Source organism: Gossypium raimondii, chromosome 4 (assembly GCF_025698545.1).
Source record: "Gossypium raimondii isolate GPD5lz chromosome 4, ASM2569854v1, whole genome shotgun sequence".
In the NCBI taxonomy this organism is placed as follows: domain Eukaryota; kingdom Viridiplantae; phylum Streptophyta; class Magnoliopsida; order Malvales; family Malvaceae; genus Gossypium; species Gossypium raimondii.
The window spans coordinates 31,104,977-31,177,065 of NC_068568.1; the positions used below are offsets into that span (position 1 = coordinate 31,104,977).

A 72,089-nucleotide genomic window follows, 5' to 3' on the forward strand; every position below is an offset into this window, starting at 1 on the left:
TCAGTTTCTTTTTCTGTGTAAATGTACTAATTAATAATAAAGACCTGAGAATAATATGATTATTCCTAAAAGGACCTTATTCAAGTATTATTGTGGGCTTGGATAATAATATTGCATTGAGACTAAAGTGTAGTTGATTGGTGACAAAGTGTTGCCATTGACAGAAGGATGTCAAAATTAATACATGAGTATGTGTTAGAGAACAACATATTAGATTGACCCACTATGGGTATGTTTCATGGATTACTATGTAATAGTCACAACATTACTCATAATGATAACTATATATACGATCCTCAGACTTGAGATCATCATTGTCCCAACATCATGAGTCGTATATTTTGATACAGTCAAACGTCTACCGTAACAAGTTGTACTATAAATATTGATGTTGGGTATGCCACAATCTATGTAGTGGGATATGATTGATCAAGATAGGATTTGTCTCTCTTACATAATAGGAGCAATATCTTAGGCCGCTTGATAGAATGAGACTAGAAATACATGGCCATGCTCAAATAAGTTGATATGAGATATCACAATTATTTGTTTATTGTAGTCAACTCAGAATATCAAGAAATATGATATTGGACTATACAAGTGTGACTATTCCATAACTTATGTCCAATCTACATATAAAGCATAAAGGATATACATGAAAAATTTATCATAGAAAGATTATGCCGAATCACGATTTCTTGTAACTTGGGTAGCAATGATGCATTGCTAGATGTCACTCATTGCTTGTAACATTAGAAATGTTCTAGTATTACTACTAACGTTACAAGAGCCTACAGGGTCACACCCATTGGTTGAAGCGAATAAAATCCAAACACAGTTGGTATTGTGTTTAGTTGTCAGATAAATTAAATTAATTATTGAATTAATTTAATTTGATAGTTAAGTATTGAAAGCATTATACGTACAAACTTGTTGTACAAAAATATAGAATATAGTTAAATTTAATATATGAATTTGATTCATATAAAAATATTAATTGAATATGGTTTACCGAAATTATTAAAATAAGTAGTTATAATAATAATTTTAGTCAAAGATAAGAAAACATGGAAATTAATATTTTTTTGGAAACACTACATCAAATTAAGCTTTTAGTGCATTTTAGTGGCGTTTGGACTGAAAACGCCATAAAAGGTAATGCAATAGCGGCATTTTCCCATAAACGCCACAAATTTATTTAATTTTTATTGAAATGGTGCCATTTTCACAAAGAAATCAGAGATCCCTTTTCTTCTTTGATATCGTCTCCCACAATTTACTTGGTTTCTTTCTTAGTTAGAATTTCTATACCCCCAAAATCCTGTCCCTTTTTTTCTTATGTTTTTTCTTTGCTTGACTAAAATATACAAAAAAAAACCCGACTTCCTAGACTGTTAACACCTTTCAGTTCTGCTCTACAAATTATTTGATTTCCCGAAATCCTAAACATCCACCGGGCCCCCTTTCCTCAGAGGTTGTAACCTAGCAACCGATGCCTAGCCACTTTACCCAGCAGCCAACTCATTCGCCAGCCTCTGTGAGTCTTAGGACAATTATCTTTTATTACATTTGGGTAGTTCATTTGTGCTTTATTCATTAACTAACCTGGAATTCAGATTTTGGATTTAGATTAATAATTTACATGCTTTCCTAACTATGGTTTACGTGAAGAAATCCATTCAGAGGGATTTGGACAATTGCAATGCTAAGTTTTAAATGATTGATAGATTTTTGTTTCTTTTTTTTTAAGGATGATAATTCTTTTGTCATTGTTGAAATATGGGTAAATTGGCTTCAAATCTATGGGGGTTTTTGGATAATTCTTTATATTCATGAGCTTTTGTTTTTCCTAAATATCTAGTCTATTTTTCTTCTTTTTTTAATTGAACTTTTTTGTTTCGATTTCACATTAAGAAAAACTGTGGGTTTGCTAATGCTTATTGGATCGATGATGCTGATAGTCTTTCTTTAGATATAAATTTGGTTAAAGAGTATAGGGATTGCTTTAGTTTTATGAAATACAAGCATGAAAATGAGAGATTTAATTGCATTCACGTGTTTATTTTTTTTTCATTGGATTGGAGCAGTTTTGATGTTTTATGTTTATTAAGCCTATATGATGATAAATTTGTAACTTTAATTGTTTCATTGGTGCACTTATTTGTATTTGAGAGCTTTATCTGGTCATAGTCATAGAGAATTTCAGCCAGCTTTTTTATATTGTTTTAGTTCTCTTGCCACTATTGAGATTTAAGTTCAGCCAATCTTGCTTGTACTTGTTTAAGCTTCATGTAGCTTTTTGCAGATATATCAGCTTCCCCGATTTTTGATCTATGCCTCAAAACATTTGCCGCCTGTTTGTGAGAGGGGAAAAAGGAAAAAAAGGCTGAGAATAAATAAACATATTAAAAAGAATTAAGAAGAAAGCTATAAAAAGATATGATAAAATTGTTTAAAGGTTAAACACTTGAGCCGAAAAAGCATTTAACTCATTCCATATTTCTTTTGGAATAAGAAGGAAGTATAAGCATAATTTTGCTTGTTAATGTGTTAGGAAAAAAATTACCCTGCCTATCCGGTCAGTGAACACATGGATTGATTTTTGTGTTAACAAGATAAACCTTTTATGAATTGGCTGAGCCATGCAATGACAATAATTTGAAGAGATTACAATAGACTGCAGTCAGAACAATACACTAAGTTCTCTTGCCATAAAAAATTGAATGTGTATTCTAACAAAAGCTTACCCTATGCAAGTTTCTAGTTATCTATATTTTGAGATGCTTTGAAATACATATAGATATGTTACTGGTTATCTATATTCTAACAAAAGCTTTGGTGTTATTGGTTTTCAGTTCACTTATTTAGTTTCTTATGTGATTAAAATAGCGACATATAGATTTGTTGTGTGATTACATTAGCAAGTTCTTGATATAGAGCACAATTTTGCAGGTCAGTTACTGAGCTCCAAATTTTCTATTTCTTTCCTTTTTTTGGTCAAACCTAATTAAGCAAGCCAAAGTTTGTAAAGGTAATAGTAGTGAATTTCACCATTATATTTAAAACTGTTGCTTTCTCTTCGTTTGTACTTGTAAATTAAGTGGGCTACTATTTTGTACTTGTAAATTATAAAAAAAGGATATTGCTTGGCTCATCTCTGTATAGATGATCCATTTTTTTTGTCCACGAATTTAATTCTTTCCCTTACTAATGATCTAACCCTATAAAATGTTTTTGCAGTCAACTGCATCAGAAAGTATCATTTTCGATCATTTGATAAACATTTGGGAATTCAATCCTGGACCAGGCCCAATAACTTGTAGCCTTTACTTCCTTGTGGTATGCAAGTGACAATCACTCTACTGTTTGTTTTTTGACTTATTATTTTTTTTCTCCTTTGATGAAATGTTGCCAGCCTCTTAAGTAGTTGTGTTAGATTCTTGTTAACCACCTGAACCTTCTTCCTTTTTTTTATTTTTTAATATAACTGCATACATATTGTCAGCTAGATGGGTTTCAAAGCATTTTATTGCTTGAGAGTGCATATTTTTGGTTGTAAATACATATAGGCAAATATATAAATATCTAAGGACCAACAGAGTTTTAACTATTAATTTATGGGTTTTATATGTTGTTTTAAAACAATTAGAACTTTTTATCTTCAGCTCTATTTGGCTTTATAATAGATAGGTTTTAAAAAAGGAAAATTTTATCTAAGGTAGCTTGAATAATCTCTATGTAAAGATTGGATCAATTTTATTGAGTGACATTTTGTAAGCATATTTGATTTCAATTCCATAGTCAACACCATATGGTATTGTTAATGTCTTGTTTTGGTGGTTTAATTTCAATTCTCTAACACTTCATTTATGATTTAGGAATAATAATATTATTGTAATTTATTTGCATTTATAGTTCTTTTGTATTTCTTTAGATCTTTTATAAAATTTTGAGTTATTGAAATAATTTAATTAATTAGGTTGAAAATACCACTTGTTGAATTCTAAAAGAGTTCATATATTTGAAGATACTTTAATTTTACATACCTATTTTTTTATTTAAAATACCTTTCTATGAACATTCTTAAAAAAATAAAAAGTAAAATAAAATCAAGAAAAACGAAGGCATAATAACTTATTTGATCAACAAACTTAAAAAATAGTTTAATCATTCATTTAATTATTTTGATTCTTTTAATTTTTAAATTTGTGTTTTTATGAAATTAAATCAAAATAGATGAAAAATTAACAAATATTAGTTTTATTAGCGTATATTATTAATTTGTTAATTTTGTCATTTTAAATATAGTAAACATAAAGGTGATAAAACACAAATTTAAAAATTACAATAGTATAATTAAAAGAGTCAATATTTAAAGTTAATATTTAAAAATGATAATCATAACTTACATAAACATTTAAAGAATATAAAAATGCAATTTATAAACATTTAAAGAATATAAAAATGCAATTTATAACATTTAAAGAATATAAAAATATATATCATATCATAACTTACATAAAAATGCAATTTCTAACATTTAAACATTCTTTTCCCTACTCTTAATTATTCTTATAAATAAACAACTTACGAATTAGTTTACACCCATTAAAATACAATGCATTAAATCTTCAAGGTAAATTTTTATAGTGAATTTGGAGTATTCAAACGTAAAATGTTGTCACTAATATATATCTTTTAAATAATTAGATACTTGATACTTGATATATATTATCTATTTTAGTACAATGAAATGATTTAAATATATTTAGAACACTTAAGTAACCGTAATTTATTATCAACTTTAGACTTCAAGAACTACAAAATGGATAAGAGCTGGATGGATTTGTCAAGGGTAAGCAATGACTATCGAAATGGAGTACAAAATTTTATAAATTTTTCATTTCAAAATGCAAGCTAAGAGAATATGATTCTTTGCCCGTGTAAGAAGTGTGGCAACTTCAATTGGCATATTCATGAAGTTGTCTACGAACATCTAATTGTTGATGACATTATTCGGGGGTATAAAAAAGGGATTTTCCATGGAGAGTGTACACCTCGTAGAACCTCTTCAACGATTAATCTGGCTTGTTCTCATAATGCTCACCATCAGTCTGTTAGAAAAGATGACATGGAAGGTATGTTGCAGGATGCATTTAATACGCACAGTCATGGTTTGCAATCGTTTCCACATGAAATTATGCATCCAATGATTGTGATATTGGTGGAAATGTTTTTACCGAAATGGGAAGAAGTGCACCTAATGAAGAGCCAAATGGAGAAGCGGCGAAGTTCTACAAGTTACTTAATGAATGAATGAAAAACTTTATAAGGGATCGAAATTTTTAAAAATGTCATTTTGCATTCGTCTTTTTCACTTAAAATGTTTGGGAGGGTGGACCGGAAACTCTTTTACGTTGCTATTAGAGTTTTTGAGAGATATGTTTCCGTTGCAAAAATACCTCATTCATGCAAAGATATAAAGAAACTGATAAAGGATTTAGACCTTGGGTACGCCAAAATTCATAGTTGCCTAAATGATTGCATGTTGTATTGGGGTGATCAGAAAAGCCAAAAGTCTTGTCATGTTTACAGTAAATCTCGTTGGATAAATAGGAATGTAGAAGATGTGAATGAGGATGAAGGTCAGGCACAGTCAAGTAAGAAACTAGTAATGATTTTGTGTTATTTTCCATTAATACCAAGGCTTCAAAGGCTTTTCATGTCGTCAAAGATAGTCGAGTCTATGAGGTGGCATCATGATCAACGAACCGATGATGGATTATCAAGGCATCCTACGGATTTTTTAGCTCGGAAATCATTTAACAATAAATTTCCAAGCTTTGCAAGCGATCCTCGAAATGTGAGTCTGGGGCTAGCATCTGATGGATTTAATCCTTTTAAAATCATGAGTACTTCATACAGTACTTGACCTGTAGTGCTTGTTCCTTACAATTTGCCTCCATGGATTTGCATGAATCAATATCCTTTTATCTTATTTATGATTATCCTTGGAGAGAAAGGTCTCAGAAATGGTATTAACATTTATATGCAACCATTTATTGAAGAGTTGAAACAATTATGGGCGGGTGTTGAAACATATAATGTCTTAAGAAAGGAGAACTTTTATTTATGTGCAACTTTGTTGTGAACTATTAATGATTTCCCTACTTATGCCAATTTATCTAGTTGGAGTACCAAAGGACATTATGCTTGTCCTTGTTGTGCTGGGCAAACATGTTCGAAGTGGTTATATAATGGGAAAAAGTTCTCTTATATGGGGTATCATCGGTGGTTAGATGAAAATCATAGATTTAGATTTAAGAGGAATCTATTTGATGAAACTGAAGAGTTTAGAAAAGCTCCTGGGCAGACCATTAGATCTAAAATCTTGTTCATGTTAAAAGATATCAATTTCAATTATGGGAAGATGAATCAACCACCAAACACGAAAACAAAGAAAAGACCGAGGGAGGCGTATGTTGGAAATGTTGACCGGCAGAGTGATAATGAATCTGATGAAGAGGATGATCCTAATAAGGCGAGCTTGTGGAAAAAAAGAAGTAATTTTTTTAGTTGCCTTATTGGGAGCATCACATTTTGCGGCACAATCTTGATGTCATGCATATTGAAAAGAATGTTTGCGAGAACATCATTGGGACAATTCTCAATATCGATAGAAAATCGAAAGACAATCTAAAGAGTCGACTTGATCTAGTTGACATGGGAATTTGACGTGATCTTCATCCTCAATTACTTCTGAATGGAAAATATTGGTTGTCGTATTCTATTTTTACAATGTCAAAAAAAAAAGTGAAGTGTTTTGCATGATGTTGAAGGATATAAAGGTCCCAGATGTGTATGCATCAAATATATCTTGATGTGTGAGTCTTAAAGATCGAAGACTATATTCCCTAAAATCACATGATTATCACATCTTGATGCAAGATTTACTCTCAGTTGCTTTACGCTGTTGTATGTCAAAAAAGGTGACGTCTTGTATAATTGAACTATCCAATATAATGAAAGCTATTTGTGGCAAAGTTTTGATTATTAAAGAACTTGAGAAAGTACAAGATCGAGCCGCCTTGACTTTATGCAACTTGGAGAAGATCTTTCCACATTCATTCTTTACTATTATGGTGCACTTGCTAATCCATCTCCCTCATAAACCAAAACTTGGTAAACCAGTTTTCTATCGGTGGATGTATCCTATAGAGAGGTGTTAATTTATTTGTAAAGTTTTCATTCATTCATTCATATACCTTTAATTAAAACTTTTGATAATGTTTTATATCGTGTTTAGGTTCCTATGCAAATTAAAGTTTTATTGTCGTAATAAACGTTATCCAAAAGGATCAATTACTGGAGGTTACTTAGCAGAGGAGTGTATGACTTTCTGCTCTAGATATTTAGAAGATGTTGAAACAAGACTGAATAGACCAAGTACAGATGCTGGGCTCACTAATCATAACTTAGCTTAAACTTATCTATTTCAAAGTTATGGACAACCAATCGGTAAAGTTGAAATTGCACACTTAAATTATAGATCCTGGATACAACCACATTGATATGTTCTTTTTCACCATGATTCAATTGAACCATTACGCAAGTAAGTTTTAGAATTTGATAAATATTCATCTTTTTCATTTGCTTATTTTCTAACCAAGTAATCCACTTTTTAACATAGTGAGTTTAAATAAGTCTTGAAATATCGTTCACATTCCTAAAGATTACAACACCGAGAGGTTCATAAGTTATTCACAGAATATTTTCATGAATAGTTAAGGTAGATGGTATGCAACTGAAACTTTCAATGACAAATAATAATGTTTTCATATAACATTATAACTAATCAATTTACTTTCAATTCAATAGGTTTGGAGTGGAAAGGATGTCAATAAAGAAGTTAAATGGCTTTCCCAAGGTCTGACTAGAATAGTAAAAAGATATAATACCTTCCTCATTAATGGATTCAAGTTTCATACAAAATCTCGCGAAAGAATGAGAATGACTCAAAATTGTGAAATATTTGTTAATTCTTCAATTACAAGTTATACTAGTGCTAGGGATAGTAATCCTATTGAGGGAAATGTGGAGTATTACAGACTTCTTACGGACATTATTGAGTTGGATTACTATGGCAAACAGAAGGTTGTCTTATTTTGATGTGATTGGGCTGATGTTAATACTGCTTGCGGAATTAAAAAAGATCAATTTGGTTTTACAATGGTGAACTTCTCTCGATTAGTTCACACTGGAAAACAATTGATAGACGAGCCGTATGTATTTTCTTCTCAAGTCAAACAAGTTTTTTACTCGAACGATCCAACTGATGAGGGTTGCTACGTTGTACTCCGTAACACCCCTAGAGACTTGTTTGACATGGGAAATAGAAGTAGAGATGACATTGACGAAAGATCGGAAACTCTGTCTTTTCTAGAACAAAACTTAAATGAAACTATCCCTAGTACTAGTACACAATTTCAATGAGTTTGCTAGGATATGGATGAAGATATTTACGAATCATGATGTAGTAAGATTTCACGTTTTTTAAATTATATGTTATATTATAATTTAAATCTTAATCTTGTTAAATAGTTCAACTATTTTATATATACTATTATTGTTGTAATTAGTTACTAACATTTCAACTATTTTATGTGTATTGCAGATAATATGCCTAGAAGAAGATTGCAAGATCTAAGTATTATTCAAAATCCTCCAAATTAAGAAGAAACAAATAGTGATCAACAAACTGCTATTGAATCTTCGAATGTTCCGAATACAGTTGACGAACCTATAGAAATTCAAAGTAATGTTAACTTTAATTTACATGCATGTTGACTTTTATTATCGATTTTTTTTCAAATTCTTATATTATCATATACCATTTTTTTAGCTGAAAATGGTGGGAGGCACAAAACTTGAGGACGTACGCTATTAAAGGATTTATACGATCTAAATTATGTGGAGCGTGTCAAAGTTTCTAGAAACAATCATAGTCAGCCTATTGGAGCAGGATACTTGGGCATTATTGTAACGCCCGAAATTTGGGCCTAGAAGTATTGGGCCTTGAGTAAGGGAACGGTTAGGAAACTTTGCAAAAAGGAATGTCTGCTTAAGTGGTTAAGTGATTTAGGAGTGTTTGGAAGTGTCTGAGAAGTCCTGGGTTCAAACCTAGGCCTTAGCAAAAATTTTGGTTTTAAGTGGATAAAACCCTGGATGCTTGGATGTAGGCCTTTTAAATTATTGTGTTAAAAAAATGTTATAATGAAGCATGTGGTCTAGTGGTTGTGGCATCATTAAGGTTGCAAGGGATTCTGGGTTCAAGTCTTGGATCTTGCAATTTATTTTGGTTTTCTTTTAAAGGAACCTGGACTTTAGCCTTTAGACCTTTTTACTAATTGAAGATAAAATTTGACACAAAGAGAGCCTGTGGTTTAGTGGCAAGGTGGTGTGTTGTGTATTGTGAAGTCTGAGGTTCAAGTCTTAGGTTGCACAATGGGGTATTAATTTTGTAGTTTGGTTCGACTAGTTGTTGTGTTGCAGTAAAATTCTAATTGATGAGATGTTGGAGTGATATGTGGAGGTTTTCAAGGAGAGGATTGGAGGAGAGATTTTAGGAGGAAAAAGGGGAGTTTGAGTTGTTAAAGGTTGTTGCCGAATTTGCTAAAGGAAAAATAGAGTATTCGGTTTTGGTCATTTCCTGAGTGTTGGTATTCTTTTCATTTGTTTAGTGGTCGAATACTGCGTTTTTGGGAACTCTCTTTTTTTGCTTTTGGTGCAACGTGAGTTACTCTTTTGGTCTATTGTGTGAAAGCCGAACCTCTTTTTACCATTAGGGTACTTTGGGCAATTTGGTTTCTTTTCTCTATTAGCTGAATACCCCTTTTGTTTTCTTCAATCACTTCACTGTCAACTGAATCTCTACTCATCTTTTTCTCTCCATTTCCTTTCCCTTATCTTCCCATTTCAGTTAGCCTTGGTCAGATGTCCTGCTCACATCTTTGGTTTCATTGATTAGTTTTTGTTGGCTAAACTCACCATACCATCCTCTCTTTTTCTATTTTTGGACCTCTTTATTGTGTTTAAACCGAGTTTCTTCTTCTGCTAATCCTTGGGGTGGTTGCTTACTCTGCTTATTTTCTCTCTAAATCCCGATTGTTTCCATACCCTACCGGTGATATATTAAGTTGATATCTGCAAGCGATCCTAAAAAATCGATAGGTATTCAAAATTTCCCTCTCTTGTTCTCTATTACTGTGATATGTGTGCGAATCCGTTTCCTTCTATCTTTTCACAAAAAGCCGAATATTTATTTTCTTCGTGTTCTTTGATGGCCGAATGGTGATCCCTTCCCCTTGTTGTGGTGATCGATGGGTTAGGTGTTCCCAAGAAGTGAAGGGGTTCTAGGGTTACCAAACCGTCAAGGTCCGTCCTTCTGTTAATCGATTAAGTAAATCGGTAAGAGACATACGATTGTTCTTAGTCAGCGATCTAAAAGGAGTAGATAGCGTGGTACTCAATCAAGGTTGGTAGTGATTATTGTTTGGGGATTAACTGCTTTGAACAATAATATATGAAAGACTGACTATATGTGGAATTAATGTAGGTTGGACGCTTGAGAAAATTAGAACGGTTGCTTAAACGTGTGTGTAACCGAACACCCGATTTCGCGACTGTCAAACGCGGGATAAAGGTGTGTATACAACCTAATCTGACTGTAACTCGGCAAAAGCTGAAAAGTCGAAAAGCCAAAAATATGGCGATCGAGGCCATATGAGCGTATGAACGCTCATGTGGTAATCTGAGCCCACGAAACATGGTGTTGGACTGAAGAGGCCTCCATGAGTGTTTTCATGGGCTTAGGCCGTAATGGGCCTTGTTGGGCTGAAATGGATCGTGTGGGCCCAATGGGCTCGTGGGCCCCACATGGATAAAATCCACGTTAAATGGCAAATTCTAGACGGGACTATGTAGTTCGCATAGCCGTGACTGAATTTGGGCTAAATAGGCCACACGAGCGTGTGGGCCTACTTGGGCCGAATATGGCCTTGGGCCCATTTACACCGTTATGACCTTTTAGGTTATTTGTGTCGCTCGAGGCGACTGTACACCTTCGAAAAATTTGTTAAATGACCAAAATACCCTCGATGGGTAAAATTATTGAAATACCCCTGAATGGTAAAATTACCGAAATACCCTCGATGGGTAAAATTATTGAAATACCCCTAAAGGGTAAAATTACTGAAATACCCCCAAAGGATAAAATTACCAAAATACCATCAAAGGATAAAATTATCGAAATTACCCCATAGGGTAAAATGACTGTTATACCCTTAAGAATTGAAATGTGTGTATGACTGACTTGTTTTATGATATATATATGACTGATTCTAAACATGGCATACTACATACACGACATACTGCATGGGGTTGGAATCTTTTATTGGAGGAAGTGATTGATATGTGAGGGTCGCATGAGACGACTGTGGACCCACCGATGGCTATAAGCCGATTATGTGATTGGCAGCTCTGCTGCAATATTGGTTAGTGCCGCAACCGGTGCTACATAAGGAGTGTAGGGATGGGTGGGTCGATTTAATCCCCATAGGAGTGTAGGGTTGGACAGGAGATGGAGTGCAGGGTTGGTATGGGATTTTATGCATTGCATATACTGATTCTGATATTAAGATGGGCTTAGGCCTAGATATATGTGATATATGCCATTTGATTTGAGCTCAGGCCCAACCGAGGCTGATGGGGGCTAAGGCCATTTGCCATCATATTCAGTAATGGGCTAAGGCCCCACAATCATCATATCTTGTTAAGGGCTCAGGCCTAAACTGATTTTGTTTCTTTAATAAGGGGATTACACACTGAGTTTTAGTAAACTCACCCCGTTTTTAACCTTTTAGGTAATCCCTAGCGTTAGCCGGTTCGGAGCTGTAAGGTACTCGGAGAGGGACACACAAATTACACATGTTTTATTCTGTTTTACTCATTTACTTAAGCATTTGATTTTGATTCAGGTTGTAATAAGGCCTCTATAATTTCTGGATTTTAAATTTGGGATTTGATGTGATTGTGATTTATATCTACTAGAAGTAGAACACAGTTTTCCAAAACAATAACTATTTTCTAACACTACGTTTTCGCACCTCAATTTTTTTAAAATATCACGTTTTCGTAAATCATTTACTTTAACGGTTTTCCAAAATAATAACTGTTTTCTAACACTATGTTTTTGCACCTAATTTTTTTTTAAGTATCACATTTTCGTAAATAATTTGCTTTAACTTAAGCTTCCGCAACAATAAGGTTTTGAAGGTAATAACTTTTAATAAACCTCGATTGAAAATAAAAAAACACAAACTGAGGTTTTATACAAGTTTTAAATGGAAAGAAGTTTGAAATTTCAAGAAGGGTTTTTAATGAAAACATGGTTTTCGAAAAACACTTCAACGTGACACGCCAGATTCAGGCCTAACTTCTAGGCTGGGTTTTGGGCTGTTACAAATCAACTACGAGCCATGGCATCATATGCCTGATAGTAACAAAAATCAAGCTCTCGATAATATTAAGGTAATAATGTGAAAGAAATTTATAATACTTTGGTTTAATTTTCATTTATATTTACTTTCTAAACTTGTGTTATTTGCAGGAGAGATTTGCTTTAGAGGTCTCAGATAATTATGTGAAGAAAACATTAACAAAGAAATGGAGAGACCATTAAAGTACTTTAAAGAAGGAATATTTTAAGAAAAATATAAGTCTCGAAGAGAAATTGCGAAATGTCCCGCCAGGAATGCTGAGGTACCAATGGGAAGATGTAGTTAGATTCTGGAATTCAAAGAAAGGAGAGGTATTATGTACTTCTAAACTCTTATAATTATTTCGGTTTATATTATTTACTATATAAGTAATAATAATTTCATAATGTAGGATCGTGAGCAAGTTGCAACTACAAGTAGGCAAAAACAAAAATTCACGCCTACAGTTGGGTCAAAAAGTTTTGCTTGTGTAGTTGATGACGAGGTATTTGAATTTATTAATTTTGTCAAATATTAATTACTTTCTACTAAATAATATCTTTCCTACTATATTGTAGCAACTGTCGTCTGGTCAAAAAGTTGGACACCTTCAGCTTTTTGACATTACACATAGAAAGAAGGATGGATCTCCTATAACTACTAAAGTTGCAGAAATTATGTTATATTTACTTAATAAAATTTTAATTATTTTAAATATTTATCATGTTTAATTATAATGGTTTAATTTTTCGTTTGTAATACATATAATGCCAAGTTATGTTGAATTTGTTTGATTATATATTTTGTTTCTAACTCCTTGATTGATTTATTAGGAGAAACTAAAGGATAAAAGGGTGGAGTATGAAGTGATGGCTTGAAGTGGTAGTTCTGTTAATCTGGACGACATTGATAATTGAATTATTACTGAAGTTTTGGGTCCTGAAAGGTATGGTCGAGTTTGATTTCAAGAATCTTTTGTTAGCCCAACCCAATATTTTGGATCCAGCTCGCAGCAATACATGCCTTAGGCGAATTAGGCTCAAGCTGAAGTTCAGAGGCTAAGAGACCAGATGGCTCAGATGCAAGCGAGCACAGTTGAGCAAATTGCTCAACTTAAAACAGAGGCAACATCGAGAGAAGTAGAGGCTCAAAGAAAATATGATGAACTCTAGCTACAACTTAAAGCGAAGGCAGCAGTGAGGGAAGCAGAGGCAACAGCAATGGCAGCAGAGGCAACAAGAAAATATGACAAACTCCAGCTACAGCTTCAAAAATATGATGAACAACAACTACAACTTCAAAATATGACGAAGATGTTTCTGCAGAATCCGCTATCTTAGACTTTTGTTTTCTTATTGTGAGAATATCTTAACAATATAACTTTTGAATATATTTTGTAATTTCATTTATTAATTTAGATCATATACATATTTCTTTCGTGATAGTATCATTTATACTTGAAGCTTTTGGTTGGATTCAAGGTTACAGGAAAATATGTTGAAAATTTGGGTTCTATATAAAATAAAATGGGTTGGTAAAATCTATTAATGTTAGTGGCGTTTTCTCACAATCGTCACTATAGAACATGGTCTTTTGTGGCATTTGTAAAAGAAGCGCCACTAAAGATAATGTTCTTTAGCGGTGTTTGTAATAAACCGCCGCTAAAGATAATGTTCTATAGCGGTGTTTGTAGGAAAAGCGTCGCTAAATATCATGTTCTATAGCGGTGTTCGTAGGAAAAACGCTGTTAAAGATCATGTTCTATAGTGACGTTTGCATGAAAGGCGCCGCTAAAGATCATGTTCTATAGCGGCGTTTTCCCACATAAATGCCGCAAAATTTAGTGGTGTTATCTATATCGGCATTTTTTGTGGCACTTTGATAAGGCCAAAAAATGCCGCTAAAAACCTATTTTGTTGTAATGAAAGAATATAATGTTTTAAGACTTTCCATATGTTTCTCTAAAGGAATCATTCCCTTTTTTTATCATGTGATATTAAAGAAAAAGGAATAGAATCTCTAATAGTGCGTATGTTACTAAGAAAAAGACTGAAGACGGTTTAATAACAATTTTTTCATTAGTCTTCCTGAAATGTTTAAAGAAAGTTTTTGTTATTCATTCTTTAACTGGGTGGACTACGTAGAGGGCGAGACGATTTTGTAGCGGCTTGGGAATGACATCACGCAAGGGGATTAGATTAAAAAAGGTATATCTTCAACCCTATTTCAACTTGATTCATTCCTCATACCTGGATCCATGGTTGTTGATCATTGGAATTCCTTTTTTTCTGCGCCACAGGGCGTACCAACATTCCAACACATCGAGCTCCAATGCAAGAAAAATTTGGAGAAGGAGCAAAGAACTAAAAATAGGAGCAACACTCAAGGGCTAATGAAGAGAAAGAGTAAGGCTTGAATGTCAAAGTTGACAAGAAACACGAACATGCCCATCTCGGAGTGGCAGACATGATGGATGCAAGATGTGAGTGACATTCTGATTCGTATTGTAGAACAAAATGGATGGCCAACACTGACACCACTCCTAAACATGTTCAAGCAATTCCCACCACCAAGCGAGAAGGGCACCAATGATGATGATGATGACGAGGAGGAGGAGGAAGAGACCCCAATCATGCCATTGGAATATGAGCGAGTATTTCGACCAACCCGCTCATCGATGAAGGGCGTGGTGATCCGTGAACCGAGCCATCACAACCCAACCCATACTTCGAAAAGGTAATACTAAAGCATCGATGGGGCGCGAGAGGGGCAAGGCACCAATAATGAAGGAGTCAAAATCTGAGTTCGACTAATTTTGAGCATTTTCTTATTTGGACTTTGTACTATATTTTATTTGGGATGATTTTTCATTTTTGTTTTAATTTTTAATTAGTTAGGATTTAGTGGTTTATATATATTTGTGCCTTTTTTTTTCTTTGTAGGAACCCCACAATTTTTGAAGGCCCTACAAGATCGACCGAAAACTGAAAGGAGGAGTAGTCCTACCATTTTTGTGTTGCATTCATCACGCCAATTGGATAACCTCTTTCCTTGATATTCTTATTGCACATTAGGGACAATGTGCAGAATAAAGTGTGAGGGTGACTTAGGAAATTTTAATTTTTTCTATTATTTTTATTTTATTTTTAGTAGTTTTCAATTTGTTTTATTTTTATTTGCATGTTTTCTATGTGCTTGAGCTTGTAGAAATACAAGTAATTGGTTAGGAGCATGTTAATAGGATTTTGTAAATAAATTGTAAATTTAGTTTGACAATAATTGTATATTTAAGGTGTTAAGTATACCACATGATAAATAGGTATATAAATAGCATGTATGTTTAATTGAATTATAGGTTGTCGAAATTGATAGACTTGACCTATTTTATCCATGTATAGAATTACCTTGGCACGACCTAAGGCATTGTTTGGTAGACAATTTTTCAAGCCAAAAAGCTATCCCATAAATATTTTCCCTAGTACCTATTTTGAGCCTTAATCCATTTTCTTGATGAACCGAAAATGAAACCTTAAGCCTAATAAATAATATATCTTGATCCTTTATATCTTGGTCATTACACGGATTTAAACGTTCGACCATTGATATTGAGAGATTAGGTAGATACATCACGGTGGTTTCGAAAAGAGAAAAAATATGAGTAACTAAGGAATTTTATTGTATCACCCCTAACCTGGCCTAGACGTTACAGTCGAATTATGAGGGTTACATGCTTACGTAAAAATATTTATGTTTAACATTTGTAAAAACATTATTTTTATCTCAGAAAAGTAAAGTTATCAAATTTATCTCAAATATAAAGAATCATATGATCGTATGAAAATACCTTGTCGAAAACCTTGTTACATCCATTTTATCAAAACAATCCCATATATAAGACCAATTGGGTTGTAAAGCAATGTGTCAGATTTCAAAGATTTTGCAGCGGAAAAACATTTTGGAATTTTGTCTTTTAAAACCACAATATACTATTGGTTATGCCATCTTGATTAAAATTCCATTTACGAATAAAACTAGTTCCAAAATAATTACCAAAAACCAATAGTAATGTCCCAAACATAATTTAACTATCCAAAAGTCCGAAAAGTCCATAAAAATTCAAAACATACTAAACCAATAAACTGTAAACTGAGCTCCAGAGTTTCTGTCCAATCCTAAGCATGTGGATCACCTAAAATGGAAAAAAAACAGACGGATGGGCTAGAAGTCCAATGTGTGACTTAGCCCACAACAAAATATACTTATGGAGTTTGCCAATCACGAATATTCAGTTCAAAATTTTCATATCATATAACATAACAAAATCATATTATTTAACATATCAGAGTTGTATCATATATCATATAACATACCAGACATATCCTACCAGCATTCGCTACACACCATCTTCATCCAATCACACCAATTAGGACTACAAGAGTCCATCAAACCAATCACACTGGTATGTAGCGGTATGCCACTCAAAATATATAGTTGAGATGCCAAATAGAATTTGTGGTTTAACTGTCATATTTGCAATAAAAACTGTCATATTACACTTCCTCCATCATAACATAACCCACCCCAAATACATAGGCATAATCATAATCATAATCATAATATCATAATCTCATACATACATATAACATAAATCATATGGCATGCATACCTAAGCATTTTATACATATATTTATTTTTGGAACATACCATAACATATAATTTATACAAAACCAAACTTACCTAACATACTTCTAAGCTTACCCATGTGTATATATACCAAAACTTACGCTTTGTCGGACCTACATAATGCCCATCGACCAATTTTAGAGCCCCTTAATCAACCCTTAACTGGGCCTTAAAATTGGCCAAAAAGGCCCACATGGCCGTGTGGTCCACACATTCTAACAAGTCAACCCGTGTGGCCCACATGGCCTATCTATCCAGGTCGTGTAATCATACACAATCGTGTGCTTTATATGGCCTGGCACACGGCCTACCACACGGCTGTGTGGTGCACATAGTCTATCACACGGCTATGTGACGCTAGGCAATTTCTAAAACAACCTATGTTTTGTGATTTTTTGAGTTTCAAATTAGATTTTGGGTTAGTTTCACACACATGATGGTGGATTTGATCAACCCCACAACTATAGCACTCTGAAACCTACATAAAACGTTTAAACGGACTGATTACAACACAATTTAATCCCAAAAACTCACTCAAAAACACCTTTTTTCCCTAAAAGAAACAGTCATAAAATCAACGTTTGGATACTTAATCCACACGAACAACGAACAAAATGACAATCACACTGTCGAAGGATCATAATTCACAACCATTTCGCCTGAATAAGAACCATGAAATTACTAACAACAATACCAAACGAGAATAATACCAATACACCACCACCTTATTCAAACGAACTAAAAGTAAGATATCAGGAAAAATAATTAAATGGTACTTACCCTACAAACGAACTATCATCTGAAGAAATTAACTGCACAAACATAAAAGAAGATCATTTGACAGTATTTAAGAATCAACAAAGAAAGAAAGCAAAAGAAAAGAGAAGCAAAGAGGGGAAAACAAAAAGAAAGAAAGCAAATTGTGAGGAAAGAGAGGGAAGGGTTGGACAGTTGATAGTGGGAGCAAAGATAGGGATATTTTTTGTTAAATAAATTAAATTAAAATATTTGTTAAAATCCTATTAGATATAATTAGGATTTGAAAGTAACTCAACCTTTGACACAAGGAAAAAAACAAAAATAATTCCTACATTACAAACCTCAAGATTCAAACACAAAACCCTAAGGTAAGCTGACACCTTATCACTGAACCAACAAGCTCATTCTATCATAACTTGCACAGAAATAAGATTTAAGTCAAAAGACTAGGGATAGGGGTAGAGCAAAAAATTAACAAAATTTCAAGGGAAGGGATCAAACCCAGAACCTCACACACACCACCCCAATACTCAACCACTAAATCAACTTAAATTACTTGACATAATTTAATATTCCATATTTAAAAAATTTGGGGCGTTACAACTCTCCCCTCCTTAAAGAAATTTCGACCCCGAAATTTACCTAACTAAAAAAGATAGGGATAATGCTAATGAATCAAGTCCTTAGGCTCCCAAGTGGCCTCCTCTAAACCATGATTTCGCCACAACATATTAACTAATGAAATGTTCTTCCTCCTCAAGACCTTAACCTCACAATCCAATATCTGAACCGACTCCTCCTCAAAAGAAAAATCTAGCTTTAACTCAATTTATTCCACTGAAACCATATGTGAACAATCAGATCAATAAAACCTCAACATAGACACGTGAAAGACGTCATGAATGATCTAACTCAGGAGGTAACTCTAATTGATAAGCAAACAGACCAACATGCTTCAAAATCTGATACAACCCAATGAATTGAGGACTTAATTTAACCTTTACGACCAAACCTAAGTACTTTCTTCTAATGAGATACCTTAAAGAAAACACGATCCCCCACCTCAAACTCAATATCTCGCCTCTTAAGGACCGCATAAAACTTTTGTCTATCAGAAGCGACCTTAAGTTGATCTTGAATTATACGAATCTTATCCTCAGTCTTAGCCACCAACTCTAGACCCAAAACCTTTCTCTTACCCAACTCAGTCTAACAAAGCGGAGTGCGACATTTCTGACCATACAAAGCCTTATAAGGCTCCATTTGAATGCTAGATTGAAAACTATTACTATAACAGAATTCAGCTAGCGGCAAAAACTCCTTCCAACTACCTAGGAAATCAATAACACAACTTCGAAAAATATCCTACAAAATCTGGATTACCCTATCAGTCTGACCATCAGCTTGTGGATAAAATATTGTACTAAAATCTAGTCCGGTACCCAGAGCCTCATGTGACTTCTTTCAAAAAAAAGAAGTAAATCAAGGATCCCAGTTTGAAATAATTGGTACCGGAACCTCATGAAGCCTAACAATCTCAGAAACATAGAGCTTTCCCAACTTCTATAATGAGTAATTAGTCCTAACCGGGATGAAGTGAGTACACTTAGTTAACTAGTCCACAATAACCCAAACTGAGTCCTTCTTAGTAGGTGTCAAAAGTAACCTACTAACAAAATCCATAGTTACCCATTCCTATTTCCACAATGGAATCTTAATGGGTTGAAGTAATTCAAAAGGAAGTTGGTGCTCAACCCTAACTTTCTAGCACGTCAAACAATTAGACATGAAATCAGTTACCTCACGTTTTAGCCTAGGCCACAACTTTCGAAGGTTACGGTACATCTTATTGCCAAGAAGATGTATAGCATAAGAGCTACTATGCACTTCCCACAGAATAGATTGACTCAAATCCACATCATTAGGCACACAAATCTGACCTTGAAAACATAAAATACCATCAAAGTTAAACTCAAAATTTTAAGTCTTACCGTCATCAATTTGCTGAATCCGACTGATCAAAAACTCATCTAGAAGTTGTTTACTCTTAATCTCATCCAACCAATGTGGTTTAACTTATATTCATTTGAATATACATGTATATTTGTATATCTAGGTAATACTTTATATGGATGAAATTGAGTCGAGTTTTGATTCTTTTACCACTTATATTCATTTGAACATATGTGTATATTTGTATATCTATTTCGATGGAAACCTATACTTAACATTCTTTTATTTGTTTTCTTAGTAATTTATTGAACTAACTTGTCTAACTTTAGAAATTGTGAGTCAATTTTATATCACTCTGAAGTTATATATTTATTTACACTATCTTGTTAATATATTTCTACCCATTTCCTATATCCAGATAACTCAAGTACATTTTCTTTTCTTGGCATGTTTATTTATAATTTTTAGTTTAGTTTATTTTCGATTTTTGTTTTGTTTTGTTCATTTTTTTAGGACAAGCAAAGACTTAAGTGTAGGGGGTATTTAACCTATCGTCAAATGTAGTAGTTAATTCGGGTTATTTCCGCACTTAAGGAGCTTGTTTTGTAGGCAATTTCATATTTAATATTACGTTTTTGATATTTAGTACTTAAGATTAAATATGAGTAAAATAAGTGTTTTTAACACAACTTGTCAGTGTTGTGACCTATAGGTCGACACGAGCCTTAGGTAGTGCTAATATGTGTAATTGAGTGTGTAGGATGAAAACTAATAGACCCAATTGATGTGGGAGCAAGGGACAAGTGATGCACAAGCTTCTCGAGACGTCAAGGTATGAAATGAACCATACAAGGTAGAAATTGCATGTCGTGCCGTGCCATAGACCTTGTATGGTGCGACATAGGTTGACTTGCTACCCAAGTATGTCGGGGTTATTTTCGTCCGCACAATTGACTTTAAACAAAGACCTAAGACGTGCTGAAGACCTAATTTGGGCTTCCATCACTCCTATAAATAAGACATTAGGGGTTTGATGTAACAAGTTATCCTAGACGCAATCAAAAACCCTAATAGTTTAGGAGTAGGATGAGATTAGTTTTCTTTCAGCTTTTCTAAACTATTTGTTTTTCCTCTTGGAATCGATTTCGATCCGAAGGTTATTTTATATTATTGAAGTATTTAGTTTATTTATTCTTTGCAATCGACATATTTTATTATTCTAATCAATTGGTTTACTATTTCGTTATCCATTCGATGTCAATCCATGATTATTTTAATCTCATTTCTCGTATGATTCAATCGTGTTCTTTACATGATTAATTCAATTGAGTTAGAGATTATGAATAACATGAGTGGCTAAATCCCTTAGGGGAGATTAACAAGTGGATGGGGACATGATTAAAAGAGAATTTAGGGTTTCCCAAGAGCATTAGTTTGTATAGATTATGTGTTCTTAACCCCTAGGCTTGACAACCCTAGGAAGTTATCATAGGTTAGATGAGATCAGGAGATAAGTTGAACCGAGTAAATCATAGTTTATCTTGGTTGAGAAAGTGAGGTCAGGAGATAAACGAGTATCAACCAATCAATTAATTAGTTAGAGGTGAAAAGGTAATAATTGGTTAATTGATATCTAATCCACCCTAAAACCCTAATCTAAAGTTAATTACAAACCCTGGAGCGAGTTAATTTTTTATAAATTTATTTCATCCTCCCTTGCGTATGATCCTCGGAATACTTCTAAGTGTTTCCTTATAAACTATACTATATTACAATTTGACCTATGCACTTGCAAACACAGCCGATTTAATTTATATTTTTTTTGTGTGTTATTTTTATTATAAATGATAACTCGTTTATAGGTGGTCATAGACTTGCCTAGAGGTTTTAGACCTATTAGAAATAAATGGGCCTTTAGAAAGAAACTTAGACTAGATGTGTCAATATAGAGGTATAAGACAAGACTAGTTGCAAAAGAGTTCACTAAAAAATTTGGAATATATTATTTTGATACATACTCTATTGTGATTAAGATCTCGAGCATTCGTGTTTTGTTTTTTGTTTTTAACTTCTATTCACAATTTTTTGGTACATCAGATGGATTTAAAGACAACTTTCTTGAATGGTGATTTGGAAGAGGAGATATACATGTAGCAACCTCTAGGATTTGTAGCACCTAGTACGGAAGATAAAGTTACAGACTCAAAAAATCTTTGTATGATCTCAAACAAGCTCCAAAATAATGATATGAGAAATTTCATAAGACTATTCTAAGTTTTGGTTTTATTGTTAATGGTGCAGATACATTGTGTATTCTAAAATGTTTGGTTTTGATTATGTCATCATAAGTCTGTATGTGGAGACATGTTAATTTTTAACACTAATATAAAAGTCATTAACATAACCAAAAATTTCTTATCTACCAAGCTTGATATGCCTAATTAGGAGAGGTAGATGTAATCTTAGGATTTAGTGTTACTAAATCAGAAAAGGGATTTACTTTAAACCAATCTCATTATATTGAGAAAGTGTTAAACAAGCTTAATAGCGTTGATGTAATTCCTGTGAAAACTCCTTTTGATTCTAGCAAACAACTAATGAAGAATAAAGGAAATAGTGTTTCTCAATAAGAGTATGCTAAAATTATTGGAAGCCTTATGTTTTTTATGAATTACACTCGGCCTGATATTGTTTATGCAATCAATATACCCATAATCCTAACATTGAGCATTAGAATGCTCTAAATCATTTGCTTAAATACCTTAAAGGTACAATAACTTGGAAATTGGAATTTTTCAGATACCCTACAATTCTAGAGGGATATTGTGATGCAAACTGAGTAACTTATAATGATGAAGTTAGCTCTACAAGTGGGTATGTCTTTACTTTGGGAGGAGCAACTATTTCTCAAAAGTTTGATAAACATATGTGTATTGCTTGCTCCATGATGGAATCATAATTTATATCTCTTGACTTAGCTGGGTAAGAAGTCGAGTGGCTTAGGAATTTACTTGTAAAGATTCCTTTATGGCGAAAACCAGCACCTCTCGTATCTCTATTAGGTGACTCAAAAGGTGCAATTTGTGTTGCTAAGAGCCAAGCTTACAATGGTAAGAAGAGGCACATTCGAATAAGAAAGAATTTGTGAGACATTTAGTAAAGAATGGAGTACTTATTTTGGAGTACGTGAGGTCTACAAGGAACCTAGTTGATCCACTAACTAAAGAGTTAAGTAGGAAAATGGTTCTTGATTCGTTGAGGGGGATGTTTCTAAGCCCAGTGGTTGAGGAATTCATGGTGGATACCCGACTTAGTTTTCTAAGTTCAATGTGGTCAAACGAAACTATAGAAAGACTTATAGTGTACATTTTACCTATCCTTATGACGAATAACATACATGCAGAAGGTTAAGTTCTTACTCTTAATGAATTCATAGCCCAGAATTTAGGTGGTCCTATTAAGACAAACTTGATGAATTCATCGACATATGAGGTTGAGTTTCTTACTTTTAACGAGTTCATATCCCAAAGTTTGGGTGGTCCTATGGAGACAGACTTGATGAATTCACTAAATTTAAAATTGAGAGATTGGACAGTGTGAAGAATTATCCACCTACGTAAGTGTGAAGAATTATCCACCTTCTATGAAAGAGATTGGACAGTCTTTTTAGAACACTTACTAGCATCCTGAGGTGTATTAGCTAAAACTTGATGATCTATCGCTGAACATAAATTGGATCTGATATTAGTCGTGTGTCATGAGTTAACCCCTATTTTAACAAGTTCAAGATTTGTTCACTTGTTAAAGAGAAGAACCACTTATTTCACTACGTACTAGTTCAAATCCACTAGATACTAGTGCTTAAGTGACTAATTTCGTTGTTTCTCTTCTCACGTTTTACCCTTTCTCATGTTTACAAAATTTCCAATTTTTTGCATTAGTGGGGGAATGTTGGTAATGCAAAATGGCATATCCCACATTGGTTGAGGAAAGGCTTATAAGAGAGTTTAAATATAACCTTACCTCTTACCCTCATTGAGTAATTGGGGATAAAAGCCCCGTGTTCGTATTAACACATGTCTACGACATGTACCGCTCGTGTTTCTTTTTGGATAAATTTTTTGCTGTTTTTCTTTAAAAAATATATTTTTTTGTTTTAAAATTTTTTAGTTTCCAAGCTGTTACAATTTTGAAAAAGTCAATTTTTGATCGTTGGTTGGCTTAGCCGTTTCTAGCTGTTGGCTTATGGCAGTTTCTGGCCGTTGGACTGGCCCTACAAATTACTAATTTGCCCTTCAAAATGTCCTATAAATTGGTCAGATATTCTCCTCATTACACAGAACAATACACAACAACAACCTATCTTTTCTCCCAGAACTCATCTATTTCTTTCTAGTATATTTTCCAATCACTTTTTTCAGCTCTATTTTCTGGTTAATTTTCTATTTCTTTGAGAAGAACAACACCAATTTTGTTCCATCTTCTTTATTTGAGTGTATGAATATTGAAGTATTGTGCTAACCTTGGGGGGCGACGTCTACTATACGATTACACTGATTAGGGCAAATTTGCTTCTACGATAGTGTTCTTCCATGACATGGTTATTATTTTATTTATTTACACGATTTATTTATCCAGTTAGTGCTAATGATTTTGTTTTGTAGTAATATATTTCCTACATATAGTTTGTTTATTTCGTGCGCAGCTAATTGTAGATATTGATGACTTGAGGATTGATCCAATCCAAACTATAACTCTTAACTCAACAATATTTGTACAGTTCTTTATGTGGCATGTATCCAGGATTCAGTTAGTTTTAAGTATTAAATTGTCGATTTTTTATTTTGGTTATAATGGTTAGTTAATTTATGGTACATGACTTGTTTATGATATGTGTATATATATATGTGTGTGTGTGTGTGTGTGTGTGTGTAACATAAGGTTGAAATGTTTAAGTTATTAAACAGGCATATATGTTAAGTAAAATTTGCAATTTGGGGTCTAAGAACCAAATGTGTTAAGAAATTCATAGGTTGAATCAAATGATGCAAGTTTTTTAGGGGGGTTGCCTTCAATGTTACGACACCACCCTATGGAGGTCATGACATTAACCTTCAATGTCGTGACGTCTCTTGTTGAAGTCGTGACATTGAATAATTGAAGTCGCAGTGATGAGCCTCTACCCTAGAAGTCGGGATGTGATTCTTTCATGGCCACGACCCCAACTTGAGAAAGTTTGAAAGTTTTACATTTTAGTCTTCAGTCGACAAAGGATTATCGAAAGAGCTTTTGTAAGCTCGTTCTAACCCCAAAATTGATTTTATAACATGACATGATTACATATGGAATATAATAACATGTGTAAATAATTGAATTAAATTGGAATGAAGATTGTAAGATTCTTTAGCAATATTTCAAAAAGTAGTATAAAAGTTGATATACATTTTCTTACATGGCTTCCATGCGATTTATATTACACAAGTAAATAAGTATTTTTTATAAAAATCCAAATAATCTAATTTATGAAACTCTTATGAGGAATCATGAAATGAATTTCAATTATTGAATCAAAAGAATAAAATAACTAAAGTCCTAAAAGGGATAATGCAACATTTAATCTATGAACTTGCAATTTTTCTCAATTTGGTCCCTAAACTTTTTTTTATCCACATTGACTCTTGAACTTGATACCTTTCCTAAATTTTATCTTTATGATGATATGGAATTCTGAGATTATACCACGATATCACCTAAATTTTTTATAAAAAACATAATTTTTTGGGGAGTTAATATATATTTTGCCCCCTTAACTTGTCCATTTTTACCTAGATGGTACCTAATTTTTTTAAACCTAGTTCATACTTGAACTTGTATTTCATCAACCATTTTGCTACCTCGATGCTAACACTGTTAGTTTGTGCTAACGCGACACTGATAGTCAATCCAGTAGTGGCACGTGGTAGCCTTTTAGTATCTCATGTGGCAAACATAAAATTAAAAATATTTAAAAATATATAAATTAATAAAATATAATTCTTAATTTATGTTTGCCACGTGGCATACTAAGAGGCTATCATCTATCGTTGTCGGACTAACTGTTAGCAACACTTTAACACATACGAATAGTGTTACTGCGAATGTAGCAACCTAGTTGATGGATTATAAGCTTAGGTACCAATTAGGTAAAATAAATAAATAGGTACAAACTAGATACAACTAGACAAGTTTATGGACAAGTTTATGGGGTGAAGTATATATTAACATTTTTTTAGGTGATAATGTGGCACAATATTAAAGTGCCATGACATCACATGGACCAAAACTAGGAAAAGTTGTCAAGTTCGAGGACTAATATGGAAAAAGTTTTAGGGGCTAAGTTGAGAAAATTGTCATGTTTAAGGACCAAATGTTGCTTTATCCCTTCCAAAAGTTTAAAATAGAGGGATTAAATGTAAAATGTGAGATGAGTGAAGGGACTGTAGCACAATTAGAGCGTAATGGGAGGAACCTGGGAGAGTATTTATTGGCTATTCGGTTCTAATCAATTTTAAAATCCGTCAGGGAAAAATATCAGCAATTCACCGTCTTAGCTCATTCGCCGGATCAGTAATGGCAGACGAGGTAACCTCCCGCTTTCTCTTCATTCCTCCCCGTCCCCGAATATTTTACAAGGTTCAGATATGAAAAAGAAAATCAAAGAAATATCTGTATAGAGATTCAAATTTCGATAGAGATTTCCTCCATTGATCTCAAATTTGTTCATTGTTTTCATCTTTACCTAAGATGGGCCAATTACTTTGGTCTTTTAATGACACCCTCTTTTTACATTTCTAGGTTTTAGTTGTGACTTTTTCATTCCCTGCAGATGCTGAACAAATAGGGGCATACTAAAATTTTGAAAGTCATGTGAATCTGAAAGTTTATTGCTTTAGGGGAAAAAGTGTTTTACATGTGTTACTTGACATAACTTTTAAGCGGAATGTTCTAGAAGTTTAGTACCATACGTTAAGAGTTGTCTCAGTCAGAAGGGGTCAACCATCATTGTTGAGAATTGCATTAGGCTCCGCATCAAATGAAGAATTTGTGCGTAGAATACTGCGTTGGTTCGCATAATATGATAGATTGTTTATCTTTGTAGCCTAGTGAATCTTTTTGTATATTACAAGGCTAAAATAGTAAAGAAAACCTTGAACCATTTTTTCTAAGCCCTTTTGTTGTACCCAAATCAGCTTTTGCCTTCTGATTTATACCCAAAGAAGACTTTATTTCAGATGAAAAATTGATTTATGTGAAGGGCTTACGTGTTACAAATTAACGGTTAAGGTCTTTACAAATTAAAGGTTAAAGGATTACTCTGCAAATTTAATATTTAAACATTTATTTGAGTATAATAAAAGTATAGAGGTTTTACTTTGGTAAACTGGTACATATGTGTTTTGTTTTGTTATTTAGTCAAATTTTCTAGGAATACGCAATTGTAGTTTCACTGTGAGGTTTGTTTTACCTAACAAAAACTTAATCTAAAACTAGGATGTAATTTGAAAGGCAACTTTAATAGTCACTGCTCACATTATACGAATGGTTTCTCTTGTCACCCTTCCTCGCCTTTCTATGAATGATAAGTTATAGAGTAAGTTTATCTTGTCGCAAAGACCAATGCGTTTTCTTCTCTTAATAGCAATTATGAATTATTTTGTTTAAAGTAACTTAAGAAGACACCGAGGGAGATTATATTCTTACTTACATAGAGAGCGAAGCATGTTGACATCAAAGGTCGTACTGTAGGAAGCATTATGCCATTTGATCTACAAATTCAGACATACTTTAAAGACATTTGTAGAAGGTTGTTTGTCTAAGCACAGGAAATATCCAACTTACAATGCAATGTTGTGTGAGAAGGTGGAGAGAAGCTTAGAATAGATCCTAAAGAGCAAGTTCATGGCAAGTAAAGGTGATGAAGTAAGAAGGTGCCTTAGGATGGTGAAAAAGTATGGCTATAGGAATGATTCAGACAGAAAACTACAGAGAAATTCTTGAGAGACCAAAGTTTGTCTAATTATTGAATGATCTAATAATATGTAATCTTTGTAACCTTGATTATATTTCCACCAATAAAAATTACAGAAGAGATTGGGAAGTTATGAAGATGACAACTGTGGCAAAAAACATGGGTTAATGGGTTACAATGAGTTAAAAATTTGTCATGGGAGAATTCTAGGTGATAGATGATATAAAGGTTGATCACATGATATTGCTACATTCAGGAATGCATTACCTATGCGAAGGGAGAAGGAAAATATCGCTAAGGTTAAGGAGGTATCTTAAGGATTTCCATATCCGTGACTCCAAAATATACCCTCTAGGACATCTCAAAAGTGGAGTAAACCCACGAGTCCTGTGCCCATTTCCGGATTAGCTCCACTGCTCTTTATGTAGTGATGCATGCTGGTTAACTGTTCCACGTCATGCTATAGTTCTTTTCGTGCAAAGTCCACTACTGGCTTGATAGGCAAGTAGTGCCAAGCAAGCTCTGCCAAGCTGTGCTATTAGCAAGTTTTACCACCTTGCTTTGCTCCAGGGAGAGTTTCTCCTAGGTGCAGAACTTCGAGGTGCACTGTTCGAGGCTGCACTGTCCAAACCTAGGTGCAGTGCTCTATCGAATTCTGGGAGTAAATGTGAATAGCCAACAATAAGTATCTACAATATTGGAATGCAATTGTGGACTTGTGCAATTGAAGGTATTATCTAAAGAGAAACTAGGATATTTTAAAAGCAAAATGCCAAGTTTAAGCATGCAGATATATATATTTAAAGTTTTAACTTATTTCTTGGTGTCTTTTCTATTCTGACCTTGAATTGATAGAAGATAAAAATACTTAGTGTGTCCTCATCTAATGACTTAATGAAGTTAACTTTCTTGTGGTTCTTGGATGAGTTATGGAATTTGTGATGCTGTACAACTTTCTTGTTCTAAGTCTGTTGTTGTATTGTGAATTATGTTTATGAACATCAATTGATGGTTAGGTGTGGGAATTTTGAATCATGTCTGTGAACATTACTTTGAAATCTTTTCTTGTCCTAAACCAAAAGTTTGTTAAATGACCATTCTATGGTGAAGTAGCTTGGAGCTGGTTCTTAATTTTTGAAAGTAATAATAAGAAATCATATGGGCTTTGACCTTAGGAATCACACCATAGGTTTATTTTCTCAAATGATAAACCGAGCAATAATGCTGGAAATTTTCTCAAGTAGTTCTACCTTCCAATGGAGATTTCTTTTATAGAATCACAGCACTCATGTTCAAATAAGAACTAGGACACTTAGTACAATTATGACTTTAGCAAATACTCCAGAGTCTAATTAGGAAGCTAACCATTTAACAAATTAACAAATGTGACTTAAAATGATGGTACCTAAACTATTCATATAATCCAATAATGTAAGGGGACGCCCAAAATAAGACTCTTAGAGAGTCATGAAAATTTTCTTCCCACATAAAAAGCTAGAAGAAGGAATGAAATAAAAAAAAAACCTTCAGTTTTAACACAAGTGAACTTAAAGCTAGGATTATTTGACCAAAAAGAAAAAGGAAAAACATGAAGCGAGGTCTCAACAACAAAAGATAAAGCCTACTCAAACTCCCAATTATGCTCTCATAATTGGACTTGTAACAATTTTAAGGCATGGGCATTACAAGCAACCTTGAAAATCATTGTAAATGTATTTAAACATCTTTGGTGGCTGCTTCTGTTATCCGCCAACTTCTTTTTGAACTATGAATCAGAAGATGCTTTGATTCTGCGGTAAGAAGTTTCAGATGCCCTTTCTGTGGCGTCATGAAACTGTAGTAGCTTTTCTTTCATCTGTTTCTCATGGAAGGTTGTTTAGCTGCTATAAATGTTATGCGCGCGCGCGCATGCATGCTGAACTTATAGATGTGTATTTATTCTACTTTATATTTCCTTTGGTAAATTAATCTGGACTGTCATGATTGAATTTTCGCTGAGCTGGCAAGAAACAAATTCATATCAAGTTATATCTATTAGTTCTCACATTTCCTCCATACTATCTCTTTTTCTTGTATTGCCACAGATTGAACTGAAAACAGCCCCAGCTGACTTTCGTTTCCCTACAACAAATCAAACTAGACATTGTTTCACCCGTTACATTGAGTTCCACGGGTTTATTGATTGTTAATTTTCAAATTCTGCTTGTTAGGAAACTAGCAAATGTAATTTTCTTTTTTATTTTTTGAAATCAACTACAGGTGCTTGGCTGCAAAAGGAGAATCTAATGAATGTGAGAGATTTGCCAAATACTATCTTTCTCTTTGTCCTGGTGAATGGGTTAGTATACCTTTTTCTTTTTGTTTAATTTTTTAAATCATAACTGAGCTAGAGTTCGTCCTGTTGTAGAGAATGTAGGCTTTATCATATGAACTTTATCATTGTGTGCTTGTTTTCTGACTTTCTAGTACCAATTTCTGTTGTTCACAAGCTTAGGTCATCATTGATAAAGCTTGTGGCATAATTTGTGGTTTTAGATACCAACTGATTCATACACAGCTTAATAGTTGTAAATATGAATTATCCTCCAATATTCATGGACATAAGCAAGTTCCAGGTTCTTGTTTTTCTCACCAAACGTCTATAGTGTTTAGTTGATTATACTATCGACTTTTGTGCTGGTATATTTGCCTACTGAATCAGCAGAAGTATCATATCACAGTAGTATACTACAATATTTAATTGTCCTATGTGATGTGTTGATAGGATCATGATTAATAGTGCTGTGATAATAATTAAAAACAGAAAAGAGGAAATACCTACTAAGAATTAGATTGTCATTGAATGCTTTTTGTAGTCATAAATCTTCCTATATTAGTGTTGTTTAGATGCGTAGACGGGCAGATAAGGTGATGAAACTAATATGTGAATATATGTAGATTAGATTATGTTTAGGAAATTTTGAAACCAGGTTTATTGGTAAGTGGTGAATGCTTTGTTAATTATTGGGATTTTATTTACTTCACTAGTCATTGTGCTGTAATGTATTATTTCACATGTTCCCTGCTATTGGTTGGCTGGTTGATCAATGAATAACAGAATAACATCCCAGTCTTCACTATTTACATTCTACATGTTCTAAAATGTTTTGTTCATTTTCTCTAGTTGCTTGTATGAGCAGCTACTTGTAAAGGAAACAGAAAATGAACAAGTTTGGCAATTATATTTAACTTGTTTTTTGTATTTTAATATTTTATATTGCCCAAAATGTTGTAGGTTGAGAGGTGGAGTGAGCAGAGGGAGAATGGTACTTTCCCAGGTCCTCTGTGATTGCACATTGAAAATAAGGTGATTCTTCTCTGGCATGGGGAGTTCATATTCTTCTCTTGATCTTATATTTGGCTAGTTTCAATGTCTATCCTAGAATTCTTTGAATTAATAAGCTACAAATGGAGATTTATTGGATTTATCGAGCAATAATGCACTATAGTCGATTAGTCGGTCAAAAACTGGAGTATGACCTTTGATGTTTTCCCGATGTCTTAATTCATGAACCTGCAAATTTAGCCGATTGTTTCAGAGCTTTGTCAGGTCCAAAAGCAGTGTCAAGGTTGAACATTATTTTAACCAATCTCTTTTGAGCTTTTGTTCTTTAAACCAGAATCAAATACATGCCTGAGATTGTTTATTCGGATGCTCATTTGAGACTTGAGGTTTTTGCATCGTACATGTATAGGGATGGCAAAATATACTGAAACCGACTGTTTCCGATCTGATCTGACTCCATAGGGTGGGTTTGTTTGTTTTTACTAAAATTGGGTTAGGGTCAGGTTACATTTAAAAACTAGTCGGGTCAGGGTCGGGTTTAGGATAAATCTGCCCTGCCTTGCCCCAGGATATTTGCCAAATTACCCCTATTGCTATTTTTAATTACAATTTAACCCCTCAATGAAAACTCTCTTAACCCGTTAACTGTGACTTTTAATTATTTTATGTGTTATGTCCATTTGTCTTCATGGTATATTAATTTTGTTTACTGATCACAAAGGGTCGATAATTTTAGTGTTATTTGAGGAGTGGTTTTTGGATTTTCTCTTGTTTCTATAAATTTCTGCAACTCTTCGTCTACCAAAGCTTGGATGATGTATGTGTTTTCCTATAAAATTTTCCTCTTTTGATTACTGAGAAATGTTTAGAAGAGGCAAAAAGTCAGGTTCTAACCTTTGTAAATAATATGCAATTTACATTTTCTTTTTATACTTGCCAGTGATGTTCTGTTGAACCTCATATATTTTGTGTTGGTTGATGGTTAAAAAAAGTCCGCAAAAGAGTTTAAACATACTTGTAATTATAAATGGTGCATCAAACTAACTATTATATAAAAAAAAAAAAATTAGTACATCAAACTAATTGATTTAATTATTTTATAATTACAAAATTTGTTTGATGCAATAAAATAAGTCTGGGGTCAGTTTTTTTATAAAATTTTGGGTCGGGGTGGGGTCGGGTGTCGGGTATATAATTCCAGGATGGGTTTGGGGTCGGGGTGGGCAAAAATCTTACCCGTTTTGCCCTGTTGCCATCTCTATACATGTACAGGTGAAATGGCACAACAAAAAGGGTTTTAGCGGCAGCAGCAACAATTGATCGAAATTTGAAGCACAGTAGATGTAAATCTCTTTGTGAATGTGTATTTTATTTTACCACTTTAGTCCGTAGTAAAAGTAATGAGTTTGTAGCTGGAGGAAGATCATGCAGATAAGACGACTGGCATCTCAGTTGAAGTGCCAGAGAGATGGACGGCTTTCGTGGAAATTTCCTGGGAACAAATTCTCATTAGTATAAGTCTGGCATACAAGTAGGTTGAGTTTGAAAAATATTAAACTCACAAGAATTTTATTTATTATTAACTATATTATTAGACTGACATTAGAAAAATAATTTATCAATATATTACTAATTATTACGTGATAATAATAGGTAATTGGAAAAATCACGAGTTTAAAAGTTTTACCCAAAAAAAAATCATAAAACCATCTTCATATATATTTTAATTAGTAAATATTTTAAATATATATTAATATAATTGGATAAATAAAAAGTAATAAAAATGTAGATTCTTTTTCATGTTTCTTTTTGTAACATATTATTAATAATATTTATTTTATTAACAATAATTTAATTATTAATGTTATAGTTATTAATAAAATAACTAAAATATTTTTAAAATATTTTTACATGATTAATTTAATACTATTTGTATGGATGTCCTTAGTAATTTTTTTATATAAAACAAAATGTATAAAAGATATTGACTCATTAATTCTTTAGTGTTTCTTGTAATTTTTAATTAGGATAAGTCTTTCAAACTGCAAATTAATCCAGGATAATTTTGACTTTCTCATAAATAAAAATTTGAGTGTAAATTGTTTTTGCGAATTATTTTCATGGTGTAGAGTGTAAATGATAGGAAGAAATCAGAGAAACAGGTTTTAATTAGTTGCTTTAGATTCAAATCTTTGTTGCATGAGGTTTGTTTGAAATCTCTTTACTTTCTATTGTAACCTTTGGGTGTAATAGATTAGATTTACACTTCATTTTAGTAGTGTTTTTAGATTTTCATTCTAATCTCTACCTGGAAAAATGGAGTATAAAGTGTTGGTGTATGGGGATAAAGTGAACTTATGAAAAATTAATGAAGGCTTCAAGGCATGTATCAATGTCATTTTTTTAAAGTTTTATTTGCTTTCACTTATATCATGGTGTGCAAAAGAGTTAGTGACAAATAAACTTCTAGGATACAATGAAACTCAATAACTGTCGACGTTTTGCATTGACGGAAATAGCCCATTGAGTGGAGCATAACAATAATATCAATTTCTATAAAGAATTTTTGTAGTAATTTTTTATAGAACGATCTGAGAATACAAAAGATGGAGGAAAATAGAAAGAAACTTTGTTTCTATGTTTTTCGGTGTGTCCAACATATGAAATTTGACTCTTATTTACAATTCTCATGTCCCTTCATAGGAACACAACTATCTAAATGGATAGTTACATCATTAATAATAAATATAGATATTCAATAGATGTATCCATGAATAACCATTGATTCATTGTTAATAATAAAGTGATATAACTTTTTGAATTTAAGAGACATAATTCATCACCATGAAATGTGATAACTCTTGGTTAATAATTAAGTGGTACAACTTTTAGTTACTTATAACTTTTCATTTGCAACTATTGGAACATTGTATATTATTTTGAAAATGTTCCAACAATCTCCCCCAATTTTCAAAACATTCTAGATTTTGATAATCTTGGAAATCAATTGCATAAATGAATGTGTCTTATGATTGAACTTTCATTTAGTGAAAACATGTTAAAGTTAATCGAAATGGCATGGTAGACTATGCTTTGAACTAACTATTCCATTTGATTAACCGAACACATCTCACACAATGATTTCAAGACTAGTTAATGCACAATATCCAAGGACACTATTATGGCCAAGTGTTTGTAACCTCTTTTCACGAGTGCTGTCAGAGCCAAGCCCTTGAGCTCCTAGAAGCGGTGACTCTTCAACTCACATAGGTAGATCCTATTAAGAGTGTTCCTCTAATTATAATGCTCTAACATATTTAAGTTTTGGGTCTATAAAGAGAATAATGTCCATCCTTCACTTTATCATTACGGGTACCTAGAACTTTTCATCTCGGGATGATATTATATATTTTTTTAGTACTAGCAGTCACATATTGATGATGTATTTTATCTCATTGAACTCAGACTTGACATTATATCAAGCGTTGAGTCAAGTTTCCATCATGGGTTAATCAAATATTATACGCTTGTATCTCATCCTAAATTTCAAAATTTTCAACATAGCTATGTTAATTATCTATACCACATGGTGAATGTCACACTCCAACATCAGCGAATCCGAGAAAAAGGGTCGGTAGGCATGCATGTTACCTATTTTGGCACACTATGATAGCATAGGCTGCCATTCTATAGACTTTTGGAAAACTAAATTTTGGCGCACAAAGTATCCACCCATGAGAATATCTAAGGATTCCATCTCGGGGTATTTTTCAATTGAAGAAACAGTACAACAAATGAATAGTACACCACAGAGTTTGGCTGAGCATGAATCGTCTACTAAGTATATAAGAAAGTTGTAGGGGAGTAAAGTGTCTTTAAGACCACACCACATATGAGTTATCTCCAGGGGTATGGTACGCTCGATTTGCTAGAAAATTGTGCAAGTAGGTCTTGCAGTAAGATTGGTTAACAATCAACTAAATGGACTTGATTAGTCAAACATTATCTGCATATGGATTTCCTTTTTATATTTTTCTCAGTTTGATAGGGCATTTAAGAGACAATTTCAGTATGCATTTGACACTTTTCAAGATCCACTAAAAGGGAAACTGAGTATATATAATAGAAAGGGAAAATTTCAGATGATCTTTCTTTCCTTTTGCTGTTCTAATTCTTCTTCCTAAACCTAAATAATCTCTTCTTCTTCGTTAGGGTTGGAAGCTAAGATGTTTGGTTTAATCAGTAGATGTTTCAATCTACTAGTAAGTTCTATAATTTTGCATGTTGAGATTTTTGAAGAATAGGGATGTTATAAGGTGTAATAATAGTAGAGTGTGAGTGGGAGGCCCTACATGGCGGTGACATGAAATTTATATGTTGGTAATCTGTTTGTAAATGGAGTTTTAATGGAAGTTCCATGATCCTTTAAGCAGTTGCTACTGCTAGTTTAGGTAGGACTATCAGAACAAAAACTCTAAGCTGAGTAAAAGTGAGTTTTAGGTGAGTCTTTAACCTGACTCATACATGTTAATTTACAATGGCTATTCGTACGCTGATGTCTTCTCGAATAATTGAAGAGTGTATGTGTCTTAAGTATTGTAAAGTTTTGTATGTTCACAAATAAGGTATATTATGTGATGCATGAATAAGATGATGTGTGGTGTGTATGCATGTCAAATTAGAAATTGGAAAGTATGAATCTATTAGGAGTATGAATGAAATCTAAGTAAGTGTGTTCAGTGTTAAATGAGAAATGCCTGAAAATTTTGAGTTATGTAAAAAGGTGAGAAAGAGATCCATTTGGGTTGCCTTCAGTAGGGTAGGTACATTGCTAACCAGACAAATAGATCAGAGTGAAAATGAAGATTTATTGTGTAGCCTCCAGTGGGATAGTTATAATGCTAACCGGACTGATAAATCACGAAATAAATCTGTGGAAAGCCCATGGCCATGATACTTTTTTGAAAAATAAATACAATAAGATCTATTCTATTATGCCTTTGTGGCGTATTTTGTGATGACTTTGTAATGTATTTCGTAATGCCCTTGACGCAAAATAGGGTTAACCACCTTTGTGGTAAGACCTGGGTAAGTTTTGAGACTTCTCCTATAGTTGAATCTATGATAAAGATCTAGGTAAGTTTGAAGATATTCTTGTTTTGATAGCCTAGTGGCAAAATTCAAAGTTGCCCTAGGAGCATTTCTTGAAAAGAGTTCTCAGCAGGGTTTCTGAAGAGTGAATCGACCATAGTAGGTCGTCAGTATAGAGAAATTGGCGTATTCATAGTTATGGGTGGTCTAAGTATTCGTCAGACTTGAGTTTTGTCTACGTTATGTATTGAAGTTATCTAAATTCCATGGTATCTGCCAAATCTGAGTTTTTCCACGATATGTATAGAGGTTATCTAGAGTCTAAGCTATTCGCCAACCCAGGGCATTCTCTTGATACGTAACATGGTTGTTTAGGATTTCATAGGATGACTGAGATAGTTCCATCCATCAGAATAAGTTGTTGTCTGGGTTGATTTAAGTTATGATTTAACTGGTATCTTCAGTATGAGAATTCGCCAAAGTTAGGATTTGTATGAAGTTCATCTTAAAAGATTAGTTAGTATAAATATCCACCAAGAAGTACACCATCCTGGGTGAAGTGTTCAACATTTGTCTGTGTGAGAATCTGCCGAAGGTAGATTTTGTATGAATATCTTTTTGAGGTATGCATCTATTTTTTTAAAAAACAAATGAGATCCGCATTGAGTGGTGAAATCTATAATCTGCATAATGAGTGAATTGTGCATATGGTAGTCAAGTATAGAAATTGACATATATGTATGCACTCGATATTAGAAAAGTATTCGCCAAAGACTGAAAAGAAATCAAGAATCTTCAAGTTGATGAATTCAACAATAAATGTTCAAAGGTAATCTGGATTAAAAGTCACTAAGTTCTTTTGAACTTACAAGCGTCTATTTATGATGCAGGTTCCTATTACAGAGTTGGTACACTAGGAGGGACCAAGCCAGGAATGTGCCAAGGTGGCAGTTCGAGTTGCGATATTATGCATACACAAGACACCATAGGAATATGACGTTTAGTACTCTACGCCATGAAGAAGTCTGTTTTTAACAAAATTTTAAGTTGAAATGTCTTATACCATTTTAAAAATATGATGTAATTATTAAAAACTCTCTTTTATTAATCTTTTGTTTTAAGAACAATAAATAAATGAATAAGAAGTATGTTTTAGAATGGCTTTATGCCTGTCGTAAAATTTTTGCAAAATGTTTAAGTCTGTAACATCCAATGTCAAAATTCGGTAATTCGGGTCAGGTATAGGGTGCTATAGTTAAATTTTATATTTATTTGTGTCTTGAAAATTTACAAGACCGCAAAAGAATGTTATTAATGATATCCTTTCTATTATTGTCAGATTACAATGATCACTTTATTTTTTTTTATCATGACAATTTCATATTTGGCTAATTTATTTCTTTCTTGATATCTAAGAAATTAATTTCACAATCACCATATATGCGAAACCATACACCATGTCTTTTTCACCAAGTAAGTTGTTGTAAAAAGGCCTCGAATCCTTTGGTGAAACTAGACAACATATTTGCCATTTGTCATAGTTTATTTTCAAAAGTTAATACATGATTTTAAAACTTTTTTGCATTTATAGTCAAATAACATTATTTTTCTTAAACACCATATATATACTAGGGTGTAATATATATGGTCATATTAAAGGACCACCAACTTGTTGGAAAAAATTCAGTTTGAAAACGATATTCTTGCACAACGAATTTTTTAAAATCAAACCGATTTGTGATATTTATAACAATAATTTTTTCCCAAAATAAGACCTGTGCTTTGAGCGATACGGATCCTAGATGTTCCTTGATTTTAACCAAACGGTCGTCTTCACTATTTTCGTACCACGAGCTGCTTTGAGTATGAGCTCGTAGAATTACAAATCAAACACAACTAGAAATAATTTTCTTCCTTTTAGGAGGAAAGTAAATCTTTATCTCATAGAAACTGGTAGAATTGTTATTCCCAAAAAATAGAATCTACACTTAGAAATAAATTCTCACTATTTTCAGGTAGAATAACAATATCTCAAAAGTTGTGTCTAACTTCTTGTGTTTTTAGCCTTACTGATGCCACCTATTTATAGAGAGAGGAAGTGAAACGGTTAAACTACCTTTATTTGATAAATTGTTTTGATATAACAAATAAAAATATTTTTGAATAAAGTTTTTTTTACACAAAGAAATTATAAAGTTCAAAGCATAAAAATAATTTCAAGACTTCCAAACATCTTAGATAATGTTTTGAACACTTAGAAAATTTTTGGACAAAGTTCAAAAATGGTTTAAACTCTTTTAACTCAATTGAAACATTTTTAAATCGATTGAAAAAACTGCTCCCTACAAAAATTTTCGATTCCTATTGTATTTTTATTGATACATCTTTCATATAGATACCGTTTTAAGCTTCGAAGTTCAAAAATATTGACCAAAAATCAAAAGTATTTATAGCTAGAGTTTTTCTATCGATACCATGGCTGGTACCAATACAAATTTTGCATTCTAACTTTGAGATTTTTGAACAATCACAAAAAATATCGATGCCTTTTACCAGATATCAATAAAATGTCTTTGGTATCATTATAAACTAAATTTAATGATCACTGGATTAGGCATTCAATGCTAATAGTATCGATACTTGTAGAAAAATTATCGATACTTTTTGTTATAGGTGAATTTAATGAGTTGGTATTTTTATCCCCAACAGCTCTATTCAATTCGTCAACAACCACGATGGTTAGAAATCAATTAAAGGGTATAAATACCAGCTTCCAAAGGCCCTACAACAACAAGTGAGATTGCAATACATCAAGTGCTTCAAGATACATAAAAAATCTATTAGCAATCACTTTGTGTTTCAATTCTTTATCTTTTTCTTGTAAACACTTGCTAGCATTCATTGTATTTTCTATCAACTCAAGTGTTTTCCTTGTATTTGTGCTTAATTGGAAAACATCGTAACCTTGTGAGGATTATTCTTTGTTTGCTGATTTGCTTCTCTTTGAGAGAGTTTGTGTTTTAAGATTTGGGTAGAAATCTTAAGGGGGTTGTAAGGTTAAACCTTATCCTCAAAGGTTGATAATATTAAGGAATTTGGGAAAATCCTTAGCTGTGGAAAGCTAAGGTAGTGGAGTAGGCAATTGGGGCCGAACCACTATAAATCATTGTGTTCAATTTTTCTATCATTTCTTTCAAGTTTTTACAAAATTTTTAAAAGGCCAATTCACATTCTCTTGGCTATTTTCGGTGATCAATCGAGTTAACAATTGGTATCAGAGCTAGCCTCTAAAGACGATTTAATAACCATGTGAAGATCCTCGGAGAAGCTCAAATGATCATCAACACATTCTACAACAATAACGTCCACTTTTGGATTAGATTTCTCTGAAGAATCTGAATCCATCACAAAGCCTCCATACTTAAATAGAGCAAATTACTTTTATTCAAGGATAAGAATGATGCTCTTCATTCAAGCGAATGATCTTGCGGCTTGGGACATCATCATGGATGGTCCTTGCATTTCTCAAAATCAATGAGAGCAATTAATGTCAATAAGTAGGAGATAATGGAGTGAAGAAGATAAAAGGAATGTTCAACTCAATGCTACAACCATGCACATTCTATTTTATGCACTTGGTCTGGATGAGTACAAGAGGGGTATCATCTTGTTCCAATGCCAAAAAGATATGAGACAAGCTTGAGGTCACTCATGAAGAACAAGAAAAAACCTACTTTTGTCTTATGGCCATTGTCGCGTGTGAATGTATAATGCAAATGTGCAAGTATACACGTCGAATCAAGTAATAAAGTGATGAGTGAGTATCATCTCCATAGGAATTGAAATTGATTAAAATAATTGGTTATGCTATTATTATGAATTTGACTAATGGAATTGTGCAAAAGAAACAGAAAACAGATTGATGAAGGGGATTAATGAATGGATTAATAAAATCAATTATGAGTAAAAAATGCTAGGGCAATTGAAATGCTGTGGCAATTCTCAAAGAATAAGTGGAGAAGATTTGTACCATTAAATGATAAAGGTTGGAATTACTCAGGTTTTATGTTTATATCATAATAATGCCATGGAAAAATCTTGACCATTCTATTGCTCAGGGATTCACTATTGCAATCTGCTTCTTTCAAGAGCTAGACTTTAAGCTCTCATTTTGAGTTTTTGTATGTCTACAGAACTAAAGAATGATATCCAGACTGTTCTTCCTTTCCATATACAGATCACAACTTCTACACCTAGAGTGCTACGAACATTATTTCAAATGCCAGCCTGTATCAACCGATAATAATCCAATCTATATAACCTTTTCAGAATTAAATCAGATATAACCATACCATACAATCATCTATGTCTAGAACTTGCATGCATGCATTTAAAAGAATCAAAAATCAAATGGAATAGTAATCTATTCAAAATCAGGCCATGGGCATTAAAGATTGTAAAAATTCACCAAAATAATTCCAACCCAATGAGATTTATCTCATGGATTGAACATTCAAATCCAAAATAAAACCATTCAACATCATCATTTGAATTACGAATCACAAAGTTCAAATAAAAAAAAGGTGAGACTACAGGAATGATGCGGAATCCCGGATCTAGACACAAGAGAAACACAAATTAGAAATAAAACGAGAATAAATAAAATTAGTTAAATCATAATAAAAGAAAAAAAAGGATAGATTTTCCCTATGGAACCCTTGGCTAACTTGTAACCAAAAACGCCAATGATTGAGCGCTCCCTACGAAACCCCTAGAAGAAGCACCTCTAGAAACACCGATGAATGAGAAAGAAATTTGAATATTTGTAACTCCGAAATACCCTCGAAAGTAACAAACTCCAAACTAAATAGCAAGAGAAGAATCACTCTACTCTCAAAAATTTTCCTCACACAAATTTGGAAGAAAACAAATACTCTCTTTTTTATTCCACCCCCAATGTGTAGAAAGCAAGCCTATTTATAGGCAAAATACAAGAGTAATTGAACCCTAATAAAACTCTTTAAAATTATATAAGAAAATAAATAATAATAACCTAACCAATAAAATTACTTAACTCATAAGTGATGTGTCCCAACCAATGAGAATTAAGTAAATAATAATAATAATAAGATACATAAAAGATTAATCCACCAATTTATGGGCTTTCACTATTCCAAGATTGGTCCAGTGAATTGCATTCACGTATTTGTCAACGTCACGAACATGATGAATTAAATTTGTAGCAACAAAGTCTTGGACAAAAGCATTCATCTTTGATTTTAATTGTGGTGCCTTGCTTCGAGTGATTGGACCACTAGGAAAAACAACCCCTTGAGTGTCACCTCCTTGACTTGTATCATTCTCCCCTTCTTCAAGAAGATTCATCCTCAAATCTGAGCCTACATCAAATTCAAAAGGAGAAAGATCAGAAACATTGAAAGTAGCACTAACACTATACTCACCAGGAAGATCAATGCGATAAGCATTGTCATTTATTTTCTCGAGTACTTGGAATGGTCCATCTCCTCGTGCATCAAGTTTATTCTTTCTCTTAGAAGGAAATCGTTCCTTCCTCATATGCACCCATACCCAATCTCCAGGTTCAAATAAGACTTGCTTTCGCCCTTTATTAGCTCGATGTGCATTGGACTCATTCTTTTTCTCAATGGCTTTACGAGCCTTTTCATTGATCTCTTTCACTAAATCAGCTTTCCTTTCACCATCTAAATTAGCAATCTCATTCAAAGGTAAAGGAAGCAAATCTAAAATAGTAAGTGGATTAAAGCCATATACAATCTCAAAAGGAGTAAAACCTGTGGAAGAATGAACAGAGCGATTATAAGCAAACTCAACATAGGGTATCCATTCCTCCCAAGATTTAACATTCTTACCTATTATGGCTCTAAGCAAAGATCCCAAAACTCGATTTACCACCTCGGTTTGACCATCAGTTTGAGGGTGGCATGTGTAGAGTAAAGTAGTTTAGTAGCTAACTTACCCCATAACACCTTCCAAAAGTGACTAAGAAATTTTGCATCTCTATCGGAAACGATAGTCTTTGGGATTCCATGTAATCTCACAACTTCACGGAAAAATAGATCGGCAACATGGGTTGCATCATCAGTCTTATGGCATGGAATGAAATGAGCCATTTTAGAAAATTGATCCACAACCACAAAGATGCTATCTCGTCCACACTTTGTCCTTGGTAAACCTATTACAAAATCCATTGAAATGTCAGTCCAAGGTGAACTAGGAACAGGAAGAGGAGTATATAGACCGTGAGGCATCACAGTGGATTTAGCTTGTTTACAAGTAATGCAAGTAGAGCAAATTTTCTCAACAAGTTTTCGCATGTTAGGCCAATAAAAATGCTCATGTAAAACATCATAAGTCTTAGTGACTCCAAAATGACCCATAAGACCACCACTATGAGCCTCTCGAACCAACAATTCTCGCATTGAACACTTTGGTAGGCATAGTCTATTATTTCAAAAAAGATAGCCATCATGCTTATAAAATTTGTGAAATGCACCATGTTCACATGCGTCATAAATGCTTGCAAAATTAGAATCAGTGGCATATAAATCTTTGAAATACTCAAAACCTAATAACTTAGTATGCAAAGTACTAAGTAAAGTGTACCTCCTTGATAGAGCATCAGCCACAATATTATCATTACCTTTCTTATACCTTATAACATAAGGAAAAGATTCAATGAATTCAACCCACCTCACATGTCGCTTGTTCAACTTACCTTGTCCCTTTAAGTGCTTAAGTGATTCATGGTCAGTGTGAATCACAAACTCCTTTGGTAAAAGGTAATGTTGCCAAACTTCTAATGCCCTTACCAAGGCATACAACTCTTTATCATAGGTTGAATAATTCAAATGTGCTCCACCAATTTTCTCACTAAAGTAGGCTAGTGGTTTACTATCTTGCATGAGGACGACACCTATACCTACACCAGAAGCATCACATTCAATCTCAAAGGTCTTTTCAAAATTAGGTAAAACAAGAATAGGAGCATTACACAATTTATCTTTAAGTTCATTAAATGCTAATTCTTGCTTATCTGTCCAATGAAAAGATACATCCTTTTTAATAAGTGCAGTCAAAGGCGAAGCAATTGTGGAAAAGTTACGAACAAACCTGCGGTAGAAACCGGCTAACGGAAACAGTTTTAGGGATAGGCCATTCTTTAATTGCATTTACCTTCTCCTCATCCACATGGATTCCTGTAGAACTTATCACAAAACCCAAAAAAACAAGCTTATCCATACAAAAGGTGCATTTTTCAAGATTAGCAAAGAGTCGTTCATGCCTTAACACATCCAATACTAATTTAACATGCCCAACATGATCATTCAAAGTTTTGCTATAAATCAGTATGTCATCAAAATACATAACAACAAATTTTCCTATAAAAGGTCTAAGTATGTGGTTCATTAATCTCATGAATGTGCTAGAAGCATTAGTTAAGCCAAATGGCATGACTAACCACTCATACAGGCCATACTTAGTCTTAAAAGCAATTTTCCATTCATCACCTTGTTTCATTCTTATTTGATGGTAACCACTTTTTAAGTCAATTTTAGAGAAAATGCATGCACCATTAAGCTCATCCAACATATCATCTAATCGAGGAATTGGATATCTATACTTTACCATAATCTTGTTGACAGCACGACAATCAACACACATTCTCCAAGAACCATCTTTTTTTGGGACGAAAAGTACAGGGATCGCACAAGGGCTTAGACTCTCACGAATCAACCCTTTCTCTAAGAGATCTGCAACTTGCCTTTGCAACTCATTAGTTTCTTCAGGATTGCTTCGATAGACTGGTCTATTCGGAATACTCGAACCAAGCATAAAGTCAATTTGATGTTCAATCCCTCGTAAAGGAGGTAATCCCTTAGGCATTTCAGAAGGAAATACATCCTCAAAATCCTGTAAAAGATCAACAAAACAACTAGGCAAATGTGTATTAGGGTTAGTCAAAACAAATTTTTCCCTAAACCTAATAATTACAAATGTTTGTTTTGTACAAAGAGAAAATTTGATATCTCGAAACCTAGCAAATAAACTCACTCTCTCATCTCGTGACTTGTGTGTGCAATCACTCACCAATGTTGGGCATTTAAGTTGGCTTTTAACACTAAGGGCCTCTTTACTCTCAGCTTTTTTCAATGATTTTACCTCACTTCCCTTACCCATCTCACTAGCAAGTTTGAGTTGATCATTGTAGACTTCTTGAGGAGGAAGTGGAGCCAAAGTAAACTTCTTTCCAAGGAACACAAAGGTATATTGGTTAAGGAAACCATCATGATTTACTCGTCGATCAAACTGTCATGGCCGTCCAAGTAATATGTGCCCAGCTTGCATTGGAACAACATCACACAAAACTTTATTAGAGTATCTACCAATGGAAAATGAAACTAAGCATTGTTTAGATACTTTTACCTCCCCGCTATCATTCAGCCATTGCAAGCGGTATGGCCTTGGATGCTTCACACAAGGTAGGCCAAGTTTCTCAATAAGGGAAGAACTCACCACATTGGTGCAACTTCCATTATCGATGATCAATGAACTAGGTTGTCCACTAATTAAACATCTCGTGTGGAAAATGTTATCTCTTTGTTCGCGCCCTTCCTCTTTAAACTGGACATTTAAAGCCCTTCGAGCAACAAGTGCTTTCTCACCATACTCTAAGTATTCTTCATACTCATCATGAGTATACACATCATCAGCATCTTCCAAAGGAGGCATCTCATCTTCGTTATCAGACCCAAAATCAACCTCGCCATCTTCTCGAATCACCAATGACTTTTTATTAGGGCATTCTCGAGCATAGTGACCCCTTCCTTGGCATTTGAAGCAGGTAATATCTTTTCGCTGCTTAATGGCACTAGGAGAAGTAGAAGAAGAAGATGGAGCTCGATTAGTAGAAGTAGAACCTTTAAATGAATTAGGCATACCTCTATCTTTGGAGTAAGTTCTAGGCTCATTTGGCTTGAACCGTGTATCTCTCCCATTCCACAATCTATCATCTTATTTTTTCCAATTTCCTCTCCAAGCAGGATTAGAAACTGAACTAGCACTCCTCGTTGTCCCTTTCTTTCGTAATTGCTTTTCAATGGTGAGTGTTGTAACTCAACTCGATTTGCAATCTCAGGCTTTAGGCTGGTAAGGAATCTAGCCATAGTCACCTCAGCCTCTTCAACAAGATTGGCTCTAATCTGAATAGTCTCCATCTCTTTGTAGTAGTCATCCACAAATCTATCTCCTTGAACAAGATGTTGGAGTCTTTGATGGAGTTCTCGATAATAGTGTGGTGGAACAAACCGTTTTCGCAAGATACGCTTCATTTCAACCCAAGTAGTAACAGGTTGCTTTATATAAAAAATTCTGCTTTTACATAATTGATTCCACCATGTTAGTGCATAATCAATGAACTCAGCGACAACGTATGTTACCTTTTTCTCATCAGAGTAATTCTAACAAGCAAAGACTGCTTCCATCTTTTCCTCCCAATCAAGGTAAGCATCAGGATCACTCTTCCCTAAGAAAGAAGGAAATTTTGGTTTTGGGGTGTCATTGTTTCGTTCCAACCTTTCTCTAGGTACATACTTGGACTCAAAGTCCTCATCAAAAACATGGTCATCCCTTCGTTTAAAAGTTCGATCTCGCGAATTTGATCGGCTTATAAAGGCTTCGTTCAACTTCTTGTAATTATCGGCAATGTATCTCTCTTCAGTTGTAAGTTTTGTATCAAGATACTCCCTTTGCTCTTGTAACATTTGGGTCATGCGATGTTCGAATTGAGTTTGCAACTTTTTCATCTCTTTTTGTAACAACTCGACCAAAGGATCGTTCTCTCTTTTTTGCTCATCCTCTTCATTTTTACTAGTTTGGGATCTAGTGAGCGACATGGTATCTGTGAAAGATCAAACAAACAAGAACAAGAAAGAAAAAAAATAATAATAACCTCACTCGTTAGCTCTCAAAAGAATAACTCTCTGAATGATTCAAAACTTGTAAATATGTTTGGAGAGGGTTACTAATCAAGATCAAATAACGGAGGTGCAAACTTCAAAGAAATAATGAAGACCCTAATTGCTCTAAAAGGCCAATAAACTTGACGAGGCAATTTGTAATGGAGGCTACACGGATGAAGGAATTGTGCGTGCCTTTAATATCTGCTAACACAAGAAGAGACAAAGTGTTAGAAAGCATAAGAGAAACAAAAAAAATGTAGACCTGCAACGATCCCTAACTCTAGAGTCAAAGAAAAGCTTTAATTAGAAGAAAACTTAAGAAAACTCTACCCAAATTTGAAAAAACAAAAATCGGAAACGTTTGGTGTCTTAAAATTTTCAAAAATTGAAGCTTTAATTATACTTGAGTCAAGAAAAGAAGAAGGAAAAGAAATTCAATTTTGGGAAAAATAAAAATAAAAATAAAAATAATAACAATAATAGGGAAAGAAGAAACCTACGTATGAAAGGTAGGCAACTTTTTTTTTGCGCTTTTTTTTGCGTTTTTTTTTGCGCTTTTTGCTTTTTCTTTTTTTTTCTATTTTTTTAAAGAAAATAATAGAATCGACGAAACCGATGAAAAGTGTTTTTGGTATTTTGACTCGTTTCAGATATTATTTTAGCTTCAAAAATAACACCGAATGGCCTGAAACTGATACCAACTGATGCGGAATCCCGGATCTAGACACAAGAGAAACACAAATTAGAAATAAAATGAGAATAAATAAAATTAGTTAAATAATAATAATAAAAGAAAAAAAGGATAGATTTGCCCTATGGAACCCTTGGCTAACTTGTAACCAAAAACGCCAATGATTGAGCGGCTCCCTACGAAACCCCTAGAAGAAGGACCTCCAGAAACACCGATGAACGGGAAAGAAATTTGAATATTTGTAACTCTGAAATACCCTCGAAAGTAACAAACTCCAAACTAAATAGCAAGAGAAGAATCACTATACTCTCAAAAATTTGCCTCACACAAATTTGGAAGAAAACAAATACTCTCTTTTTTATTCCACCCCCCAATGTGTAGAAAGCAAGCCTATTTATAGGTAAAATACAAGAGTAATTGAACCCTAATAAAACTCTTTAAAATTATCTAAGAAAATAAATAAATAATAACCTAACCAATAAAATTACTTAACTCATAAGTGATGTGTCCCAACCAATGAGAATTAAGTAAATAATAATAATAATAAGATACATAAAAGATTAATCCACCAATTTATGGGCCTTCACTATTCCAAGATTGGTCCAGTGAATTGCATTCCCGTATTTGTCAACGTCACGAACATGATGAATTAAATTTGTAGCAACAAAGTCTAGGACAAAAGCATTCATATTTGATTTTAATTGTCATGCCTTGCTTCGAGTGATTGGACCACTAGGAAAAACAACCCCTTGAGTGTCACCACCTTGGCTCGTATCAAGGAAGCTCTCGCTACTCCAGCTTTCACTTTAATACTAAGATTTGATGCAAAACCCAAGGCAGATTTCTCTTCCCCTTCCTTGCTTATGTGATTTTTCTGCTCTATAAGCTGCTACCCTCTCCTCTCTTTTCTCTAAGATTTTTCACCAGAATTTGATGCAGAGAGAAAAAATGCTCTCCAATTCTTCTCTCTCCAAAAAATCCTTTTTTCTTTTCTTTTCTCTTCCCACCTTTATAGGGTAGGTCCCTCCCTCTCAACACACACCTTTTGGTTCCTCTTTTTCAGGGTGGCTTATCTGGTACAAGTACATCTGGCTGGGAGTGACGTGGATTGAGTGCTGCATCATCTTCCTAGAATGGCCATGGCATTCTTGTTGGCAATCTAACCAACATTTTTCCTTGACAATATTTCACTTTCTTTATTTTCCTACTCTTTTCTCTTTTCTCTTCTTCATCCTGCACCTGCTGCAAACTATAACCAACACCTTTCTTCCCCAATAGTAAAAGTAGCAAATGATAACATTTATAGCACGATCCAAGCTTTGTTATGCAATGTGCTAAAATATCCTAAAAATGCAGGCATATCTACTTAATTACAAACAATTAATTAAGTTTAGATGCCTAAAATATAACTCTTTTCAAGAGTTATCACACCCTCAAACTTGAATTATTGCTTATCCTTAAGCAAATATGTATGAGTATGCATGAATGCATGAATTCGACAAAACACATGGTTACCATTTGCACTGTTGAACCATATGATGTATATTTAATACCTCCATTCTCTGTAGTCTTTTATTAAAAAAATTGGTTCAAGTTCTACAGGCTTGCTTAGCAAATGAAGTGCAGAAAATGTTTCCTAAAAATAAAAGTTCCTAAATAATTATGCAATTCTGACTATAACGGACCTCTCTTAATGTATTTAGGTTATCTTATTTCTAAACTCAATTTCTCTATTCTCATTTATTCATCATTTAAAAACTTTAATTACAAATATTATTTTTTAAGGAATTCAGCTTGTCACATGGTTTCTTTACTTGAAAATCTCAATGGAGCATACACTAGATTTCCAGGTAGTATATCATGCCACAATTTGAATGTAGTTCACTCGTGGAGCTAAGGCTTTTAATTAAAAGATGGATGGAGCAAACAACAACTTCTTTAGCTACTTAGCCTAGAACTACAATGAGTGTCCCTAAATAATTATTATTAATATAACTTTTTACTCACTTTTATTTGAGCTTATTTTTCTGATCAATAATACGATGGAGCAAACAAAGTATTACTGACCTACTACACAGTTTCAAACATTGATACTTAAGTTTTTCTACTTTTAGGAATCAATATTTGACTTTGTGAGGTCATGAATCAATTGATGAATTGCACGCTCTTGCTCGGTCATAGGTGCAATGGATTTTGGTGTAGTGGCAGGTGTAGCAGGTGTAGAAGTTTGAACCATATCAGCTTCATCCTTATCAGGTTCAACATGCATGGATTCATTTTTCTCCTCATCTCTCTCTTTTTCTGTGTGCTTCTTCTCTGCAGTGGCTTCTTCTCCATCTTCATCATCATCTTCTAGCTCCAACAAGAATTCTTTATGAAAAACAAGGAATGTAGTCATAGGTCGGGAAAATTTCCGTTGAAGAAATTTCTTAATGGCTTTGTCCCATCGTCTAACATATCCCTAAAATAGAGCCATTTCTTCTTGAGCTCAGCCAAGATCAGTGACTATCCTCAGTTGTTGTTTTTCCAACATCTAAAATTATTATTGCAACATCTCAAGAGCATCAATCACTTTTTGCTCAAAGTCACTGTGAGATGTTGATGGGGCAGCATCAAAAGCCATAGGTGGAGACGCTTGGATGTAGAGCCTGGATGCCTTGGCATTTCCTCCCCAGAATATCTCATGGCAATTTGCTTTGTTTTTTCTCTTTTGTTGGGGATTGTGTCTTCATTCACTAGAATAGGAACCTTAACCCTCTAACAAAATGCTGTAATGAGCGACGAAAAATTTAAGGTACTAGCATTCTTTTAGGAGCAGCGGTGGACTTCTCTAAAGATAATGTTTCCAAAATTTATCTTTCTACCTGTCATAATCGAGTGCAATAATAACAAGTGTTCTTTTGAAATAGTTGAGTTGTGAGTAGAAGGGATGAGATGAGTTTTAAGGAAATGATACCAGATCCTACATTGAGGCTTCAACGATACATGGTCAATGGTGTAGCAATCATTTCGAGAAACTTTCCACTTTGTTCCCTCTACACATAAATATGTCAGAACTTGGTTGAGTCCTTCAGTTGTCATGGTCTTGATAAACTGGGAGTGCTTATCAGGGCCGTTAGGTAACCCATATTGTGCATTGATTGAGTCCTCATCGAATAGCACTGAGACACCATGCATATATATAAAAGCATTATCAGGTGAGGTGAGATGAGCATAAAATTCTTTCACTACCTTGGTGAGGACGTCATCGGGGTGGAGATAGAAGATTTGTCACCCATGTTTCTCCACGACAAAAGAGATCGCTTTAGAGTAGCCAATAAAGGGGGCATTTTTGAAAATGAAACCCTTTTCCATACAAAATGACCTCTTTGATATGTTATGGGTATACTTTTCTTCCGCGATTTTGATAAAAAAAATTTTGCGGATGGACATAGGTGGAAGAGGATGGTGTTTGGCGAGCCATTTGAGAGAAAATAGTGAATGCCTAATGAAAAAGGTGAGACTTTTATAGTTTTATGGAGTAAAAATAGAGAAGGGTGAAGAAGGTGAAACAGAAATAAAGTTAGAAAAGAAGTGAATCGACTAGGGTAAAACGTGAGAGAAGATATAACAGTAACGTGGGGGGTACGATTAACCTGGAATTATGCCTTAACATAGAAAAAAAATTGAGCGGGAAAAATAAAAATAATAGAAAAATTATTAAACAAGAATTAACTAATATATTAAATGGGTTGATTTTTACAAACCTGGGCCGTAATGTGCCTATAACAAAAGAAAAAAATAGTTAAGTAAACTTATTGAAGAAACTAAACAAAGAAATTAAAAGCAAAGTAAATGAATAAAATAGTGCAAGAGAGAAATATTAAGCAGTTTGAAAAGTGATGGAATTTTTATCACGAATTATAGGAGCTGCAAAGTAATGCTTTAATCGTTGGCCATTGACTTTGAAAGTAGAACCAGTCTTGTTGTCTTTGACTTCTATACCTCCATGAGAATAGACATACACTATCTCAAATGGGCTAGACCAGCGAGATTTTAATTTGCTAGGAAACAATTTTGATCTTGGAATTAAATAACAAGACTTGTTCTCCAGGTGTAAATTACAGTGGCAAAATCTTGCTGTCATGCCATCGTTTGGTCTTTTCTTTGTACAACTTGGCATTCTCATAAGCTTGTGCTCTGAGTTTTTCCATCTCATTCAACTCCAATAGGCGGTTAGTACCAGCAACACTCCAATCCGTATTCGATTTCTTAAATTCCCAATATGTCTTATGTTCAAGTTCAATGGGCAAATGACAGGGTTCCCATAAACAAGTTTGAAAGGTGACATCCCCAATGGTGTCCTGAATGCAATGCGATATGCCCACAAAGATTTATCCAATCTAGATGACCAATCTTTGCTGGTGGGATTGACTACCGTTTCCAGAATTTGTTTAATCTCTCTATTAGAGACTTCCTCTTGTCCATTTGTCTGGGGATGGTATGCCATGGTAATTTTATGTTTAACTCCATACTTGTTCAAAGCATTAGCAACTAATTTGTAGTTAAAGTGTGAACCTTCATCACTAATCAGAGCATGAGGGGTACCAAACCTGGTAAAAATATTCTTATGCAGAAATTTCAGTATTGATTTAGCATCATTTGTTGGTAGAGCAACAACCTCAACCCACTTGGAGACATAATCAACAGCTACAAGTATGTGCACATTTCCCCAATAAGGTGGAAATGGCCCCATAAAATCAATTTCCCTTACGTCAAATAGTTCCACTTCTAAAATAGTTTGTAAGGTTATTTCATACATCCTCGATAGATTTCGAGTCCTTTGATAGCGATCGTAAGCTTGAAAAAATTCATGAGCATATTTAAACATGTTCGACCAATAAAAACAAGATTAGAGAAATTTTTCAGTAGATCTTATGCCCCTGAAGTGTCCTCTATACGGTGCTGAGTGACAATGAGATAAAATACTTTGAGTCTCATCATTCGGAACACACCTCTGAATTATCTGGTCTGCATAATGTTTGAACAAAAAATGGCTCATTGAAATAATGCTGCTTGGCATCATGGATAAACTTCCTTCGTCTTTGATTGGTGAGCTCAGGTGGTAGAAATTCATTAACCAAAAAATTTATGATATTAGCATACCACGGTAATGCCATGGCAACTAACAATTGCTCATTTGGGAAATCATCCTGAATGCGCTGAATATTACCATATTCATTTCTTACTTCAATTCGAGACAAGTGACCAACCACTTGATTTTCTGTGCCTTTCTTATCTCTAATTTCCATATCAAATTCTTGTAGTAGTAGTATACATCAAATTAATCTAGGCTTGACATCTTTCTTGGTCACCATGTACTTATTAGCCTCCAGATAAACTGTAACTTTGGTGCCCACAAAATAAGCTCTAAATTTGTCGAAGGCAAATACCACGGCTAATAGCTCCTTCTCAGTGGTGATATAATTTAGCTCTGAATCTGTTAACGTACGGCTTGCATAGTAGATAGCATAAATACCTTGTCTTTTTTTGCCCAAGTACTGCCCCTACGGTAAAATCAGTAGCATCACACATAAGTTCGAAAGGTAAAGTCTGATCTAGTGCTATGACTATTGGTGCTGTGACTAGTCGCTTTTTCAATTCCTTAAATGCTTGTAAGCACGACTCTTCAAAATTGAAAGATCTATTATATTCTAACAATGTACACAAGGGGTTCAAATATTTTCGAAAAATCTTTGATAAATCATCGATAAAATCTTGAATGGCAAAGAAAGCTGTTAATACCTTTAACTATAGAGGGTGGTGGAAATTTCTCAATAACCTCAATTTTTTCTTTGTCAACAACAATCCCTTGCTGTAAAATTTTATGTCCTAAAACAATGCCTTCATAGACCATGAAGTGGCATTTCTCCTAACTGAAAATCAGGCAAAGAATTAGTTTCTCATTTGATGTATTTAATATCAAAATTAAATATGCTCAAAATTGCCTGCCATCTTGCAAAAATCTATTTTGAGGTAATATTTTGAACATCTTTTTGTAAAACTTCTTTTGCTGATTTGCAATCGATTTGTAAAATAAATTTTTGATTTAATAAATCACTTTGGAATTTTTAATGCACAAAAAAATTGATAAAATTTCTTTTTTAATAGTACTATAATTTTGCTGAGTAGGATTCCAGTGTCTGAAAGTAAACTAGAGTATTTGCTCTTTTCCTCCTTTAACTTGTTTTAGGATCCCACTGTATCCTATTTCAGAAGCATCTGTTTCTACAATCTTAGGGGCGTTTGGATCAACTAAATATAAACAAGGCAGCTTAGTGATTTGTTTTTTTTATGTGGGTGATAATATCGGTGTGGTTATTTGTCCAAGGTTGTGGATTCTTTTTGAGCCTATCATATAATGGTTTACATAATTTGCTAAGACATGGATAAAAGTCTATGACATAATTGAGGCTTCCTAAGAATCTTTGTAATTGAACTTTATCAAGGATTTGGTCTGGGAATTTGCTAGCAAACTCTATAGACCGTTCTATTGGGGTAATGGTCATTGGGTAATGTAATGACCTAAAAATCTTACTTTGGTTTGGAACAAACTTATCTTGGATATAGAAACTAGTAAACCATTATTTTTTATGACTTTTATAAATATCAATAAATGTTTGAAGTGTTTTTCTAAATTTTTTAAAAACACTAATACATTATTGATGTATACTATTGTGAATTAAGAATATTGGTAAAAAAATATCATTCATTATTCTTTGAAACTCAGATGGAGCATTTTTAACCCAAAAGGCATTACATTCCATTCATATTGTCCAAATGGTACAATAAATGTCGTTTTATATCTTTCTTCTTTTTTTATTTGGATTTGCCAAAATCCAGATTTCATGTCAAATTTTGAGAAAATATTTGCATTACAAAGTTTCTGGAGCAAATCTTTCTTATTTGGTATTTGGTATCTAATCCATTTTAAGGCTTGATTGAGAGGTTTGTAATTAATTACTAATCTTGGCGTTCCTCTTTCGAGTTTTGCATTTTTTATTACATAGAATGCTGAACAACTCCAAGGAGAACTGCTTTTCCTAATTAAATTTTTATTAAGAAGGTCTTGTATTTCTTTTATACAAAATTCTTCCATTTCTTTGTTCATTTGTATGGGTCTTACTTTTGTGGGTATTTGTCTTTCATCAAAATTGTTTTCATATGGTAATGTTACTTCGTGTTTTTTCCTATTCCAAAAGGCATTAGGAATGTCAAAATAAATTGTTGATTCTATTTCTTCTTTGATTTGATTTATCCTTTTTGTACTTCTCTTTTCCTAATTGTTCAGTCAATCTTTTAAAACATATTTCTTCTTTTAGAAAAGAAATTTGCTTCATTTATGATTAATTAAATTATTAATTTTCCCATTATGGATGGATAAAGATTTTAATAAGTTGAGATTTCTTATTTTGGTTTTTATACAAAAGGAAATTCTACTTTAGTGTTTAAAACTTTGGTGGAGATAGAATTATTTGTTACTTTATAAGGTTTGAGTAAGGATATGAATGAGGTTCCTAATATGACATCTTGGGTAATACCTTTTACCATTAAAAACATGTTTGATATTTTATACCTTTGTTAGAAATTTCGCATTGGGAATTTTGTAAGTAATTTTAGTTTTACCATTTGCAGCTTTAAGAGATTCTGATGTTTTGTTATAATATTTTGTTGGAATTATCCCTTTTCTAATGCAGTTTTGGTCCGCTCCTATATCAAAAAGGGCTATTGTTTTTAATTGAAATTCATTGTTTATGACAATATTTATTTTTATTAAATACCTTTGAATAGATACTTCAGTTAGAACCATCATATATTTCTGTGTATTTTCTTCAGGTTCAGGTTCAATTTCTAACGAACTTTTTCTGAGGTTTTGTGTTTTAAGGTCTGCATTTGTTCTTTCATTTCTTGTCGTTTTATTTTAAGCTGAGAAAGTTCTAATTTAATTTGTTTTATTTCCAACTGTAATTCAGAATTTGTAATTTGTCTTGGTTTTATTTTTTCATATTTATTAAATATTCTAACTTGTATATTATACATTTGTGATTGACTAGAAATAATTTCTTTTTCTTTTTCGGTTTATCTTTTAATGAGGATTTTAATTTCAAAAGGTATTCTCTTTTAAGTTCTAGGTCTTGAATTTTATCAATAACTTCAATCATAAATTCTTGATCTTTGGTTAACATATTAATTGGGGTTCATTTTCATCACCGTAAGACCGGGATGTTGTATGTAATTCGTCTATTTGTAATTCATCTATTTGGTAGATGTTTCATTTTCGAAGAAGTTGTTTCTAATAGAATCTCATTTAATTTTTGTTCTATTTCTTCATCTAGGTTTAAATTATTGAATTTTCTTTTAATTTTACAATATTTTGAGATATGTCTTGGTTTTCCAAATCTATAACATTTTATTGTTTTATCAATTTTGTTTTCTTTTTTGTTGTTTCTTTCCTTTTTCGTATTTTCTATATTTGGATTTTTATAATATTCTAAAATATTCTTTTTCCTATTTTTCGGTTTTACAGGGCAACATGTCTTTCAAGAAGAAGGTTCATTCCTAATGTCAAATTGGTGGCAGAATGATCCTAATTCCTTTCTACACTGATATCTTTCTTTCTTAAGTTGCTTTTATAATTTTAAATCTTGACAAATTTTTAATCCTTCTTTTTAGGTGAAACTAATTAGTTCACCATATGTAAGCTTTTCATATGGAATAATACCTCTGTAATTTTCTATTATTTGATTTCTAACTTTTTCTCCCAATAAAGTGGGAAGCCTTGCTAGAAACTTTCTTTCCAAAATGGTTGCTGGTTATCAAAACTTTGCATAACTCTAGTCATAAAGACATCTTTATACCATTTAAAATCGGTTAATTTTTTGCATTTTAAATTTGATAATAGTTCTGAATTTCTATCTTTAAGATGAGAAGGATCTCCTATAAAGTGTTTAGAGATTGAGAAAATTAAAGTTGCTACTGCATCTTGGATTTCTCTTCCTTGTTCATCTAAAATAATTTGTAACACCCCAAACCTGGCCTAAACATTAGGGCCGAATCTGGCGATGTCACATTGTAACACCCCTTACCCGTATTCTATGCTGGAATAGGGAACGAGGCATTACCAGAATAAATACACTTATAAACATATTAAACCGAGTTATAAAATTTCATCCAAATTAAAAACTTTCAAATTATTATATTTGAGTCACTAATTAGGGTTTACGAGGCCCAATAGATACCTATTCATATGCTCAATATATCCGTTAAATCATCCAATATTGAAGAATCCACTTTAAGTCGAATCAATATTAATCACAATCATAAATCTTTTCATGTTATTTTCATATATCACTAATCGAACTTTGAATGTCAATTTACGAATATGTAATTCACTAACACATTCTGGTATACACAATGTTTAATTGATGAAATCATTTAATTGAGCTAAATTTCATATTCACTCCAAATTTTCTTCTATCTCCATAAATGCTTTCACTTACCATTTACCTAACAAATTTCTCGAACCAAGCTATCACACAACAATAATACATCACCTGTGCTTCATGAATTTAATGTTCGAATCTTATCACCATCAAATCAATGTCATTCGAATACTTAAAGTTTATTCAAGCATATATTATTACGTTTCATATGCCAAGCATATGTCAAAATTACGAATATGTAATCAATTCATTTGTCATTTATTTGACTAGCAAATTAATCTCAAAATTCACAACATTCTATTACTTAAGATATGCCATAAAACCCTCCTTTAACATAAACTAGCACCATGGCCGATTTTTCAATATGCTATTTATTCCCCTTTTTCCGAATCACATAGCAAAATATTACAAATATGTATATATTTGAATACTATAATTATGCATCAACTTACCAACATGAGTTAATCCATGAGCCACTCATGACATCATTTCATGCCAAATATACCACACGCATATGCTATGAAACTTTATTTTCTCTTATGAGCTTACCATGACCAGTAACGCACCAATATAAGCATCACTCCTATTTCAACATTTATCAATTATAATTAGACATTTAACCAATTATACACAATTCATTCATATATTTTATTGCCCTCCTTCTGCTCTCCATCCCACATCCTTTATGTATATAACATGCTTAAATAGCATTATACATAATTTCACTATTCACTTATATTTAAATTCAAAGCTGTCTAGTCGAGTTACAGTCACTAAATTATTTTTATCCAGAGGTACAGAGCTCCAAATTAAGTTATGTTAATTTTCCATGAAACTATACTCAATATCTTCTTACCATAAAATTTTCAGAATTTTTGGCTTAGCCAATTAAATCAGTTTATTCTTTAAAGTCACCCTTGTTTCACTACTCAACATCTCTGACCTCTTTTCACTAAAAATGAATTATCTCATTGTACAGAATTCAGATGATATTTATATTTATTTCTTTTGAAAATAGAGTCATTAAGGATTCTAAGAATATAAATTATAACTCATAATTATTTTTGTGCAATTTTAATTATTTTCTAAATTCAGAGCAGAGGATTCCAAAATCAATCCAACCTTGCCTCACTAAAATTTAATATCTCAAAATGTATAACTCTTTTGCTTGCTCTGTTTCTTTTATGTAAAAATAGACTCATTAAGATTTCATTCCATATCTTATTAACTCTCTAATTCAAATTCCACCATTTTTGATGATTTTTCAAAGTCACACTATTGTTACTGTCCAAAACTGTTTTGTTGCTAATTTTACTTTTTCATAATTTCACTTTTTCACTTTCAATCATTATTCAATTCAATTCCACACATATATTCATCATTCAATCACACTTAATCATTGCATTATCTCATTATTTTCACTTAGTCAATTTCCCGATGAACACTTCAGAATAATAATAGATACACGGTGGATTCAGCACACAGCAACCACCCTTTGTAATCAATGATATCCGGTGGGATCAGCACATAGCGACCACCTTATAATTAATGATACCGGTTCACATAGTAGCCTGAACATAGTACTAAACATGTGACCATCACTATCTGATACACGTAGTAGCCTTTACATAGTACTACACACGTAATCGAAGCTATCTGGTACGCATAGTAGCCTGCACATAGTACTACACATGCGACCTATCATTCTGGTACACGTAGTAGCCCGCACATAGTACTACACACGTGACCATCACTTTTACTTTCACATAGTGGCCTACACACAGTCCATGCCACACATGTGGTCATTTCTGTCACTTCATTCGTATCCCTTTTTATTCCGAATATTCAATCAGGAAATTTCTCACTTTTTCTCATTTTTTCCTTTTTCACTAATCAAAGTCAATTCCTTATCTTTCTTGGCTTATAATATAAATTTTAACTTATTTAACGCTCACATTATTCAATCCAGTCAAAAAATCATATTTTGGAAAAATTACATTTTTGCCCCTAAAGTTTCACAAAATTACAATTTTGCCCCTAGGCTTGGAAATTAAACTTTATTCATTTTTCTTATGTTTCATGACATGCTGAACATTTTTCCCTTCTATGGAAACATCAAATTCTCACTCTAACACTTACTTATGAACATTAGATATTTTTACCGATTATGTCAATTTACTCGTTTTCACTTAAAATCGGCTAGAAAAAGTTATTTAACATAATTTCAAGCTTCATATTCTACCATAAAACATCAAAATAAACACATTTAACCTATGGGTATTTGTCCAAATATGAACCCTAGATTAAATTATTGCTAGAATAAGCTAAATCAAGTTACCGCGACTAAAAACTTAAAGAACATTAAAAACGAGGCTTGGAATCACTTACTATGGAGCTTGGAAGCTTGAAAACCATAAATATGGCTCCCCCTTGCTGATTTCGTTCACCATGGAGAAGATGGACAAATTTTTGGCTATTTTGGCCTTTTTAATTCTTTGAATTACTAAATGACCAAAATGCCCCCAACTTAAAAATTTCATATTTCACTTATCTCTTGTCCATTTTTGTCCAAAAAGTTAACCAATGGTCTAATTACCATTTAAGCACCTCCAATTTAAAATTTCATAACAATTGGACACTTCTAACATGTAGAACTCAACTTTTTCAGTTTTTACAATTTAGTCCTTTTGACTAAATTGAGTGCCCAAACGTCAAAATTTTCGAACGAAATTTTCACGAAATCATTTTGTGAAATCGTAGACCATAAAAATATAATGGAAATAAAATTTTTTTCTCGTCGAATTTGTGGTCCCGAAACCACTATTCCAACTAGCCCGAATTTTGATCATCATTTTTATTGCTTTTAAAATTTCTTCCTGTTGGGTTTTAGTGAGTTCATGATCCCACCGTCGTTTTAATTGACCAGTAAATCCAACAACTAAAAGATTAGCTATAGCATGATCACTGATTAATCCATTTTGATTTTGGGTTTTATACACATTTGAAACCATTGTCATTTGTTGTAATAAACTAAGAATATTGTATTCAGACATTCCATCTATATTCCATTCATAAATTGTATTAGCATTGTATTTATTCTGGAAAACATGTTTTTCTTCTATGTTAAGATCAAGTGCAGTGGTTTTTGTATAATATAATCTTTTTGGTTCATTCCAAGCCATCTTGTTAATTTGTTGTTCATCTGACTAGTCAGAGTCAGATTAGGAGGATTGGTGTAATGTATTTACTGAATGTCGATCTTGTATTGGGGTATCAGGGGCAATTAATTCAGACTTGTAACTTTCCAAAGCATTAAGTCTATTTTGGATTTCTGTTAAGAAATCAGTTTGGGATTTTTGGAAAGTTTTGGAATCTCATAAGGTGTGAGTATTGGTTCTTTAGAACTTTTTTCGATTATCTCTTTTACTTGTTCTTTCCTGATCGGTTGACTTTCCACCAAATTCTCAATATAATCTAATTGTTTTCCTATTGTATGAAGATTGATATTTGTATAATTGTTTTTTTCTACTATCATTTTAATATCTTTTGATGAGATTTGTTCTCCTGCATCAGGAGCTCTCATTCTCAAAGGATTTTCTTTTATTCCAGTATTTTTGTGAAGATATTGAATCTCCATTAAAGGGGGATGTCGAGATTCAACTTCTCCTTTATTAGTCTGCCATCTAGTATTATGTTTTATTGTATTAACAGATTCTGAATAATATTCTTCAAACCATTCAAAGAATTTTATATATATTTTATTGGTATTCATAAATTCATAATATTCTTGAAGAATGCTTTCTTTTTTATCATTATAATTTTGAAAGTAATCTTCTCTTTTCTGCTTATTTTTGTTGTAATAGAAGTGCTTTCTACACCATTTTTTGTTTATCTCAAAATTGTTTTCTAAAACAAATATTTCTAAATTTTCTCCTTGTCTTGCATTATTAGTCATTGATGAATATGTTGGGGACATATTAGGTGAATTTTGGGGACTCTCTTCCTGTTTGGCATAGATAGGTTGAGCTATATTTGAGGAATTATCTATTCCTTGTAAATTGGTTCTAAATGTTGTTGGGATAGAAGAGACAGAGGCTTTGGCTGTCTTAAAATCTATTGTTTGTTTTTCTGGATTTGACTCTTCTTCTAAATTTAACCTCCTAAAAGCTGTCCTGGTACTTCCTATTTCGAAGAAATATCTTGGAGGCATTCTTTGTGGCCTGTTGAATTTTAATTCAACTGTGCCATCTTGGTGTTGAGAGATTTCACTTAATGAAGTGTTTCTTATAAGAGTTAGTGCCACAGGGTCTGTAGCACCCTCAAGTTTCCACTTATCAGGAAGGTTTATCTCATGCCATTGTATTGTTCTTGGGATTGTGGTATGAGATCTTGTGGTGTCTGTCTCTATTAAGAGGGTTTCTCCTTTTGGGCTTTGGAGTAAAGCCTTGGTATTAACTACAGAATATATAGCTTTGAAATGGAGTCTATAGACTAATTTTAATACTTCCATACTGGGAAGCATTTTGTAGATATGGGTATGTATTTGGAGGGTCAAAGATTGTAAAATATTTTTGTCAGTCAAAGAAACCATAAAATTTGGATAACAATAAAAATGTATCGGGCCTGTACATGGTCTTGTTTCTATAGTTCCTAATAATTAGTCATTAAACAAGATGTGTCTTTGGTCTCTTAAGACAACTAAAATTGAGGTATTTATAGTGGCTTCAACACTAAGAGGTTTGACACTAATGTGGACTAGTCCAAAATGGACATATTTGTATCTTTATTCTTTGAGTTTATTAATGACGACTCTATCTAAAAATTAGATTGTTTCATATTCTTTTTGAATAGGTAAACTCATTCCTTTTGTTTTTATAATGTAACTGCAAAAAGCATTTAAATTTTCAAAAGTTGTTTTCTTGTAGACTTGGTTTGTTGGAACTCTTGGAGGAGTCCAATTATCAAATCTTTGTGGAATATTTTCATAATATTCTTCTTGTTCATTAATAGTGTTGTTTGAGGTTTGGTCGGATTCTTGGGATTGATTGGAAACAAAACTTGCAGAAGAATTGGTTCTTCTAAGGAAAGGAAACATTCTTTGTTTTCTTAATTCATACAAGGGGGTTCTACCATGTGGATTTTTGGATTATTAAAGTTACCTACAGGGATATTTTGTCCTTAACATGCCTAACCCATGGCTAACTGGACAATGTATCATTTCTCAGCAAAATAATAATACATTAATGAAGACAGTGAAACCAGAACTCAGAAATATTGAAAAAAAATTGAATATTTTCAAAACATAGAAATACCTACTCCTCCTATAATTAATTTAATTCATGTGACAACCAAACACAATACCAACTATGTTTTATTCTGTTCATTTCAACCATAGGGTGTGGCCTTGTAGGTTTTTGTAACGTTAGCAGTAATACTAGAGTGATTCTAATGTTACAAACAATGAGTGGCATCTAGCAATGCATCATTGCTACCTAAGTTACAAGAAATCATGATTCGACATAACTTTTTTGCGATTAACCTTTCATGCATTAATCCTTAAGTCCTTTATCCTTGGATTGGACACAAGTCATGAAATAGTCACACTTGCATAGTCCATCCCATGTTCCTTGATATCTTGAGTAGACTATGATATACAAATAAGTATGACATCTCATATCAACTTATTTGAGGATGGTCATGCATTTCTAGTCTCACTCAATCAAGTGGCTTAAGAAATTACTCCCATTATGTAGGAGAGACTTATCCTATATTGATCAACCATATCCCTCTACATAGATTGTGGTATATCCAACATCAGCCTTTATAGAACAACCGATTCACGATTGCACGTTTGATCGTATCAAAATATACAACTCACAATGTTGGGATAATGATGATCTCAAGTCTGAGGATCATATACATATTAATCACTATGAGTAATGTTGTGAAAATTACATAATAATTCAAGAAACATACTCATAGCGGGTCAGTCCAATATGTTTTTTTTCTCTAACACACATTTACATGCATTAATTTTGACACTCCATATCAATGACAACTCTTTATCATCAATCAACTACATATTAGTCTTAATGCATTATTGTTGTCCTAGTCAACAATAATACTTGACTAAGGACCTTTTAAGAATAATCATATTATTCTCGGGACATTATTATAAAACAATTTATTTATACTCACAAAAATAAAGTGAAATAATAATGGTAATGCCTTAAATTAATAAACATGATAAATCAAATATGCTATTACAACCATCTCATGATTGATCTTTGGGCAAACTCTTACAAAAAAGACATAATATCATTCCTCAATTTGTCATTCATGTTTGGAGGATTATATCTTAGCAGAAACGTTTGACAAAGTTCATTCCAAGATGCCGCCGTACCTAATGACAATGCATTTAACCATGCTCTGGCATGATCTCACAATGAATAAGGGAATAACTTCAGTCTCAGGAATACCCTGCTACTTGAATGAATCGTAGACTTCCAAAAAGAGTCTTAAGTGCAACCGTGAATCCTCAGTAGGCAATCCACTAAACTACCCTATAGTTTGTAACATTTGAAACATCACCGGTTTTAACTCGAAATGTTGAGCATGAATATGTGGCCTGACAATTCCTGGATTTAGATCATCCAAGATCAGCACTACATGTTCTCTAATAGGTTTGTCACTGCCATCTATTATCTTAGGAATATCAGTATCCCTTCCATTCTGATGTAATAACTCTTCTTTAACCTGATCATTTCTAATTCTTTCCATTTCTCGCAATTCTTTTTTCCTTCTTTTCAAGGTTCTCTCAATTTCTGGATCAAAGGAATACTCTTCAAGTGTAGAAATATCTCTACTCATGCACCAACAAAAAAATCCTAAAAAAAATAAAAACAACTAATTAGGCAAAAGTAACTAAATTAAAGAGGTAATAACAAACCAAATTTTCACCAATACTGCCGATCCTCGGCAATGGTGCTAAAAACTTGTCGCGTAAGAATGTGTAATGCGAATGTACAAGTATACACATCAAATCAAGTATTAAAGTGATGAGTGAGTATCATCTCCACAGGGATAGGAATTGATGAAAATAATTGGTTATTCTATTACTATGAATTTTTGACTAATTAATTTGTGCAAAAGAAACAAATAACAAATTGATGAAGAGGATTAATGAATGGATTAATAAAATCAATTATGAATAAAACAATGCTAGGACAATTAAAATGCTGTGGCAATTCTCAAAGACTAAGTGGAAAGGATTTGTACTGTTGAATGATAAAGTTTGGAATTACTCATGTTTTATCTTTATATCATAATAGTGCCATGACAAAATCTTAACCATTCTACTACTCAGGGATTCACTACTTTAGTCTGCTTCTTTCGAGAGCCAGACTTTAAGCTATCATTCTGAGTTTTTTTTTATGTCTACAGAACTCAAGAATGATATCTAGACTGTTCTTCCTTTCCATAAACAGATCACAACTTCTACATCTAGAGTGCTACGAACATTCTTTCGAATGCTTGCTTGTATCAACCAGTAATAATCCAATCTATTTCACCTTTTCAGAATTAAATCATATCTAACAACATACCATACAATCATCTATGTCTAGAGCTTGCATGCATGCATTTAAAATAATAAAAAATCAAATGGAATAGTAATCTATTTAAAATCAAACCATGGGCATTAAAAATAATAAAAATTCACCCAAATAATTCCAACCCAATAAGATTTAGCTCATGGATTGGACATTCAAATCCAAAATAAAACCATTCAACATCATCATTAAAATTACGAATCACAAAGTTCAAATAAGAAAATAAAGGCAGAACTGCAAGAAGCTCTCGTTACTCTAGCTTTCAATTCAATATTGAGATTTGATGCAAAACCCAGGGCAAATTTCTCTTCCCTTTCCTTGCGTTTGTGATTTTTCTGCTCTATAAAATGCTACCTTCTCCTCTATTTTCTCTGAGATTTTCACAAGAATCTAATGTAGAGAGAAACACTGCTCTCTCCAATTCTTCTCTCTCCAAAAAATCCTTTTTTTCTTTCCTTTTCCATTTCCTCCTTTATAGGGTAGGTCCCTCCCTCTCAGCACACATATTTAGGTTCCTCTTTTTCATGGTGGTTTATTTGGTACAAGTACATCTGGCTGAGAGTGACATGGATTGAATGCCGTGTCATCTTCCTGGAATAGCCATGGCATTCTTGTTGGCAATCTAACTAACATTTTGCCATGTCAATTTTTCACTTTCTCCATTTTTCTACTCTTTTCTCTCTTCACTTATTCATCTTACACTTATTGTCAACGACAACCAACACCTTTCTTCCCCAATAATAAAAGTAAACAATAACATTTAGAACACAATCTAAGCTTTGTTATGCAATGTTCCAAAAATATCCTAAAAATGCAGACATATCTACTTAATTAAAAATAATTAATTAAGTTTAAAGGCCTGAAATATAACTCTTTTCAAGAGTTATCAGCCATAGAAGATTCCAAGGTAACTTCTAACTCATCTAGCTCAATTTCTTATTCTTTCGATGAGGTACAATATGCCTATGATGAATAAGGCTTGGGGTTTGAAATTATTGTTTCAAAATATAAGAGAAACATTTTAGAATTAAAAGATGAAAATAGTTCAGTCTCTAAGGCCAATCATGAACTTGAAAGTTAGATAAATGATATGCAAGCAATTATAAATGATTTTGAGAAAAAGAATTTTGACTTACATAATTTACTTTGAAAATTTTATGATGATCATAAAAAACAACTTGAGTTGCTTGAAAAAAAAGAAAAAGCTTTATCTAACAAAGTTTCTCAAAAAGGTTTTAAAAATGGAGAAAGTTTAAAAGCAAACTTTGTTAAATCAAGCTTTAATTACTATAAAGATAGAGGTCCCCCAAGTTTCTTTAGAGGATAAATTATTAAAAGTGTATGGGTCCCTAAAGGACTCATAACTACTCAAGATAAGAATATCCTTTCAAAATGGATACCCAAAGGGACTAAAATTATAAGAACTAATGCTTATGGACCAAAAAAAATTTGGGTACCAAAAATCAAGACTTAATTCCATGTTTGTAGGGAAATGAGAATTGCTTCACGGGGACAAATCAAGCACAAACCCATGGTACCTTGATAGTGGATGCTCAAGACACATGAACGGTGACAAGATCCATTTTATTGGTTTGAAGCCAAAAAGTGGAGGAGAAGTTACCTTTGGTGATTACTCCAAAGGGCTCATTGAAGGAATTGACTCTTTTGGCAAAAAACTGTTCAACTTTTGTTGAAATTTTTTTATATGTCAACGGTCTTAAGCATAATCTTCTAAGTATTAGTCAATTATGTGATAAAGGTCTCAATATCATTTTTGAGTCAAATAGATGTAAAATAATTTACATTGTGTTTAATAAGATTATGATTGTTGGTCATAGACTACGAAATACATACATGGTGCATTTAGAAGACTTGCATGATTCAAACCTTTACCTCATGATTAAAAATGAAAATACTCCTTTGTTGTGGCATAGGAAATTAAGACATTCTAGTATGAGTATATTGTATAAATTGACTAAATAAGACTTAGTAAGAGGATTGCCAAAATTAATTTAAACTTAGATAAAGTTTTTAATGCATTTGTTAAAGGAAAACATAAGATAGTATCCTTTAAACCTATTAATGATGTATCTACAAGTAGAGTTCTACAATTAATTCACATTAATCTTTTGGACCAATTAGGACTACTAGCTTGGGTGGAAAACAATATGGTTTTGTGCTTATTGATGAGTATTCTAGATGTATTTGGGTTCTTTTCTTAAGTAATAAAGATGAAGCTTTAAAAAAATTCATCACATTTTCAAAAGTTAATCAAAATGAAAAATGTTACTCTATCATTAGTGTTAGAAGTGACCATGGAACCGAATTTCAAAATCTTGGTTTTGATAACTTTTGCAAGTCAAATGGTATTAGTCATAATTTTTCTGCACCTAGAACCCCTCAATAAAATGGAGATGTTGAGAGGAAAAATAGAACTTTAGAAGAAATGACTAGAAGCATACTTTGTGAAAAAATTTTGCCAAAATATTTTTAGACGGAAGCCACAAACACTGTTTGTTATGATTTTAATTGAGTAATGATTAGGTCTATTTTGAAGAAAACTTCCTATGAACTTTTCAAAGACAAAAAGCTTAACATTATCTATTTTCATCATTTTGGATACAAGTGTTTTATTTTAAATAAGAAAAGACAATATTGACAAATTTGATGCAAAAAGTGATGAAATATTTTTTCTTGGTTATTCCTTAAATTCTAAACCTTATTGAGTCTTTAATAAAAGAATTTTAGTAGTTGAAGAGTCCACACATGTTGTTTTTGTAACACCCCTAACCCGAACCCGTTGTTGGAAAAGGGTTATGAAGCATTACCAGAGATTACGAATCAAATAAACAAAAATTTCAAATATTTCATAACATATCAATATTGTCCCTTATACAAGCCCTAGAGGCCCTAAATACGCATTAGAAACAAGTCAAGACTAAATCAGAAACTCATAGAATTTTTCAGAAAACATTGAAAATTTTTAATGCAGCAGGGGTCACACGACCGTGTGGCCAGGTCGTGTGACTCACACTGTTAAGAGACATGCCCACGTCTCAGACCGTGTGCGCATAAAAAATAGGGACACACAACTATGTCCCAGCTCGTGTCCTTGCCCGTGTAACTTACTGACTTGGGCCTCACGGCCAAGCCACATGCCCGTGTCCTAGGCCGTGTACACTTCGAAGTAACCTCACACGCCTGTGTGCCAGGCCGTGTGCTAGGCCGTATAACAGCCTGACTTGCAACCCTTTGAAAGCTACAGGGGACACATGGCCATGTCACCTGGCCGTGTCTCACAGACATCTAAGACACACGTCCGTGTCTCTTCTCGTGTGGATGAAAATAGGCTATTTTACAAGTCATTTTTCTCACCCAATTTGGCATGAACTCATATCCAACAATGTGCATACAAACAAGCCAGATTAAGGCATCCAAAACAAGTATAATCAATACTTAAACATGTGGTATATTCACATACAACCAATATGCCTGTAAGCACCACAAATGAAAATTCATAACATGTATAATTATGTACATAATTTGACCAAATAAGCCAACAACCATCCAATCAATTTGCATACTTTCAGGCCACTTAACTTACTTACCAAAGCATACCAGAACTTCCCAATTAGTACTAATTATACTATTTTGCACTAGCATCAATATACATATATGCCTTCCACAATAAAGCACCATTTCACAACAAACTACATGACATATCTAATGTACACATTCAACAACTATTGCATTTTCCATAATTCAACCACAACTCAAACCACATATTAACCATATTAAGACAACTTATACACATCCAAAATATGCTAAACACAAAATAAGTTTCTATAATCACAACAAAACATATAGGCCAACAATAGCCAAACTAATCTATACATGCCATTATAACCAAAATTAAACTAACCAAAAGTACCAAAAGAGTGATGGATTGTGTGATATAGCTCCGACAAGCTTTCAACCCGAACGAGCTTCTAATTCACTATAAAACTAAGAAAATAACACGAAGTAAGCATTTAAGCTTAGTAAGTTCGTATAACATAGAGTTTAACTTACCATTTGGTCACAACTTAGGTAAGTAAACAAAGTATATACTCAATTTGGCCAAATGCCTAAGCACATATATTCACCAATATGTTAGCCATGTAAAACACATATAATAGCCAATAAACATGGATGAACACAACAATTAAGCAAGTTTCATATACATGTATCATCCATTTCATGTTTCAATATATCATGCAATGCTATTTCCAAGTATTTCATGTAAATACCTGTAATAGTTCGTATCAAACTCATATCATCTCGTAACAGAACATTGCCTGTTTAGCCATTTAGAATATCATTGGATACTCGGGATAGCTCATACATAGTGTGCTAAACTGTAATCCATCAATTCTTATACATGTATGCTCATGCGAGCTATGAATCAGTATGATCTCACGAGCTATAAATTGGTAAGCTCATACTAGTTGAGAATTGATAATCTCTCATGAGCTAAAATCGGTAAGCTCATACGAGCTGAAATCAGTAATCCTAATGACATGTCATTTGTATCCTACGAATTCTTAAGGTTTAAACAGGACTTGGTAATTGTCGTAAGTCATGGGATATGTGATCAATATTTATACATGGCAATTATACAATTCAGATACATATAATTCAATTAAAACATATAAATAAACAATTTAAATACACGAACTTACCTCGAAGAGTATACGTAAATACAGAGGCGATTAATCTGAGATTTTCTCTTTGCCTCGATCTAACTCCGTATGAGGTCTGATTAGATCTATATAGATAAATTTAACCCAAATCAATATATCTCACATCAAATTTAGTCCAACACATATTGTAACACCCCTTACCCGTATTCAACACCAGAATAGGGTACGAGGCATTACCAGAACACATACACTTATAAACATGTTAAACCGAGTTATAAAATTTGATTCAAATTTAAACTCTTAAAATTTTTAACATGCTTTTATAAATCTTCACGTTATAACTTCAAAATACTATATTTGTAACAAATAGGGCTTTTGAGACCCAATACATACTCATGCAATTCAATACTTCATTTCCATTTCATTTAATTCACGATTCTCATGTTCACGATTCAATTTAATTTCTCAATCCAATATACATTTCAATACCACAATAATTCATTTAATTCAAACCATATCATTTGAAATTTCCATTTAATTCACATACAGTTCAATTTCATTTAATTCAATACTAATACATATTTATCGTTTAACTTAACGTCCCCTTTTTGCGTCATTTTACACTTCAAGCATGAACTTAGTATTTCATTTCCTTTCCACTCCCGTTTCCTATGCATATCACACAAGGTATAAACATTACACTCAACCATAATCGCACGCTAGTTCTTTTTCAAGACTAACCACATGATAAACCATTTTAATAAAGATTACAAACTTTAAACCTTACCACCCTTTTATGATCACAAGCATATTTCCATCTAGGCATTTACCATCTCAATGCATAATTTTATAAATTTTATGTGGCGTAATCCAGCCACAACTTGGCCAAAGCCTAAGCATACACACCAAACATGCTAGCCAAATAAACATATAGTATAAGCATTATAAGCATGGATAATGTAACAGCCCGATTTTAAGCCTAGTCGAAACAGTGGTTTCGGGACCACAAATCCGATGAGGAAAAATTTATTTCTTATTATATTTTTATGATCTACAATTTCACAAAAATATTTCGTGAAAATTTTGTTCAAAAATTTCGACGTTTGGGCACTCAATTTAATCAAAAGGGCTAAATTGTAAAAAGTGCAAAAGTTGAGTTCTAGAAGCTAGAGGTGTCAAATTGCTATGAAATTTTAAATTGGAGGTCCTTAAAAGGTAATTAGACCATTGGTTATGTTATGGACAAAAATAAACATGAAATAAGTGAAATAGGATATTTTTAAGTGAAGGGCATTTTGGTAATTTGGTAACTAAAACAAATTAAAAAGACAAAATAAGGCCAAAATCATCATCTTCTCCATGAGTGCTGGCTGAATATCATGTGGAATCCATGGATAGGGTTTGTTCATTCTTTCAAGCTTCATGGTAAGTCCGTTCTAGCCTAGTTTTTCTTGTTCTTTATATTTTTAGAATCCCGGTAACTTGCTTAAGCTATTTCTATCATTAATTCGAGCTAGAAATTATGTTTGAAAAATTACCCATAGATGAAAAGTGTGAATTTTGATGTTTCATGATAGACTATGAAGCTTAGAATTATGTTAAACGATTTTTGCTAAATGATTTTCAGCGAAAACGAGTGAAACAATATAATTGTTAAAAATTATTATTGTTCATAAGTGCACTTTAGAACAAGAATTTGATATTACTATAGAAGGAAAAATTGTTCATCATGTCATAAAACATAAAAAGAAGGAATAAAATTTAATTTCCGAGCCTAGGGGCAAAATCATAATTTTGTGAAACTTTAGGGGCAAAAATGTAATTTTCCCAAAATGTGATTTTTGGACTGGATTGAATAATGTGAGCCTAAAATAAGTTAAATGTGTTATGACAAGGAATTGACTTTGATTAGTGAAAAAGAAAAAGATGAGAAAAAGTGAGAAATTTCCCAATTGAATATTCAGAATAAAAAGGGATACGAATGAAGTGACAGAAATGATCACATGTGTAACATGGACTGTGTGTAGGTCCCTATGTGAAAGTGAAAGTGATTGATACGGGGGTTGCGCGCGGACCAAGATCGAGTTGCCAAGTCACGGGAAACTCCTACGAAAAGCCTAAACAATCAGATCTGAAACGAAAAGAAAATTAAAAGATTAGAATTTTGAATTTCAGATCCGAAATAAAATCCCCAAAACAAAGAAAGAATCAAATTGAGAATAGAAATAAGTGTTAATAAGGGTTCTTGAAACCCTAAAGGAGATTGCGATTCTTCCCAATTGAACACCAAGATAGTTTTCCCAAATTTCGACAATCTAATTTCACCCAAAAGAGTATGGAAGAACCCTAGAAATTGGGGATTTTTGGTTGATTCCTTAAGATAGGAAAAGGTGAAAACACAATAAGAACAGAAAATAAATTAGATAAAGATTCAGACAAGCGAAATAAAGAAAGAATTGACAGAAGAAATTAAAAGATAAGTCCTAAGAAGCCTTGAAATCCCGAAAGATCTCACAACTCCCTTCAAACGGCTCTAATCTCCCCTTCAAAGAATATCAATGGCAAGAAGAAGGCTGAAGATGGCTCTCACAATCAAAAGATTGTTAAAACAACTTCTAAAGAAAACTCAAGAGAGAATTCTTGGAGAAAAACTCAAAGAGAATTCTGCACTTAAACAAATCTGATCCTTTTGATATATTTGAGAAGTTGTTTACAAGGTGGCTAGCCATGCTTTTAAATAGGCCTTATAACTAGCCCTTATCTAATTAGAAAACTAAAATAAAAAAACTCCTAATTATTTTAATATGGAAATTCAATGAAGGGTCTTTATTTGGGACTCGGGACCTGAATATTTACATAAAATTAAACTAAGTAAAATAAATAAATAAATAAATAAAATAAAACTTTACAACTTGGGCCACTTTGACAATTTGGCCCGATTTCAACTAAGTATGGGTGGATTTCTTGATTGGGCTTGGAATCTTCTTATTGGGCCTTGCCTTTAAGAATTTGGGCTTGTGATCCATCTCCTCGAAATTGAATCGTTGATGCTCAGAACGGAGATCCAATGCGCTTTGGCTGCAAGATTTGGTTTCTTGGACCAAGATTCCCAATATTTGAAATCTTGATTTTCCCGTTCTTTTATGTACGCATCTAAGGCCTTGCTAACAAACTCCTGAATGATCCCATTTAGTTTGGAACGCATTTGTCAGGCCTTTGATCTCGTATCATTCCCCCCTTCCTCAAAAAGATTCGACCTTGAATCTGA

General features: G+C 33.1%; 1 protein-coding gene across 5 annotated transcripts; it reads left to right on the forward strand.

The window, feature by feature from the left end:
• Positions 1-26,390: 26,390 nt before the first annotated feature.
• Positions 26,391-37,436, forward strand: LOC105780564 (cytochrome c oxidase subunit 6b-2). 5 transcript variants are annotated; one of them, XR_008195240.1, is made up of 6 exons: positions 26,402-26,552; positions 30,024-30,112; positions 30,199-30,277; positions 31,214-31,285; positions 32,537-32,607; positions 32,677-32,914. XR_008195240.1 is itself a non-coding variant. In XM_012604961.2 (5 exons), the coding sequence occupies exons 1-4, from the start codon at positions 26,541-26,543 to the stop codon at positions 31,265-31,267; spliced, it is 234 nt and encodes a 77-aa protein (XP_012460415.1). In that variant the 5' UTR covers positions 26,402-26,540; the 3' UTR covers positions 31,268-31,285; positions 37,246-37,436. The 5 variants fall into 5 exon arrangements, 3 of the variants coding, with proteins under 3 accessions (XP_052485478.1, XP_012460415.1, XP_052485479.1); XM_012604961.2 differs by lacking the exons at positions 32,537-32,607; positions 32,677-32,914 and adding an exon at positions 37,246-37,436; XM_052629519.1 differs by lacking the exon at positions 32,537-32,607.
• The last annotated feature ends 34,653 nt before the right edge of the window (positions 37,437-72,089 follow it).

Bases quoted from the DNA above. Each gene is read 5' to 3' on its own strand.
- LOC105780564 (XM_052629518.1), top strand. The intron at 30,094-30,198 runs GTTACATTGAGT...AATCAACTACAG, and splicing joins AACTAGACATTGTTTCACCC to GTGCTTGGCTGCAAAAGGAG. The intron at 30,278-31,213 runs GTTAGTATACCT...AAAATGTTGTAG, and splicing joins CTCTTTGTCCTGGTGAATGG to GTTGAGAGGTGGAGTGAGCA.